Source organism: Ochotona princeps, chromosome 8, assembly GCF_030435755.1.
Source record: "Ochotona princeps isolate mOchPri1 chromosome 8, mOchPri1.hap1, whole genome shotgun sequence".
NCBI lineage: Eukaryota > Metazoa > Chordata > Mammalia > Lagomorpha > Ochotonidae > Ochotona > Ochotona princeps.
In genome coordinates this window covers 2,791,983-2,864,071 of record NC_080839.1, presented here as the reverse complement: position 1 = coordinate 2,864,071, position 72,089 = coordinate 2,791,983, and the positions used below count along the sequence as shown (strand labels likewise).

Below are 72,089 nucleotides of genomic sequence, written 5' to 3'. Positions count from 1 at the left end.
ACCCTGAAATTCTCCAAAAAATAAAAAAAATTTTTTTTAATCCAGTGCTGAACCCGGCATGGTAGCCTAGCAGCTAACACCCTTGCCTTGCATGTTCTACAATCCCACACGGGTGCCAATTCATGTCCCAGCAGCCCCTCTTCCCATCCAGCTCCCTGCTTGCTGTTGAGGATGACCCACAGCCTTGGGACCTTGCACCTGGGTGAGAGACCCAGAAGAAGCTCCTGGCTCCTGGCTTCAGATCAGTTCATCTCTGGCTGTTGTGGCCACTTGGGGAGTGAATCAGCGGACAGAAGGTCTTTCTCTCCTCCTGTCTCTTTGTATATCTGACTTTCCAATAAAAATAAATAAATCTTTGGAAACAAAATCCAGTGTTATCAACTAGCATCACAAACTACTCAGGGCCAAGTGTGCTTAGGAAGCTGCTAAGTCATCGGAAGTTCCTTTAGTTGCAGTTCATTTGACTGGCTCGACAGCCGGTTCCTCATGCGTCGTGAAAAACGCGTGTTCTCTGTAAACGAGCCCTTCTGCAATGGATGAAATGCATTTGTAAAACTGTTCTTTGAAAACTGCATTTTTGATAAAAAGGCAAGAAACTGTTCATCAAATAAAATTGTGCCAGGTCTTTACCAAAGAGGCAGGGAAACGCAAGCTCACAAGTTTGGTAAACTCACATGTTTCTTTTTGTGTCACTTTAACAGATTTTTTTTTCCCACTGGATTTTGCCTTTTAAAGAAAAAGAACTAAATTTTTGTTCCTAGGAATCTTTGTCTCAAATAGCATAGTTGTGTTCACTTCAATTCTAAATGAGAGACCCACACGCCAAATGCTAAGGTTCCCTGGTAGATTTTGAAACGTTATCCATTTACTTCAGGCTCAATAAATGCTGTTAGAGTCATCTTTCTTTCCATGGCTGATTGGAATCTCCATTGCAAAATCTTACTTGCCGTAAGGATGTCAGGTAGCAGAATTGACAAGGGATCAGCATACAACCCAGATAAGAGTCACTATGCGCTTATGCTCACAACCACATGGAAGACGGCCTGGGAAGAAGAGATGCCCATGTGCGCATGGGCAGCAGCGTTTACTGGAGGAAGCGGAGGCATGGTGATCCCTCTGCCCCTAGCATTAGATTAACGGAATTGAGTGGCCTTACTTCCTTTGGCACAGAGAATCCACTGGTTCACTTCCCAAATAGCCACAATCTCCGGAGCTATGCCAATCCGAAGCCACGAGCCAGGAGGTTCTTCTGGATCTCCCATGTGGGTGCAGGGTCCCAAGGCTTTGGGCCGTCCTCCACAGCTTTCTCAGGACACAGGCAAGGGAGTTGGAAGGGACGTGGAGAAGCCAACATGTGAATTTGTGCCCACATTGGATCCCGACAATTGCAAGGTGAGGATTTAGTCTTTGACTCATTCTTTCGAGTCCTTTGAGGCACAATTTTTAAAGTTAAGTATACAAATCTAATTGTGCATTTTTAGTGTTTAGCAAATCTATATACAGATATCTGACCGGTTACGCTAGAGTGAATTTTACCACCACACACAAAATTCCTGTAAGCTCCTGTGTGGTCAGTGCCCACTGTACTCAATAAGAATGGAAAGATTTCAACACAGGGAGTTACTATTTTGGTATTCTTCACTACAAAGAAGTTTAGGACATTCTAGAATTGCACGTAAGTGCCATCAGCTGGGCCATTCTTTTTAGGGTGAGCATTGATTTTAGAGCCATTTATTTCAACTTCAAGTAGTTTTTCTTATAGCTTTATTGAAGTATACCTGGCCAATCACGAAATGTGTCTGTTTAAATATTCTGATATATAAAATGATATGCTAATACTGTAATCCAGTTTCAGTTTACTTTGTTTATTGAAAAAATTCCCCTCATACCATGAGCCTTGGACCTCTAGTCTCAAACACCAATCTCTCCTTGTGGTTACTATTTTTTAGAATCATAACATGTAATCTACTGAAGGAGCTTTTAGTCCCTCAACATATTATTCAGATTATAAGATACATAATTAATTGATTCTTTTTATTTCAGTGTATTCATAAGCAGTTCATTCTTTTTATTTCAGTGTATACAATATTCCAATGTATAGTTCTATGATTCACTCATAGACAAGTTCGCACAAACTAGCTTATTTCCACTTTTGAATTATTATGAGATTATTTTAATTTTATTTAGATCACCATGGATAATGATGCTATGACCACTGACTGCTATATTTAGCTTCCTTGGCATATACAGAGGTGGGTGGCTGGATTGTATACTATTATGTCTTAAGTTTTTAGTACCTGCCAAATTATTGTCAACTGTTTCTATCACTGTATGTTTCTAGCAGTAATGCAGAAATGAGAGTTGATACACAATTCGGGGACATTTGTTTTTGCTTGCTTTCTTTTCACTGTCATTCTAGTTAGTGAAATCTCAGTAAGGTTTTACATTTATTTCTCTAATGACTTATTAAGAGCAACATCTTTTTTCATATGCTAAGAACTCATTTTTAAATCTTTGGTGGAATATCTCTGCAGAGATATTTAAGCGTTTTAAAACATCTTTGATTGAAATTTTTACTGCAACAACTAGAGATTTATAGACTTACAATAGAGATATTTATTTGTTGGGTTTTTTTTTTAGTTAGTTTCATGATAACCTTTTAGGAAACTAAGGTAAAGCTCTGTAATATCACAGACAGAATACCAACAGCGCTCCCTCAATCTTTTCCGAATTCCTCATCTTCATTTGTACTGATTTGTGCATGTTTTTGTGTGGGAGTGTGTGTGTGTGTGTGTGTGTGTGTGTGTGTGTGTGATGTTATCACACTTGTTGAATCATGCATCAATCAGCGTAGTTAAAATATGGAACAGTTCCACAGGTCTTTCAAAGTAAGGAGTCTTTGCAAGGCCTTTTTACAATATTCACAACATTAACCTCAATTTCCTGACAATGACATTTAAAATTAGGGGGGAGGGCACTGCAGTGGCATAGCACGCTAAGCCTCTATCTGCAGCAACAACGTCCTCCATGGACACTGGTTTGAGTCCCTGCTACTCCATTTTTGATCCAGCTCCCTGCTTATTATCTGGGAAAGCAGGAGAGACCTTGAACCCGTGTGGGAGACCTAGAAGAAGTTTCCAAATCCTGGCTCCAGGGTTCAGATTGGCCCATTTCTGTAAGTCTGCCGTACCAATAAAAATAATAAATCTTTAAAAAAGAAGTCCGAGCAAAGCTTCCAGCATTGGATTGTTCTGCATCCTGGCAGCTTCACTTCTCATCCAGCTCCTTGGTTACGGTAGGGAAGGCAGTAGAGCTTGAGCCAAGTCCTTGGGACCCACAGGCGAGACCCAGAAGAGGCTCCTGGCTCCCAGCCTCACATCAACTCAATTTTGGTCATTGCGTCCATTTAGAGAGTGAATCAGCTGGTGGAAGGTCTCCCTCTATGTCTTTCCTTCTCTGTAAAATTTGCTTTGCAAATACAAATAAATGTGTTTTTTTAAAAAGAAAATTATTATAGAATTTGGATGGTACTGTGTGTGAACTTAAAAACTGGCTTTTTCCCCCAAACATGCATTTCCTGAAGGATTTATCCACATTTAACCATTTGTTCCCATTTGTATTGCCATGGGCACTCCCATGAAACTGATAAATCAGTTTGTTGGTGTATTTGTTTTTTGAAGGAAGGCAGGACTATTTCCAGTTTTTAGTTCCTGTAAACAAAATCAATGTAAAATTATTATCTAGCTTTAAATGAAAAGTTTTCATTTCCCTGGGATAATTGACTGAAGCTGAAAGTGTTGGGGGGTTGTGGTAATTCCATGTCCATTTATAAGTAACGCTCAAACATTTTCCATCGTGGCTCTAACCTGTCACAAAGGAAGCAGGAAATTATACATTTCACTGCAGTGTGTGAGGAGTCAGGGCCTCCACAGCTTTGCAACTTTTGGTAGTATAAAAGTTCTGTGCATTCCATCATACTTGCAATAATAGTTCCTGTAATTTCAATTCGCACTTCACTCCCAGCAAGAGATCTGGGCACGTTTTCATGAGCTTGTTTGTCCTGTATGTCATTTTGAGTGAAATTTTTCTGCATAACGTGTTTTTCACTTTTTATTGTTTTTTTTTTTCATTTTTACTCTTGCATTTTGAATTATCAATGTATTCTGGATAAAATCATTTGATGGATTTATAGCTTGCAAATATTGCCATTTCATTTTTGAATGAGATTTTTAAAAATTTACTTATTATTAGCACTTTATGATATAGTTCCATAGGACCTGGGATTTCCCTTATCCCCTCACCAATTCCTTTCCCCCTCTCTGAGTTTCCTTATATCATTACTATAGTATAGTCCATCTTTGTCTGGAAGTAGAGATGCATACTGCATTGTATCCTCAGATCTAGATTTGATATTCTCCATTACACAGTTGCTATACATCCCCTTAAATGAAAAGCCAACATACAAAATCCACAACAGGAAGAAAAATAGAAATTTACAACACCACAAAGTTAAATAACATGCTACTAAATATGATAGTCTACATAACACAGCTACTATATGTTCCCTTAAATGAAAAGCCACAAAACAAAATGAGCAACAAGAAGAAAAAAAAAGAAATTAACAACTCCAGGAAATTAAATAACATGCTACTGAATGACTAATGTATCGCTGAAAAAAATGAAAAAGAAAATCAGGAACCTTTTTGAAGAAAATGATGCTACTATGATGTATGTATGTATGATCTATGATCATTGAAGAATTTATTCAGAAGAACATGTTTTGAAGAGATGAAACTCAGAAACAAAAATCAAAATCCATGAGATACACTTTCCTCCGATCTTTGTTAGTGAAATGTGTCTCCTTCAGGCAACAAGTAGATAGGCTTTGATTTTTAATCCAATCTACTAATCTATGATGTCTGATTGATAAGTCTAAGCCGTTTACATTCAGTATTAATACAAATAGATAGTAATTTGCTTGTCATTTCAGCAATGGGATTTCATCGATTTAGTCTTGTGTTGTTATGTTACTGGGATGTTCTTTGCATTTGCCTTTAGTTTTGGTGGGTGCTATTTCTTTACTCTGTCAAGAGACTATCTTTAAGTACCATTTGGAGTGCAGGTTGGAAGATACATGTTCTTTGAACTTCTTTTTCTTTTTTACTATGGAAGAATTATTTCATTTTCAAAGACAAAGCAAAGTTTTACTGGATACGTCATCCTGGGCTGACAATTTTTATCTTTTAGAATCTGGAATATGTCGCTCCATTCTTTTCTTGCCTGTAGAGTTTCCTGTGAGAGATCTCCTGTGAGCTTAATTGCCATTCCTTTATATGTCAATTGATTTTTTTTTCACGTGTACATTTAAGGATCTTTTCCTTATGTTCGATTGAAGAGAGCTTGATGATCACGTGTGGTGGTGAAGATCACTTTTTTTCAATCCTGTTTGGTGTTCTGTGCCCCTCCTGGATGTTGCTTCCCAATTCTTTCTCTAGATTAGGGAAATTTTCCCTTATTATTTCTTTAAATGCATTTTTAAGCACAGCTTCTCTTTCTGCACCTTCTGGGACTCCCATAAGTCTTACATTTGGCCTTTTCATAGTATCTTTCAATTCTTCAATACTTTTTTTGGCCTGATCCAGCTCTGCTTCCAGCTTTTTGTTTGTTTCCCCCTGGAGACAGGAAATATCTTTTAATCTTCTGCTTGCTTAATTCTATTTGGAGACTCTCTATTTTTGGAGACTGTATTTTTTTTTAAACATTTGTTTTTTATTAGAAAGTCAGATGTATAGAGAGGAGGAGAGACAGAGAGAAAGATTTTCCATTTGATGGTTCACTCCCTAAGCGGCCGCAATGGCTGAAGCTGAGCCAATCTGAAGCTAGGAGCCAGGAGCTTCCTCCTCCAGGTCTCCAACACAGATGCAGGATCCCAGGCTTTGGGCCATCCTCGACTGCTTTCCCAGGCCAAAAGCAGAGAGCTGGATGGGAAGCAGGGCTGCCAGGATTAGAATCACTACCCATTTGGGATCCCAGTGCGTGCAAAGCAAGGACTTTAACCACTATGCTAATGCGCTGGGCCCACTGTACTTTTAATTTGCTCCACTGTATTCTTCATTTCTGATATATCAGTTTCCATTTGATTCATTTTAAGTGTGACTTATTCCTTGAATTCCTTGAATGCCTGCTTTATGTGTTTCTCATTGTTGATAAGAAGTTCACTAAGAAATGTTTTGAATTCTGTATCCCCCACTTTCTCAATGTCTTCCTCAGTTAACTCCGAGGTTGGCAAAGGGTTTTGCTCCTTTGCAGGGGAGTCTTCAGTAATATTCATTGTGCCTTTGTCTCTTCTTTTGCTCTTGGTCATTGTCCTTCCAATTATCAGATTCTTCTCCTTAGGGCAGGTTTCTAAGCTGTGTCACCCACATGTCTACAGTTTGATTTTACTTATTGCAGTTGGTACATGGCTCTTTGTTTACAGTCACTTGTGCCACTCATTTCAGTGAATTCTAGGTCTGGGTTCTTATGTTAGATTTCTACCATGGTTTCCATAGCCCCAGCTCCTGGCTCACCGCTCTCCACCTCCTGTGATACCGTGCTGCGACTGCCCCATTGTCTGTGCAACCTTTCTCCCACTTCCGGTTGGAGCAGGTCCCAGGATTAGGGAGACACCAGGTGTCCTATATAGCTAGATTGTTGGCAGGACTGATCTTACTGGAACCTGTTGGCCGTTAGGTCTGATGGCCATGCAGTTTTGACCAGTGCAATACTATAGTCAGTATTATTTTCTTGTGGGACCAGTGCAATGTGCTGAGCTACTCAGTGAGTACTTGTCGAGTTCAGCGCATGTGCAGCTCACTGTTGTTCCTGCAGTCTTAAATTCTTTGCCACACTGTAAGAGTTGGCACCTGATGTGCCACTACTAGAGTTCTGGATCTGCTGGCTGTCAGGTTTGGGGGCTACCCGGATTTCTCTTTGTGGAACATGTAGAATGCTACATTGCTGCAGTTCACTGAGCCAGAAATGAGTTCACTCCCAGCTCTGTGCACGCTCAGTCCTGCCACATTGCCTTTGCCTCCTTAAACAAATGGCACCTAATTCGGCTCCAGGAGGCAGGTGGGGTTGTGAAATCCACCCTGTTCTCAGACTGCCCACTTGTGATCAGTTGCTCTGTCTCTGCTCCTGGTCAAATCAAACGGGCCAGCAGGAAAAGCAGTTCTTTGTCTGGGTTCACCTTTGAAGCTCCTGGGTAACATCCCCTCCCACCTGGTTCTGGTGGAGTTCTGACTGCTGGTGGAGTTCAGAACACTCTTCATTGAATGCCACTGGAGTATCAGTCACTGCAAAACCACACCGTTATTTTTGCTGCTTTCCTGTACCTGTCAGTCTCCAGGTGCCCCTCTGCTGTTGTTCTGTTGTCTCCTGTTTCCTGGAATGTGTCCTCTCTGCTTCACACTGATTAATATTTCTCCATTTGTTTAAATGTGTCCTTACCCTATTCTGCCATCTTGATTCGCCTTTGAATGAGATTTTTTTCTATGGATTTTCACCATTCTTTTTTTTTTTTAATTATTTTGAAGTTTGAATTTTATGATACAACCTATTCTTGGTTTCAATTCTAGAACTCTTGGTTCTATCCCATATTTTGAAAGTTTCTTTTTATATGCTTTCCAAAGACTTTATAGATTTTACAAATCTGTTAGCTCTCTATTGTGAATAAAATTTTTAAAAATGGAGCAGATAAAATGAGGGAGTGGATAGCTCACAAAGCTTATCACTTCCAGACCATTTCAGAGCAAGTGGCTTCGTCAGAAAACAAAAATCAGAATTCCAGAAATCTGAAATGTTCAAAATCCACATTAGCCTTGTCTACAAAACCTTCCAATTTCAGCAATGGAATATACTAAAATTTGTGATACTCATGAAAGCAGAACCTACACTTCTAAATTCCCAGCAGTATATTCCTGTATTGGAAAAGTCTAACTCTACACTGTAAGGAATAAACAGGAAAGAAGGCTAGCCAAGCTTAAATATATCAGAAGGAAAGACACAAAAATCGTAGTGGATATATTTAAGACAGAATTTGGGCAGCAAGAGAAAAGAAAATGAAATGAAAAGATCACTTCTTTTAAAGTGCCATAAAGTTTGAGTGACTTCAAAAAAATGTACAATGTGATTACTAAAACCAGAAATGAAAGTGGATAGTTCACTACTGTTGATTCAGAAATAAAATATACTATAATACGATGTATCAGATGAATAGCCAAAATTAAAAGGACAAATTTTTAGAACTATACCAGCTACTGAGTTATGAAGAAGCAAAAATCAAGGTAGACATGTAACAAGTGAGCACATAAATCTACCAATCCAAACACATCCTGAAAATTCTAAGATCACAGGGCTTCATTGACGAATTCTATCAAAATCTTAAGGAAATAAAGCCTTCCAGGAGTCTTCCTGGTATTTAAAGCAAGGAATTATGTTGTACTCACTCTATGAAGTTAGCATTTTCCTGATAATTAACACAGAAAAGGATATTTACAAAAAAAAAAAAACTGCATGCTCCAACAAGCTGAACCAGTGATGTGGACAGGGAGAGGGTCTAGGGATGAAGCATGGACAGGAGACCAGAGCTGGTAGGAGTCTCTATTGCTACTTCACCTCTTCTTATATACTCTCCCCCCCATTCCTATATTAGCCAGGAAATTGGATACAGATGAGTCCAATTAGTCTAGGTGTTTTTAGCCACAAGCCCAGTTCCTGTTCCTGCCCTGCCTAATGAGCACTAATCAACTCCTAAGCCCACACAAGTCCTCCTTTTGTGTTTTAAAGCAGACTTGAATGTGCCTGTCTTAGGTTGTGGATTCTCAGGTCATCAGCCTTACCCATCATCGGGAATCTCCATAGAATGACGGAGCCCCTGTCTTAGGTTGGTCAGTGCCCAGTCCATCTTACCCATCAGTGGCTGCATTCACCGCGTTGCCTGCTGCAGCTGCACAAACCATACTTGGGGAGACTGGTAACCCTGTTCCACGACTAGGAGTATCTTTAGTTCGCTAGCAGTAAGCAGAGAGCAGTTCCCGGGCTTGGGAAACATTTTGTACTCACACAGGTGATGGGGAACATAGACATATGATGGCAAACAAGAGACCCTGATGTATGATGGGGAACATATGATGGGGAATATCCCACAGCATCTGCTGCTCCACTGCCAACAAATCAACCTGCTGTTACAGCATAGGCATGCCCACCCGCATGTGGTCATCAATTTAATTCTGTTGTTCCATAGCTCAGGCAGTCTGTTCCGCAAGCTTATTCACGATCTCCACAGTAGCTGTTTTGTGACCTAGGGCCACCTCTGCTATGGCGGTGGCTGCCAACACCACAGCAATGCTGGCTATGATGGTCGATGTTATGTCAAAGTCTGTTTTATAGCCAATAGAGGCCTCTCTGTTAGCTCTGACAGGCACAGGCAGGATTCCAGGCAGCTGCATGACAACAGCAGTATCGTCATTGCCAATCCAACACACTGTTAGGGTGCAATTGACCTCAGTGTAATTCACTTCAGAGGCATTTTCTGTATGCAAGAGAGAAAAGTGGGGGGATAATACAGGCAGACACATGCTTAAAATTCAAGGAGATAAGGTTCACCACGTCAGCAAGTCCTCAAATCCAGAGGAGTGGTTGAACTAATCACTTCCATAGGAATAATTGCCTCCATCAATAAGGGAAAGGAGGGGGGCATGCAGTGCATGCCCATTCCCCACAAAGCTGCCCCTTAGAAAAGGCAAGAAATATGGGGACCTTGTTGCACATAAGAAGAAGACAAAAAGGAGGGGTAACTTAACAAAGGTCCAATATACTTGCTTGTCCCGTAGATCTTTCGACTCAAATGCCATCACCATGGCCAGTACCTGAGCTTTCACAAGACTCAGCAGCAGGAGCTTGCCAGACAATCTTCTCAGGAATCCATCGTGGGCCATTTTTGTTTTCTGGAAAAACACAAACCGATCCTCAGCCCCATGTGAGGACAGGATCTGGGCCTTGCCACTGACCACTGATTCTTCCACATGACATAAGCCTTCTGCTTCCGAGACGGATTCCTATGACGATTTGCAGCAGACCGTCCTTCAGCATCCAATGTTGGAAAATTTAAGATAAATAATGCAAGGTTCAAATGATCTCGGGGGTGCTATATTCCCCTTTTTTTGTTTTAATAAGATAATCCTTAATAGTACAGTTGCCATGTTCCATAATACCTTGTCTTTGAGGATTATAAGGAATGCCTATAATTAGTGGTTTATGCTGGGAGGCAGCAAAATCACAAAACTTACTGCTGATAGCAGGGGCCTTTATCAGTTTTAATAACTTTGGGAGTTCCCAATATGGAAAAACATGCATTGCAAAGGGCCAGGGTGTGCCTGACTTGTTCCCCTGTCTGAGGAGTAGCTAGAAAAAATCCAGAGCAAGTATCAACAGTAACATGCACATACCTTAGTGTCCAAGACTCTGGGATGTGTGTCATGTCCATTTGCCAGACATGATTGGGTAACAGTCCTCGGGGATTCACTCCATAATGGGGAACAGACGAAAACTGAGGGCATACTGAGCATTGCTTCACGATGGTTCTGGCTTGTTCCTTGGTCAGACTAAAGTGTAAACTAAGGGCATTGGAATTTAAGTGAAACTTAGCATGTGCCTTTTGTGCCTCCTCAAGGGTCAAGGCCACCAGTTTGGTGGCAGTATCTGTAGCCGCATTTCCTGATGTCAAGGGCCCAGGCAAACCTACACAGACTCGAATATGAGTCACAGTTTATCTCTGTGGACCCAAATACAGGCTTGAATTTTTGCAAATAGAGATGCTGTTGCAGAGTGGGAAGAAATTTGGCCCACAATCTCCAGCACGGGAAGGGAATGGGCAACATACCCACTGTCAATACACAAATTAAAGGGCTGTGTGGAAAATATTTGAAGGCTGCAAGAACTGCCACCAATTCCACAACGTGTGGGGAGACAAAAGATGTGGGGATGGTGGTAACCTGGGCATCTATTACAAAAGCTGCCTGACCCAATAGATGACCCATCAGTGAAAACAGTTAATGCTTCTGGCAATAGTTGAAGAGAGGTTACAAGTGGAAAATCAACAGGGTGCAAAATAAAAAACTGTACAATGGGTTCCTTGGGACAGCGGTTGTCAAAATTAACATTTAAAGTGCTCAAAAGTATTGCCCAGGTCTCTTTCATGTTTTGTAAGTGTACAGAATAATAATGGTATCTGGGATCTTCCCAACATGTCTTAGGCTGCTCTTAATGGCTTTCTGTATCAACTCTGCTATGACCAAATAGTAAGGCACAATTGTCTTAGTGGAGAGATATGCAATTGTTCCCATAATATAGGCCCCTGCTGATAAAATACCCCCGTAGGCATATATGAGGATGCTAAAACAATAAATCAATGGCCAAATGGGCTTGTTCAATGGTCATCACAACCTTGCATAGGGCCTTATGTCCCTCCACAATCAGCACCGTAGGGGACCCTGGAGAGCAATTGCCTTTTAAGATATCAAACAAAGGTTTCAAATCTGCGTTAGTAAGTTTCCAACTGTGTCTCATCCAATCAATGTCCCCCAACAATTTTTGAAAATCATTAAGACTTTGTAACTTTTCTGTGACTATGGGCATTTTGGGGGGTTAAATCTAATTCTGAAAAAGTTGAAATCCCAAATAATTCAACAGAGAAGCAAGTTGTATTTTGTCTGGGGCTATAGCTAATCTTGCCTCAACTGAAGGCAGAGATGCTGAAGTTGCTCCTGTAAATCTTTCACAGCTTCACCCAGAATTACTGGCGCCAACAGCACAGGTGGCACAGAGGGCTCCATGCCTGGTCAAAAGAGATTTTTGCTCGGCACAGGCTCTATGGGTACATGCTCTATGGGTGGAGGATCCTTGGCAAACTCACTTCCATCCTCTTCCTCTTCCTCCTCCTCAGAAGAGGACCGTGAATCTTCTTCATGCAGTTTCTCCAGACTTTGTCTGGTCTGGGGTTCCTTCTCCTTTTTTACCCTGGATTGGGGTTCCCTCTGTCTTCTTACTCTGGTTTGTGGCTACCTCCCCCTTCTTACAGATAATTTTTCAAGGAAGGGTTGCACCACCACTTGAGGGGATGATAAAGCATTTTTTTTTTTTTTGCCAAGCACCAGAGAAAAAAGGTGGCTACAAGGAGAGCAAACCATGGGAATATTTCAAAGACGGTTTCAACAAACTTCTGCACAGTCTTAGGCTTAGTGTTGGTGCCTTGTAACTGGAGCAGATCTCTGATTCTCTTGATCACCTGCACTTTCGCAAATTCTTACCCCATAACTTTTTACTTATACCCATGCAATATATTTAACTCTAAGCTTGCCTCCACAGTTCGGGGGTCCCTTAGATTATCCCTCATGCTCCAGGGTGGGGAGAAGGTCTGGGATGAAATCATTAATGCCCTTCTAGAGTTCCAGGGGTCCCTCAGATTATCCTTTGTGCTCCAGGACAGGGAGAGGGTCTGGGGATGAAATCACTTATGCCCCTGCAAAATTTTTAATTACAAACTCACCTTCATAGGTCCAGGGGTCCCTCAGATTGTCCCTCATGCCATGCCCCACGTTAGGTGTCAGCTAAGCCAGTAACATGACAGGGAGAGGGTCTGGGGATGAAGCATCGACAGGAGACCACTGCTGGTAGAAGTCTCTGTGAAGTCTCTCTTCATTGCTCCTTCACCTCTCCTTATAAACTCTTCCCACCCCCCTGCCCATCCCAGTCCTATTTAGCCAGGAAAGTGGATACAGATGAGTCCAATTAGTCTAGGTGTTTTAGCCACAAGCCCAGTTCCTGTTCCTGCCCAGCTTAACTAGTGCTAATTAATTCCTTAGCCCACAACACCTGCAGACTAGATCAATTGTAAATACTGCCACAAAAATTCTTTTTCAATCACTGGAGACTTAATCACATCAGAATATGAAAAGAATCATACACCATTAGAAGTATTTATTCCTAGCATGTGAAGATGGTTCAAACTCAAGATAGGAGCTAATTACCATTCCAGTTTAAGCAAAGGAAGCATTTGACTGGGGGTTGCTATTGGCATCCTGTTTGAGCACTGGTTGAGTCCATTTTTCCTTTTTCTATCCAGCTCACAGATAACATTCCTGGGAAGGCAAGCAAAGGTGGTCCCAGTGCTTGGGCCTTTACACGCATGTGGGAGACCCAGATGAAGTCCCAGTTTCTTGGCTTTAACCTGGCCTGGCCCTATCCCAGCCATTACAGTCCTGGGGAGTAAATCAGCAAGTGGGGGATCTCTCTCTCTCTCCCTCCCTCTCCCTCTTCCTCCCTCCCTCTCCCTCTTCCTCCCTCCCTCTCTTTCTCTCTCTCTTTTTCTCTTCTTCTCTGTAACTCTGCATTTCAAATAAAGAAACAAGCTTTTTTTATGAAGACAAAATTTTACACATTCTATGATAAAAATACTCAAGAAACTAATAATTCAAAGAAACAGCAATGAAATTATAAATATATATATTTCTTATGATCAGAATCAAGACACACATATTCTTCCTTCCCATTGCTATTCAATGTCTCAAATATTGAAACTTTTCTGCCAGAACAAGAAGGCAAGAAAAATAAATGAAAGTAATCTGAAAAGAATATAAGTAAAATTTTCCCATTTTCAGATGGAGTGATCCTAAATGTAAAAAAATTCCAAAGAATATTACACACATATACACTTAGCATACTTAACAAATCTGCAAAGTGGTTAAGCAGAAGATCAATACAAAAATCAGCTCTGTGCCCATATATCATTAATAAACAATGTGAAAAGAAATTATTCATAACAGTTACAAAAAGAGATACCTGGAGGCAGATTTTACCCACAAATAAAAATATTTGTATATGGAAAACTGCAACACATTGCTGAAATGAATTAAACAAAGCCAAAATCAAAGGGAAGTCATCGCATTTCAGATTGAAAGACATTATATTACTAATGTCAATATGACCCAAAGACATCTACAAATTCAATGTAATTCTTGCCAAAGATCCATTTTCCAAAGTTTTGTTCTTATTTCAGAGAAATCAAAATGCTGGTTTTCACCTTCTATAAAATTTAACACCCTGGGGCCTGGTGGTGTGGCCTAGTGGCTGAAGTCCTCGCCTTGAAGGCCCCAGGATCCCATATGGGCGCCGGTTCTAATCCTGGCAGCTCCACTTCCCCTCCAGCTCCCTGCTTGTGGCCTGGGAAAGCAGTCGAGGATGGTCCAAAGATTTGACACACTGCACCCGCGTGGGAGACCTGGAAGAGGTTCCTGGTTCCCGGCTTCGGATCGGCGCAGCACCAGCCGTTGCGGCTCCCTTGGGGAGTGAATCATCGGATGGAAGATCTTCCTCTCTGTCTCTCCTCCTCTCTGTATATCCGGCTTTCCAATAAAAATGAATAAATCTTTAAAAACAAAAAAATTTAACAGCCTGAAATACTCAAAACAAGCCGGATAAGTGACAAAGTTAGAGAAGTGACACTTCTCAATTTAAAAACTCATTACAAAGCTGTAGTTGTCCGAACTCTGTAGCTCTGACATAAGATGATAGGCCATATATTTTTCATATACATATACATGTATGTGTGCAACAGAGTTGGATAAGCCTGGGACTGCAGAAATAAGCTGAAATATCTATAGTCAACAGATTTTCATTGGGTTGATGCCAATGGGTATGATCTATTTAATAAATGGTTCAGGGCCAACTTGAAAAATCACCTGTAATAAAAACAAAAATGAATCCCAACTCCCACCATTTGTATTTTCATTCCAAAGCAACGGAAATTATCAAGGCTTTAGAAAACATGTTACTTTTCATGGTGATTTTATATTTTGCAACAAATTCTTAAATGCATATCAAAAGATTGAGAAAGAAACAAAAATATAAAAATTTTGTTTTCAGCAAAATGTAATATCTCTGCACATCAAAGGACTTTATTCAGAAAATAAAATAACAATGTGAGAAATTATTTGCAAGTTCTATGTGTTACTGATTCTATTGCTAAGCATATAATTTTAAAAAGGCACAAGCTGAGAACCATGCAACCAAAAAATTGACTAGAGATTTGTGAAGACATATTGCCAAAGGAGATATTTAGATGGCCAACAAGTCCATGAACACATATGCGAGATCATTTGTCTCTAGCAAATGCAAATAAAAACTACAGTGAGGTGCCACTTTTCATTCTCATTAAATGAATAGCAATACTAAGGTAGGAGTTCGATGCAATGATTAGGATGCTGACTAGCTTGCCGGCATCCCTATAGAGTACCTGAGTTTGAGTCTGTTCCTGTACCAATTCCAGTTTCCTATTAGTGTGCTACCAGAGAGGCAGCAGATGATGGTTCCAGTTTCTGGATCCCTACCACCCAGGCATGAGGCCTAGATTCCTTCGTACCTTCTGACTCTATTCTAGCCCAGGACTGGCTGCTATGGACATCTGAGGAGTAAACTAGCAGATGAGAAACCTCTCTTTCAAGTAAATAAAAATACATATTTTTATATAAATAAAAGTGTTGATGAAATGTGGAGAAAATGTATCTTTGTTCTTCTGGTATGAATGTAAAATGGTGGCTCCTCATAAGATATAAATGGCATAGCCGTATAATTCCATATATTGTGTATACACTGACAATTGAAAATAATGGCTAATACACATTTATACAATGCATTTTAAAGCAGCACTGTTCATAACAGCCAAGAAATGAAAAGAATCTAAATGTCCATCAACAGATGAGTCAACAAATCGTGATATATACACACAGCAAGTATGGTTCGGAAGTAAAATGGAACGCAATGTTGAGATACAGTGTGGATGAACCTCTGAAGTCTTGTGCTGTGTGAAAGAAGTCAGACGCGAAAGTTTACCTTTTGAATGATTTTGGTTCCGTTTATATGAAACATTCAAAAAAGCCGAAGTTATAGAGACAGAACACAGAGAGGTAGCTACCAGGTGCTAAGAATGAGGGTGTGGGTATGGCATGAGTGGATAAAAGCTTCATTGTGGAACATTTTGGAAGTAAACTCGAGTGGTGATACAACATTTAAAATGCTTTAAATGCTCAATTTTTATTACATGAGCATTTACAAATTAATTCCATGTAGAGAAACAAATCTAGCATTTGGGTATAAAAAGAAATGGTAAAAAAGACCAAATCACTTTTTATGTATAATATATACTATGATTCAATCTATTATTCACATCATCTAGTTTACAAACCAAATTTTTCAATATGTGAAGCAATATAAAATATGACAATTTTGCAATCGAAAAAAAGGTGCTAGGGAACAAACCTGAGGTGACATAAAGGAAGCCATAGGTATCAAGAGATATCAAAAAATTAGCTGTTGTTGATCACATAAGTAACATGCATCATAATGAATGAAGTAATAGGAAGTTTAGCACCATAGCAATTAAAACCAGAAGAAACAGAAATTCCAGGATCAGAAAATACAAATTGTGCGTTTTGTAAAACACTGGATGAAGTAAATCAGAATGGAGATAACAAGAAAAAAAGTCAGTGAATTTAAAGATATAAAGTACTGGATCAGAAAATAAGCCGAAATGAGTAATAAAAAAGATCATTTGTTATTCTGTGAGACAAATCCAACGAATTCCTGTACATAGAGACACAAAAAAGGAGGAAATTGAGACAGAATAGAGAAGAAAAATACCTTTCAAAAAGTAAGACGTAGGACTGGGTATTTGACACATTGGTTAAGACACCCTTGGGGAGCCCTGATATGATATGAAAGTCCTTAGGTTCAACTCTGGCTCCATTCCGCATTCCAGCTTCCAGCTAATGGGAATCCTTGGAAGAAGTGATGTTTGGTCAAGTAGGACTGCAATTCCCAGGCCTGGAATGGAGCTCTTGCTCCTGGCTTCAGCCCTGACTCACTTGGACTAGCCTGGCTGCTGCCTGGCTTCAGCCCTGGCTAGCCTGGCTATCCCAGCTGCTACATGCATTCCCAGGGGACTCATTTGGGACGGCTCTCTCTCTCTCAAATAAATTTTTAAAGTTTAAATTTTTTTTGAAGATTTGTTCATTTTTATTGGAAAGCCGGATATACAGAGAGGAGGAGAGACAAAGAGGAAGATCGTCCGTCTAATGATTCACACCCCAAGTGAGCCACAACGGGCCGGTGCTGCGCAGATCGGATGCCAGGAACCCGGAACCTCCTCCGGGTCTCCCACACGGGTGCAGTGTCCCAATGCATTGGGCCATCCTTGACTGCTTTCCCAGGCCACAAGCAGGGAGCTGGATGGGAAGTGGAGCTGCCGGGATTAGAACTGGCGCCCGTATGGGATCCTGGGGCGTTCAAGGCAAGGACTTTAGCTGCTAGGCCACGCCGCCGGGCCCTAAAACTTAAATTTAAATGCAAACAACATAACAAATAAATTAAAAATTTACAAACAGTGGTGTATTATTTCCTCATACTCTACACAGAAGTAAATTTAAGGTGATAATAGCATGAAATATTAAAGATAAAATTGTAACTCTCTGAAAGGGACACAGTATAAGCTATTTTTTCTCAATTGGAAGTTCTTAGAAATGGCACTGAAACTAATGAAAATAATTACATCGGACTTGATCAAAACTAAAAATGTCTAATCTTCATTAAGAAGATGGAATGGTAAGAAAGTTTGAAGAAAGATATATATATATATTTATATTTATATATAAGACTATATATATAGTAAGACTATAAGACTATATATAAGACTATATAAGACTATATATATAGTCTTATATATATAGTCTTATATATATATATATAGTACTATATATGTATATATAAGACTAAGACTAGCATCTAAAACATGTGAAGAATATCTACAACAGGCAAGTAAAAAAAATACCCAACATTATTCTCATCAATAAAAACACAATTTAAATCCACCATGATATATTTTTACATCAAGCAACAGGATGATTAAATTTAAAGAAAGAAAAAACAAAAATTATTTTAAAACCAAATTTTAAGCATCAAATGCTAGTAAAAAAATGGGAAAACAAACACATACATCTACAAAAATATTTGTCCTCCAAGTTGTGCAAATATCAGTGAGAAATGATACATTTCATCAGACTATTCATTAGGGCAGAGATAATCATACAATAGGAGACGTTGACGAAAAACAACATATTACCAACCCACTCAAAAACATAGAGAAATATCGAAAATATCCTGCTAAGTGCAAATGTGATATTTTATTTATAGGTAAAATTAATCTTCAGTTGAAAAAAATCAGAACCAGATCCTCTCCTGGGAGTCAGTGGAAACAAATGACTCAGAATTCAAAAAAAACGAATTTCTAGAGCAAATGTATCGTTTTGTGTTTCTACTAGGGCCTGAGTTACCGTGAGGTTGCATTTGTCAAAATTCAATTCAATTCAATTCAATTCCTTAAGATTCATGCGTTTTGTTGCACATAAATATAAGATCTCAGGTTCCTACAAAACTGAATTATTTCCCCTCTTCCTGGCCATACCCTATAATGGCAAATCTGGATTTAATTTAAAATTGGTCTAAAAGAGTTGCTTCCGCGTCCCTGTTGCAGACCTTGGGGTTGCTGAGCCAAGATACCCGAGGAGATTCAGACCCAGAACCGGCCAATGGAGGAGGAGGTGGGATGTTGGTGATTCCTTCATCATCAACACCTTCCACTTGAACGAAGAGATCTTCCTGCAGGGGATTATCTCAAATTCATCGGACGTTCTGGACAAGATCCATTCTGAGAGCTTGACTGGCCCCAGCAAGCTGGACTTGGGCAAGGAGCTGCACATCAATCTACATGCTGATGATTGTGGTTATTGGCACCAGGATGACCAAGGCCAACTTGCTCAAAAGCCTGGGCACCATCACCAAGTGCAGCACCAAGGCGGCACAGGCTGCATGGACATCTCCATGACTGGCTACTTTGGTGTGGGCTACCTGGTGCTGGAGAAGTGACTGTGATCACCAAACATGACACCAATGAGCAAAAACGCCTGGGAGTTGTCAGCAATGGCTCCTTCACCAAGAGGGCCAATACAGGGGAACAAATGGGACATGGAATCAAGGTGATCCTGTACCTGAAACAGGACCAGATGGAGTACTTGGAAAAGAGGAGGATAAAGGAGATTATGCAGAAGCACTTGCAGTTCATTGTCCACCCCATCACATACTTCTTTGTGAAGAAGTAGTGAGACAAAGAGGTGAATGATGAAGTAGAAGAGAAGAATGAAGAGGAGCAAGAGAAGGTGTCTTAGAGCAAACTTGAGATTGAAGCTGTTGGCTTTGATGAGGAAGAGGGGAGGAGCAAAAGAAGGATGATGACAAGAAGAAAAAAAAATCAGGGAAAAGTACATTGACCGAAGGAACTCAGCAAGACCAAGCCTATTTGTATCAGAAATCCTGATAGCACTACCAATGCGGAGTATGGAGCCTTCTGTGAGAACTGGATCAATGGCTGGGAAGACCACTGGGAAGGGAAGCCTTTTTCTCTTGAAAGACAATTGGAATTCAGAACTCTACTCTTGTCTTGAGATGTGCTGCTTTTGACCTTTTGGAAAATGGAAAGGAAAATAACAATATCAAGCTGTATGACTGCAGACGTCATCATGGATAGCTGTGAGGAGCTCATTCTGGAGTATCTGACTTCCATTAGAGAGGTGGTCGACCCCAAGAATCTTGCCTTAAATATTTTCCATGAGATGTTGCAACAAAGCAAAATTCTGAAAGTTATTAGGAAGAACCTGGTCAAGAAATGCCTAGAACGCCTCACTTAGCTGGCAAAAGGTAAAGAGAACTATGAGAAGCTTTATAAGTAGTTCTCCAAAAGCACAAAGTTTGGCATACACAAAGACTCTAAAAACTGCAAGAAGCTTTCAGAGCTGCTGTCCTACTATGCATCTGCCTCTGGTGATGAGATGATTTCTCTCAAGGACTATTGGACTCTCGGACTAACCCTAGCCCTAACCCTAAGACATAGGTAAGACCAAGGACCAGATAGTGAACTCAGCCTTGTGGAGTGCCTGTGGATGTATGCACTTGCAACCACTTGACATATACTATTGAGATCTTATTGGAAGATATACATTGCAATAAGTGTAACATATACCACCTCCTTTAATCCTTATATTCTAATGAGATAAAACATAATGCAAATTTTATATCCATTTTATAGATAAGAAAATTAAAATTCAAATAAGAAAACAAATTTAATATCTAACAATTAGTAGAAATGAGCTAAAATTCTCTATTTTGACTTCAAATCTCTTTCACTCTGAAATGCAGGATACTGCAAGCCAAGTTGATCAGTAGAAACACTGGGGAAGGGCTGGAGAAAAAGATTCCCAAGTCTTGCTGAAATGTGAAGATTCAGAATTCCTACATAGTCAACAATCTTAATTTTTAAAGTACTTCATGGTTCAGATAGTCCTAGAGTTATTGAAATGACCAATTAATTGCAATTGCAATTGAATTTAATCAATTAAAATTGACCAAAGATTCAGACTAAGATTGTGTGGTGAAGCCGGGACATTCCAAACGATAATTACTTACGAAATATCGGTTCTAAAAATCTCAAAATGCATTTTGATCCAAATTTGAGTCATAACCAAAATGTATTTATAGGCATTTGGCTCAGAACATACCAGCTTCCAGTATCTAACTCCCCTGATATGAGTGCCAACTCCACTTCCACTTCAGCTTCCTGCTAATGTGCATCTTGCAGAATGGAGTCTGGGATTGTGGTTTTAATTTGGGCTAGTCCTGGTTGTTACAGGCATAGAAGAAATGAACTGGCCCCGTGTCAGAGACCCCAAATTAAGTACCTGGATCCTGGTTCGTATCGTTGACATGACCCAGTTCTTGTCATTGCAAACTTTTGGGAAGTGAAGCAGAGGATGGAAGATCTCTCTCTCTCTCTCTCTCTCTCTCTCTCTCTCTCTCAGTAAGTCTAACTTTGAAATGAATAAATCTTTAAAAACATGAAGTCAGCAATTTCAATAGACATGTATCCAAATGTATCCAAAGAAACACAAATGACTAACAAACAAGATGCTCAGTATCTCTAGACTGCAAGGAAATGAAATTATTATCCTCTATCCTCTCACATAGGTTATCAAAAAGACTGAAAATAATGACCGCTGATGAGGAGATGGAGAAACAGGAACACTTGGGGGAAATGCAAATTAGCATTCCCATTTTGAAGACCAGTACAGAGTGGGATATCTGGGTCATCTCTTTAATAAATGTAGAGATTGGGATGCCTTGGTATCCCACCTCTGGCTCTATACCTGAAAAACATTAAATCAGCATGTGAAGGTAGTAGCAGCACCGCCACACTCACTGAAGCACTAATCTGAAAATGAAGATATAGAACCAATGTGTATGTGCACCACCAGATGAATAGATAAATGCTATGTAATCCATATGCTCAATGGACATTTAATAAGCCATAAAAAGGAATAAAATTCTGTTATGGTTGGAACAAGAGATATATATTTTTTGAATACTTAATCAAAATTTTTTATTATATATATATATTATTAATTATTTTGCATTATGTGACAGTTTCATAGGCTCTGGGAATCCCCCTACCCCTCCCCACCATGCCCCTCCTGGTGGATTCCTCCACCTTGATGCAGTATTACAGTTCAAATTCAAACAAGATTCTTTCCTTGCAAACATATACCAAGCATAGAGTCCAGCTACTTATTGTCCAGATGGGTTGAACAGTTTCTTGGGGAGACCATTTCTGGTCTGAAGTTAGAGCTGGTAGAATATCGTCACAGTCAATTAAGAGTCCCAATATAACATCAACAGCAATTTGCAATATTATAGAATTGACATGGTTTTGAGTAATCAGTATGTTAAAAAAAAAAAAAAGCAAGTCCTAACCACAACCTATGATTAGCTCATTGACATTTCAATTTTAGTTTATATACAGGACCGGCTGCTATATACCTTAACATGGCTAAAAGGTACCATTCAGCTGTCTCGTGTCTATTTCATTTTAGTATTTAGCCAGTTGATGTGTTGAAGTATAATTTTGCTGATTTTGGCAGATTTTAGGATAATCTAAACTGGCTTGTAACTCTAACAAGATATTTGTCGACATTTAAGATGCAGAACATTTTCTTTGGGGGGGGGGGGGGCGGTGTGCAGGAAAATCCTCAACACCATGGTGAGGAGTAACTAATCTTTGTGTCCCACCCAGCAAGGCATGAGCCAATCCACGCCAGCTCTTTCCTGTCAGATTTCAAGCTCTACTTTCTGTTGTTTGTCTATTTATTTTAGGTTTTTTTAGTTTGTATGATTGTTTGTTTGCTGTGAGGGGTTTTGAAGCGATCCCGATGGTCATTTCGAGGGAGGGCGGGGGTCCAAGGGTGGAGAAAGCTCTCCTCCCTGGTCCCGAAGGACATTTATTGTTCTTCTGTTTCTGCGGACCACTCAGGGCTTCTGGTTGTCTTTCCGATGACGTTGGTTTCTGCATGGTAGTGTTTGGACTTCTTCCATCCCCTGCGGAAGCTCCGGTTGGGGGTGGGTGACCTCAGAGTACTCGGCCTCTGAGGGCATCCAATTCCCTGTGGCCTCCTTGGCAGTTGGGATATAGTCCTTGTTGCTCGTATTAATAGTTTGTGGTGAAGGTCTGGGAGTCTTCATGGTTGGGATCCAAGCTTCCTCCTTACCACCTGCTCCACTCTGGAGTGCCCCCCTGCTCCACGCACATGACCTCCGGAACAAAAGATATATTAAGTCAAAAAGCTAAACACAGAAAAGCAAATACTACATGTTCTGTCTCATTTGTGGAAGTTAAAAAAATGGTTCGGTTGCTCTGAACAAAGAACACTTACTAGAGGTTTGGAAAAGGAGTGAAAGGAATGTGGGATAGATAATAGGGCCAAGACAAGAGTTACATCACGTAAAAGACATAAGTTCCAGCCTCACACAGCATAGCAGGGTGGCCACAGGTAAAAAAAAATATGATAGCATATAATACATGCAAAAATCTTGAAGACAGAAGCCAATACAACACAAACAAAAAGAGAGAGAAGCTAGTTGATTGGTTTGGTTGGTTTAAACTTTATGTATGTGTTGAACTATTGCTCTGTTCCTCATTAACATGTGGGAGTATTGCAAGTTAATCCTATGTATTTTAACAAAAATTTTTTGTTTTTAAGAAGTTGGCACTGCTGATTGGTACTCAGGAACATACGTTGGCAGCGAGGTGATGACCTACAGGTTATCTGAGGACAAAGATCAGTTTAGCAGACAACTAGCCCCTGTTGCATTCTAAAAATACCCCCATGTGTTTTTACTGGGAGCAAATTTCCCTTCCTTCCAAGATGAATATCTTAGTCTAATGAAGACATTTTGTTGGCGTTTTCCCTATAACCTTTGTTTTAGGCTGTCCCCTGCCCGGCATTGCCAGGCTGTAGAGCAAAGTCCCCGCTTGTTTTGCCTCGTTTTCCCGCCCATGAGTGATAAATTGCCTAAGCGTAGAGTCTGTCTCATTTATTGTGTATATCCTTAGTACTCCGGACATTTGTTGGGCCATAAAAGGCACTTAGGGGATGAGCATTCATTTTTAAATGATCTGGAAGAAAAAGAACATAAATGATCTGTAAATGAACAGCTTGCTTTACACCTCCCTGTACAGGAGTGTTCTCCACTGCTGTGCTTTTCCCTAACTTAAATGCTGGATGGCATATTCTCTGAAGGGCAGAAGAAGTGGTGCATGTTGCAGACAAAAGAGCTTGGGTGTTTAGGAGGGTGCACCCTGGAATAGAAATGCACACGCATGTCATCCTTCGATCAGACCCGAGAACTTGCTGGATTCGGCAAATGACAAAACGTCTCCCCAGGACTAGACTAATACATCAGCAGTTGTCATTTTCAACTGGTGCTTTCTGTCACGAAGGACAGCTGCTTTGCCAAGGCCAGAAACTGTTGGCCACTTTCAAGGACACTATCCCTTCTCAATTCTGGCACGGAGTCTGGAGCTTGGCAAGTCTGCCTTCTTAAAGTGGATTAGGTGTCTCCCACCCCTGACAGCAGGAGGGCTGGCTGCACTCCATATTCTCCCTCCTAAATGTCTACTGTTGCTCTCCGAGGAGTCACTGGTTCCGCCCAGATCTGGGCCTGACTCATGCTCCCTGGCCCGAACCCACGCACCCTTTCAGATATGGCCACTGCCTGTACCTGCTACACCTGTAAGCTTTCTGAGATCAGCTTATTCTGATGGAAAAGTCCCAAATTAGCTTATGTGTAAAACATAACTGGCTACTGAGCTATAATCCAAAAAAATCAAAGCAATAAAATGAGTGAACAAATGAATAAGTAAATGTTTCAAAACATTTGAATAATTATATGCAATTTCATATTTGTTTTCTGGCAGTTCCTTAAAACCATAAATGTGGGTGTCTGCATGGTGGTATAGTGAGCTAATCCTCCACTTGCGGCTCCAGCATCCCATATGATCCCTGGTTCATGCCCTGGCTGCTCCGCTTTCAGTTCAGGTCCCTGTTTATGATCTGGAAAGACAATGGAGGATAGCCCAGGTTCTTGGACCCCTGTATTCATGCGGAAGACCCGGAAAGAAACTTCTGACTCCTGGCTTCGAATGGGCTCGGCTCTGCCACAGCCATTTGGGGAGTGAACCAGCTAGGGAACCATCAGATGGAAAATCAACCTCTCTCTCTCTCTTTCTCTCTCTCTCTCTCCCTCCCTCCCTCCCTCGCTGAACAATCTGTCTCTCAAATGAAGAAGAATAAATATTTTAAACAATCATAAACTCACACATCTCTGCATGAGACAGAGGGGAGGGTGACTTTATTGAAAGACTAGCTAAACCTTCTTTAGAAAAGCAATGAGTGAGTCTCGTAACCCACAGTAGCTGCCCCTTCATGGCCAGTGATCCCAGTTGGGTTTTCTCACCTCAAAGAAACGGTGGGTATAGTTACTGTCTATAACCAGAAGAAGCAAAGGGGTGATGGTTCACGTGGGGATTGATGCAGGAACAGAAATGGGGTGTAGTTTGCTCAGCGGTATGCGAGTCTGCTGTGTGATAGTCCGTAATGTTGGAAGAAGGCAAGAAAGGAAAAACAGCACATGCTCCTGCGACTTTGTTGCTTCTTTAGCCTAATGTGCTACCCTCCTTGCTTTAGCTACACACACACACACACACACACACACACACACACACAAAGAGAGATCTTTATATTTACCAGGGAACTTCAAAAAAGCTATAAAAATGAGATTAAAAATTTTATTTTGGTGCATAAAAATTGAAATCCATATATAATTTCTTTCATGACATCCATTTTCCATTGACTTTTTCTTTTTTACCATTTTCTTTTTAAGGCCACTCATATGGTGTGGGTTTTAAAAAATGTTCACAACAAAATTAAATTATCTTTTACTTCTATTTTCCACAAACTGTTTCGACGGGCTGTGGCGTACCCATACACACACACACACACACACACACACACACACACACTCACACACATCCTCACATACATGAATGCAGCTGGAGCTTGGTGCTTTTATTCCTGGAGAGATAAGCATTCGGCATAGCGATATAGGTCGATAGGTATACAAATATCGTTGCACTTTAAATGAAGACATCACATTTGTTAGTTCTGAACCAGTGTGTTTTAGACGGCGGGCCCCCTGGGTGGCACCGCGAGGAAAGCTGCTTTGGCTGACTTCTGGGATCACCTCTCTTTACCTTGTGGAAGGGACTTTCAGAACCTTCCTGAGGTTCCCCTAGCAGCCCAGTGCCTCTCATCCTTGTGCAATCGCGCAATCGGAGACGCCAAAGAAACAACCCCTGCTGGGGTTGGGAGGGCAAGAACCAGGGACCCCACCCTCCTGGGCTTCCAGCCGCTCCGTAAGTGGGAACAGAGAAGTTGCACTTGACCAAAACCTCAGAGAATTTCTCCCTCCGTAGCAACTCTCCCCTGATTCAGGATGCCGCGAGTCAGGGCTCTGGCCCCGTGCCCGGGTTTGGCCCCAGCTCCCAGGCCCTGTTGCCTTCGCACCCTCACCCCACGCTCCTCACGAGGGCACCGTCCCCGCATCCGCCCCAGCACCGCTTCGTTCTGACGTCTGCGTCCAGGACTCTGACGATCGCCCCCGCCGGCCGCCCTTATAAAGGGGACCCGTCCCGATACTCGGATCAATCGCCGCCGCCTCGCCCTCCGCCGCGCCCGCACCTGTCCACTCCGCGCCCTTCTAGATCTTTGCTCCCGCGGGGCAAGGCGCCAAGCTGACCGTGCGGACCCCAGCCGCCTGTGCTCTCCCAACTGCACCCCTGGGCACTCCACCCGCCTTGCTCGCCCGGACTTTTGAACAGACACACCCCACAGTTCCAGGGGCGGTGGCCCGGGCGGAGCCCTACCGGGCGAAGCGCATCTCCACCGAGGGGACCACTCCAGGTAAGAGCGCTACGGTGCCGGCATCTCGCGCTCCTGGGCCCGCGCCCTCGGGTCCTCGGTGGCCCAGGAGCTGGGGGGTGTTGGAGGGGACGAGAGGTGATTCTTTCGTATCCCGGTTGGGACGCACTGCCGGGCGTCTCTCTGGCTCTTATGGTTTGCCTGGTGCAAAGGACTACAAAGAAACCCCCTACCCTCTTCTCTCCCCGGAGAAGCCGCAGGGTAGCAGGGAAGCTCCAGAAAGCACTTGATGGACTCACAAAGGCAGAGCCGCCAGGCCCGCCTAAGGATGCTTTTTCTTTTTCTTTTTTCTTTTCGCTCCGTGAATCTTTGGGAAGTTCCTTGGCTCCGTTTCCAGCAACCATCTACCACCTGCTTGCACAAGTGTGTGAGTTCGCCCAGAAACTTGTGTGTGAATTAAGGTGCGCGAATTAGCTGTGATGAGCGTGAGAAGAAAAAAGAGCAGCAATTTCATAGCTGAAGGACTTGGAGTTTGACATTTGTCTTCTGACAGTCTTGTTTTTTTTTGTTGTGTTTTGTTGTTGTTTTGTTTTGCTTTTAATACCCTCTACCCTCCATTATGTCCTTAGGCAATTGGTCTTTTTAAAGAGTGTGTATGTGTGTGTGTGTGTGTGTGTGTGTGTGTACACTATTACGGGAATGTGGGGGAGAAGTTCTGAAAGGAGAAAAAGGCAATGGACCATCAACACATTGGACCTTTTCAACAATAACACTTCCTTGCTATGGGAACCTTGAACCACAGGAACTTGTTGAAAATGTGGACTTGAATTGTAGAAATTGATTTTCCTGAATTTTTCCTTTCCAGATATTTTCCACATAAGATTGCTTTGGGAACCATTTCCTGAAATCGTTCAAAATGATAAATGAGAGGGCTGACTGAATGAGTGAATATTTAAAAATTATTAGAGTAGTTATTTCAAATATACTTGCATTACTGGAAAAAAAAAATCTAGCCTAGCAATTTAATTCCAAAACCCAAATAAATCTATATTTTTTGTAAAGGCTTTATTGATAGAGTTAGTAAGAATGTTGATTTTTAAGTAGTAAGAATTCATTGAAGACAAATAATTATGATCCTACTTGTAACATGTCTCTGTATTTTCTTGTTTCTGTTAAGAGCTGGAAAAATATTTAATTCTGTAACAGGTAGAACAAGAGAGCATTTGTTTGTAGTGATATCTCTTGATTACAATCTCTCTTTAAGTGGCAGATTTCTCGTAAACCTTTTTTTTTTTTTTTAATTCCTGGCTGCCTTGTAATGCATGATTGCATTTTTCTTCAGAAGTCTTCATGAAGTAGCCAGCTGCAGAAGAATCCAGACCCTTAGGTTAAAATGGCTTTCCATGTGGAGGGATTGGTAGCAATCATTGTGTTCTACCTTCTGATACTGCTGGTTGGAATATGGGCTGCGTGGAGGACCAAAAACAGCGGCAGCGCGGAAGAGCGCAGTGAAGCCATCATAGTTGGTGGCCGAGACATCGGTCTGTTGGTGGGAGGCTTTACCATGACAGGTAGGTTTGGACATGGTCAGCCCTTCCTTGGCTCCTCTAAGTACAGCATGCAGCTTTGAAGTAATTAAGCCCTTTGCTTCTGAGATAATTTCATGGCTAATTTGAAAGTAGGTGGTTCCAACTATGCTGTACTTGAACTAACTTGATTTTTATCCTAAGTTACTGGACAGAATGTCAAGGAAACAGATCTGGACTCAGAGGAGTTCGGTGGGTGGAAACAGTGAAAACAAAGCATGTTGTAGGCACCTGTCGGTTGGATGACACACATGAAGCTGTGACGTGGTAAATGTCCGTGACCCCTAACTAGTGGTGACATATGTCAACTTGGTGGCCGTACAATTCCCAACTGATGCGTATCCGATTCTGAAATCTAATTCCCCCACGTAATAACTAATTCCATTCCCCAAAGACAATCATGTATTACACTGACAGTAAGAAGATTTCCAGGAAATTTGGTTTGAGAGGAAGAAAGCTAGGGTGTGTCCACGCCAGGCTTCCTCAGCCACAGTGTGCTGCTGCCTCCTTCAGACCCGGCTGCTTGTAGGGGAAGCTACTTTGTTCTGCAGTGCCGGAAGCTGCTTCTGTGTAAGGAAGGATTTGTCTCCCTTTTCTATACTTCCCAGTCATTCAAAAATAATTCTTAAGAACAACTAAAATTATGTTTAGTGTGATTTGGTACATGTTCACTAACAGCGCGTTTCATTTCAGAGTGTCAGTAGGGTTTAAAGCTCGAACGACAGGATCTTTACTCGTGGGAACTCTGGGTGCTCATTGGGAAACTAGCCCTTTGGAACTCCTAGCCAAAGAATACCCAGCTTTGGTCTTGAATGTTATTTTTAAGAGATGCACCCTGTAGATGGAGTCGTTCAGGGAGCTACTCTGTGAGGACAGCACCCACGTCCTAAAGGTACCGACATTGGCCACCGGAAGCCTGCCATGTGCTCTGTGGGCTGGGGATTTTCTCACCCAGTCACATCTCACGTACGTTGAAGTTGCTGTTAGCTGTACACAGATCCCGTTAGTCTTTATCATGTCACTGTGTGAAGGCTCTGAGTGATCCAGTGCTTCAGGACTGCAAGGCCTGGAGCCAGGACCAAATCCAGATTTTCTGGTGACCAGACTGCGTCACAGGCAACTCTTTCATTGGTCTCACTTGATTTCTTTATAAAAGTGCATCATTTGTTAAATGTGTTGGCAAGAATAAATGAACTGCTGTGTATCAAGCTATGTTGTTCATTGTGAGTTATCGTAATATTCTATTACTATAGTTTAAAATTCTATTTAATATATTCATTATGATAACATTTCCGAATATGGTCTTTTAGAAATTACAGTGATTTTTTTTTCCAATCTAATGGGTTATTAAGATGTATAGAAAAGATTCAAATAATATCATTATAAAGTAGCATAGTTTAGGTCAGTTTCTGAAGAGCTATTTATTTAATCTTTTAGTACTCAAAGCAACTTAGTCAATATTACAGCATTACAATTCACTTAGAAACTGAACTATATTGTCGAAACTTCATCAGATGCATTGGAATCTATTTCATGATGAACAAGTTTAAAAATGCTCATTCCTTTGACATATATGTAGTTTTTAAAAGCTTGTGTTCTCGCTCACAAATTTCATCCCAAATATATCAGCATAGGGAACAAATACTGGCACAAAAAGAGCTATATTAAACATATCAGAGGGATTTTTTTGTTTAGTCATAATAAATAGCCCGGTCTCCACATCTATTTCATAACAGATCAGGTATTCAGGTACCAATCTACTTTTTTTGGACAGACAACAGGAGACTGACATGGTGTAAAATGCTTGTAACCAGATCAGTGCCTGTCTGATCAGCAGCACGCTCACTGGATGCAGAGGGGCTGTGCTGGTCTGCTAGCAGTTCCTGTACTAGCAAGTGGGTTAAGCCTTATAGTCCATGCTGTAACAATCCATTTTTCAGAAGCTTATTCTGCCTTGGGGAATGGGGTGGGAGAAATTTTGATTTTTTATTACATTGTGAAATGAGAAGAACAAATGGTGGGATTTGTTATTTGTTTACAACCAATACGATAAGTATGCATTGGTGCATCTTAGCATTCTGTGGACAATTTGATTTAAGTGCACTTGAAAGTGATATGTCACATAGCCTTTCCATGTTATTCTTTTAAAAAATATAGCTTTCACTCCCAAATACTTTACTTTGTGTTGGACTAAGAGACAGATAAACTCTGACGTAAACACAAAAGAAACTTAAATTGTTTTGCATACTACTGTGGAATTGAAGTAAAAGACCTCATATTTTAACTGAGAGATTTAAGGGAATTTTTTGGTTAAAATATATTTCCAATGATATTATCGTATCCGATAAATGCCGTACAGCCTGTAACTGTCATAATGTTATACAAAACACATAAGGTTTGCTTTGACAATTTGTCAATACCCATGTTTTGAAGTATTTATTTATTTGAAAGGCAGGATTACAGGGGAGGGGGAAAACAGAGAGATCTTCCATTGCTGGTTCATTGTCATACAAGTCGCCATGAGCTGGACTGGTTCAACGCCAGGAGTCAGGAGCTGCTTTCTTAGTCTCTTTCCTGTATTCCCCATGGGTGCAAGGACCCAAGTACTTGGGCCATCCTCATCAGCTGCCTCTTTTATTCTTTTAGGTAAAAGTCAATTTATCACTCCTAAAGTACTAGATTTTCTTCTCAGTGTAGCTAATAATTGATAGATCATTCTTGTCCCAGATTTGTCATAGATCATTCTTGTCCCAGATTTGTTTAACCAATACTCTTGGCCTCCCTCATTTAGTTATTAGGCCAAAGAAATTTAAGAAATCTGAAGCAGACACAGTTTCTATTGTCTAGGCAATATCAAATGCTTTAGCAAATGCAGGGATAAAAGCATTGAGTTCCTGTGCAAGCAGAATCTTATGTTCTCTTGAGTCTAGGCCCTAAATGTACGTTGGGCGGTTGAGATCCGAGAGGTAAAAGCTAATCAACATTCAACTCAGTGCACCTTAGGGTAGAAGTGTTCTCTGTCTCTTCACTCCTGGTAGTTAAAGGCAGAAAGTGCAGCTGCACTGAGATACCGACTGGTTTTACTCAATCCTGTGTCCCCAGAGTGTTTAAAGAGAAGACAAAAAATACCACTGGATATGCATATACATGCGTCAGCCCCCACAGCATGCGCATATGCATGCACACATATTTGCATACATGAAAACATGTATACACACCATTTTTCAAGGACCAATGCAATTAAAAGGGAAAAGGCTGGAAATAAAGATCCTCTGCCATATGTGGGGATCATTGAGAATGAAATAATAACATTTGTCTTGCATAATCTCAGGCCTTATGCTATGTCATAAAATCATTAAAATATGTTGACAGCTAGATGTGTTTAACCACCAGCAACACCACTCCCCCTCTCCCTGGGCAACATTCTCCAGCAGAAATATCAGTATAAGGCAAAAATATCACATTATTTTCCTATACAACTTTTGCAAAAACCTGAAAATGATGGAAGTGCTAACTAACTTGATCATCAAACATTGAATATGTGTTGGGTTATTGCACTTTACTCCATAAATATACATAACAAAAATAATACAGTAAAACCAGCGATTCAGTGTTAATGTTTATTTAATGCAATATGTTTCGATATTATCATTTTAATATGTCATTAATACATAACAGTTAAAAGGGGAAGCTAGACTTGGGATATACACAAGCTGTCATACTTCACAAGTATTATAGAAATTTGAAAGTATTCCAAAATGAAAAGGTAAAAAAAAAAATGCAGAAAATCTTTGACATCCTGTGTTTCACACCTGTGCAACATCTCACTCTGGATGAGCTCTGTTTGTAGATGCCAAATAGCTACAAAAGAAGAGGGGCCACCACATCAGACAATATGGGTTCACTCCTTCCCTTCTTTGCTCTGTTTCAGCCACCTGGGTAGGAGGAGGGTACATCAACGGAACAGCCGAAGCAGTTTATGTACCAGATTACGGTCTAGCTTGGGCTCAGGCACCGATCGGATATTCTCTTAGTCTGATCCTCGGTGAGTGAAACTACAATTCTCAATGACTCATTCAGGTAAGCGCTAACAACAGGAATAGAACAAGTCACACACGTTGAATAACGAGTGAAGGAGGACATGTCACCCAGGCCCTCTAAATTCCTATTACCAGACATTGGGAAGTGCAGAACACTAATGCATACATGATTTGATCTCTTGATTATGGCCATGTAGAAGTTTGAATTCCTTGGAGCACATGGATATCTGAGCAGTGAATTTCTTCACACAGTCAGGTTTCATTGCTTTAAAAGCACACAGCTATTCAAAATGAATCAAGCTGATTATACCAGAATTTCCTTTTGCAAATCAAACTAATAAAAGGTCACCTCTTCTCTCCCCACAATCTGTCTCTCTGCATTCAGCATGCCTTCCCTGGATCTGTGTTTGCTCAAAATGCCTCAGTACTGTGGTGGCCGACACAGAGCACTAAGATGTTTTAGTGAGCACGGTGCTACTGTGTGTTTTCTAACTCCATGCCTCAGTTGTACCGTCCGTCTGTCCTCTGGACACTTCTGCATAACAATGTTAAATGCATCAATGGATTGTTATTGCAGTACTGAAGAGTTCTTGTGACTGTCTTCCAGGATAATTCAGACTGGTTCCCCAATCCAGCTGTTTCTGAAAATGCCATTTCATTGAGATGTTATAGCATGGGCAAAGATTGGCAAGGTCTACTAAAGCTCTTCAACTTTCTCATGTAAATATTCGTTGAATTTATTTTAGGTGGTCTGTTCTTTGCAAAGCCTATGCGTTCCAAGGGCTATGTGACCATGTTGGACCCGTTTCAGCAGATCTATGGGAAACGCATGGGTGGACTCCTGTTTATCCCTGCACTGATGGGGGAAATGTTCTGGGCTGCAGCGATCTTCTCTGCCTTAGGTAAGGACCAAGGGAACATGTTTCAGCTCAGCCTCTCCAGTTAACTGCACACCAGGTGCACAGCCTCATTCAGCGACTGTTGCTGCTCACAAATTACTGAATCGCATATTGAGTGATGGTTGTGGTCCCCGAAGCTTCGCAGAAATTCTACACTTACCCACAACACAGCTACAGCGGCTAAAGAAAACCGTGACTGAATTTGTTTTTTACTTGAATTGTATCAATAGGGTGATGGCCCTGAGGTTTTTCTTTTTTTATGATGAATAAGAAATGTTTATTTAAAGGAAATTTTCATGGCAATATTCCATAAGCCAGGGTTTAAGGAAGATATTAGCAAACATTTTGGGTGTTTTGGAGTGTTAAGTGTGTCCAAATCAATGATTGATATCCTAATTGCTTCCAATTATCTCCTTTCTGTGAAAAGAGAATTTTTTTAACCTCCTATTGGTTTTTCTATCCTTTCTTTGAAAACGGAATATCTTACCGCCCAATTATTTTTCCAATAGTAAGTTGTTTTGGTTGACACAAAACTAAACTTCTCAAAGGACCCAAGCCCAAGTGCTGTAGAAGAAACTAAAACTTCTAAAGATGTTGATTTATAAAAAGTCATTTTGCTGTCTTTTAAAGCACTGTTAAGGTTTATTTACTTATTTATTTGAAATGCAGTGGGAGAAAAGAGAAAAAGAGAAAAAAAGGGAGAGGGAGAGAAAGAGGACGGGGATAAGAAAGAAAGAGAGGGAGAGAGGAAGAGGAAGAGGAGAGAAGCGAGGTTGTCTGTGATCTGGTTCACCTCTGGAATGCCTGCAGTGTTGGGCTGGGCCAGGCAAAACAGAACCCAGAAATTTAATCCAGGTCTCCCACACTGATGGCAGGAACCCAGACAGAGCCATCATTTCCTATCTCCCAGTCTGCTTTGGCAGGAAGCTGTAATGGTGAGTAAAGCTGGGACTCAAACTCCCAAGTATCAGCTTAAATAGCTAAATATCTATCACTATCTTTGTTTTAATTTATTTAAAAGCCCAGTATCTGTTAGGTTTTAACATGCACTTAAAAGCTCTGATGTTGTTACGTGTAGCTAATTCCCGCAGTCAAGTACTCTTTTCACGCAAGCCAAAATCCCAGACACTATGAGGATTAGGAGGTCCTTAATTTCAATAGGAAAGGAAGTGAGGGTGGAGGGGGAACAGGAAGGGAAACATCTCCTGCCATGGTGGGAGGTTGAGGGCTGCCAGGACAGGGGAGGGGGACAAGATGGAAGAGCCAGGTAAGAAGGGAAGGGAGAGGGAGAAGAAGGGAGAGGCTGTGTGTCAGCCCCAAGGACTGGCCACTGAAATGATCTGAGCCACAGGTAGGTGGGTGGGACCTAGCGGGAAGGACCTTGAGAGATTGGTGAGTGGGATTCTGAGGTCAGGTGCCAGGTTACATCTGATTGGTGGAAAACCAGACTGGTGTAAAATTTGCTGTGGGGAAGGAGGAAACAGGACTTGGCTCTTGGTCCAAGATGGGATGTTGGAGTCACTCCTCACAGTATCAGAGCAGGCAGTGATGGCAGCAGCTAAGATGTCACTGTGACACCTGCATCTTGCATCAGAGAATCTGAGTTCAAGTTCCGGATCTGTATTGCCTCCAACTTCCTGTTAATCTGTGCCTGGGCAGGGCAGGAGATGGCTCGTGCATTCAGATCCCTGCCACCAGTAAGGAGAATACCTTTGAGTTCTCTTTAGTTCTGACTGCTATGAGTATTTGGGGAGTTAATCAGCAGATCAGGGATACTGCTCACTCTCTGTATCTCTGTGTGTGTATAAAGTAAATAAGCTAAATATGTAAGTATTAGAAAAACAAATATAACATCAAGTGTCAATGTTAACTGTAAATAGAATTCCCAGGAAATGAGCTATCACAAGCTCTCTGCTGATGGAATACATAATTAGCATAAACTACTAGCAAAACCACCAAACTTGAAATATTTCAATAACTGAACACCTGTAAAAGCACAGAGCTGTGGTTTGTTAGTGGAAAATTTCAGTATGAAAGAATTCAGCCAGGACTTCCATCTAGTTTATATGTCTTCTTACTAACTCATACAAGAAACCATCCCAACCCTGGGGTTCCCGTCAACTCTAACGCAATCTTAGATACCCGGACATGCAGGTGCGCCACTTGTAGGTGGTGAGACCCTCTGAACAGAGCAGGACTGCTGAGGGAGCTGGAAGTGGAACGCCCTAGCCAGAAACTGTGTGTCTGCCTCATCTGCACTCTCATTCTATGGCTTACTCAGCTCTATTTCCCATCCCATGTCCATGTCCCCATCTGGTAGGTGACCCAATCTCTTTCTCTCCTTGCCCACTTTTTCTGTGCCCTTCTTCTAACATCAGATCTCATCACATGCCTCTGCTGATTGAAACTGAACTTTTGGATAGTTCCCATGTGTATGAGTTGAGTTTTAATTCTTCTGTTTCATCACTGGTCTTAGCCCATTGACTCTCTTCCTGCTGTAAACTGTGTTTCTGCTTTCTCGCCTCTGACATGATTCAAGCCCAGACACCTGGGCTTTTTGCATTCATCTGCCCTCTTCCCCATCTCATCATCTACCTGGCGCATCACCAGCACTTTCAGATTAGCTCATGCACATTACTTCCTGGACCAGTCACCTTTCCTCTGAGCTCCCTTATGCAATGGGAATGTTCTTTTCAATGAAGTTACATTATTTCATATGATACCTTGCTTATTTCTTTGTTTCATGTACAATTCTCAACTGTGAACATGGATTATAGTGTGCTATCCAATCACAAAGGAATCTATAAAACACTTCTAGATATACCTACTTCCAAAAAGCAATATTGTCTTTTGACTCACCAGTGTAATCCAATTATGTCGTGAAGTATTGAATTTTAGACACCTTTAGGGATCTAAAAATTGAACTTAGCTGACTGGCTGTTGGATTTTAGATCTAATTGCAAGATAAGAAAACATGAGGTGGGATCATCAAAGATCTTCAGGCTGAATGTTTTCTCTTTGGGCCAAGAGTGAATTCACACTATCCCACTGAACACTAGAGATTCCTTCTTGGGAATCAGCTAGCTAGTGGCTGAGCAGCTTTCCTCAGTGAGTTAATATTGCTGTTTGGTATCTGGGCACTTCATCTCTCCTTACAAAAAAACAGTAGTATAGTTGAAGTCCACAGTCAAACTTGAAGTGATAAGAATGGAAGAAAAATAAGGTGAATTTTGCCTTTTATTGTATATACGATGATGCAAAGTTATCTGCTTCCACTCTTATTATATGCAGCCCTTGCAATATCAATATTAATTTATATTGCCTTTCTCTCTCCCAAAATCTCAGATAATCTTGTGTTATTTCCTTGATCTCTGACTGTAAACCAAGAAATTGTTTGATGTGGAAAAGCAGCAAGTGTGATATAAATTAGAGCAATAATTTAGTGGAAGATATTGCGCGTCTCTGATACAAGGTTTCTGTACTTACATGATGGTGACATTATGTGTGAAACTATCTGTCTTTCTCTCGTTAGTTCAGACACAAGGAGAGTTGATTTTCCCCTGATGGCAACAGTAGAAATTTTGATTTTAATGGCAAGCTACCTGCTGGGGTATTAATAATAAAAAGAGTGGGCTAAATATCTAACAATACAAAATGTTCACTTTTGGTGAATAAAGATGGATTTCTATTACTGAGCCCTGCATGTGGAATTGACTTAATGAGCTAATACTCCTAAAATATTTTAAAAGTATGAAATTAATAGCTAAACCTTGAATTTTGTTACCACTATTTTTATTTAAGATTTACTTCTTTATTTGAAATTCAGAGCTACAGAGAGGGAGACACAGAGATGGAAAGATCCTCTACCCACTGGATCCCAAATGGCTGCCAGGACTGGGCCAGGCCTTAGACGGAATGAAAATGGAAAGTGGAGTTAAAAGAAAACTAAATGAATGGGAAAATGGACATTAAATGAAAAATGAATAAAAAGACAAGTATATTTTGGTGGAAGACTTTGAAATCTATGCACATTTTGTGAAGTTCCCTCTTATTTATATTTCTAAAAGTTCACATTTAGCTTTTTAAAGAATTTGCAAGTTTTTAAAGATTTATTTATGTTTTATTGAAAAGTCAGATATACAGAGACGAAGATCCTCCATCTGATGATTCACTTCTCAAGCAATCAAAACAGCCAGTGCTGCGCCAATCCAAAGCCAGGAACTTCTTGCGGGTCTCCCACATGGGTGCTGGATCCCAAGGCTTTGAGCCATCCTTAACTTCTTTCCCAGGCCACAGGCAGGGAGCTGGATGGGAAGTGGGCCAACAGGATTAGAACCAGTGTCCATATGGGTTCCTGGTTGATGCAAGGCGAGGACTTTAGCTGCTAGGCTACCATGCCAGGCCCCAAATTTAACTTTTTTAATATGGTTTTACATACAGAAAATGTAACCTTAAGCTACAGAAATAGACTGATTTCACAACCTTTCTGGAAGCATAAATTTGTTTCATTCACCACACTGATTTAATTATTAAGAAATTATGTGAGGGAAAATTTATTTGTGTTTTAATAGTGATGGGGAGGTAAATTCTCTAAAAAGTGAGTTATGACATTAAGTTCTGATGTCTTTTCTGTTAACTCTGAACTTTTTATAAGTCACAGAATGCAGTAAGGGAGTGTTATTTAACGGGAGACCTACGTAAACAGAAGAGGTTAAAGGTTGCAATTTGGAAGAAAGGACTTAAAGACCAGAAAGTTGCAGTCATATCTCAACCAGTTATTGAAAGTTAGTTATAAATAATTGACCACTTTCTTTATCTTCCTCCTCAAACTTCTTACTAGTTTTGTGGCTCAACTGCTTTTTTTTTTTTTTTTTTTTTAAGATGTTAGTTTTATTGCCATAGCAAAACCAATAAAATAATGTGTCCTGGAAAAATACCTTCTTTTGCTATCTTATGTCAAAATACCTCATATTGCTTTTGGAGGTAATGTATTTTCACCACTGCGAGGTTGTGAATCCTCTTAGCTGGTCACCTGAAGAGAAGGGGTTGGGATGTGAGAGCAGGTGGCAACGGAAGATATGAAAGATCAGATAGTTGCCTGTGTGCTGCCAGCTGTGTCATTGCTGCACGTGTAATATGAGGACAGTGAGCAAAGAGCTTGGGAAGCAACAAGAGACTTAGGAACTGTCACCGGAAGTATAGTGGTCCGAATGGCCCCCAGCGTCATGTTCTCATTGGAAATACAGCCTTTACCAAACACAGTCCACAAGGTTTAAAAGAAACACAGTGTTTCTCCCCGCAGTAGAGACCAGCTGAAGAAATCAAGGACAGCAGGGACATAAACTTCATTTCCAAGGAGGGCTTAGGAGTTTGATGATGAAAATTGCTTCAAAACATAAAATTTAAATCTGGGTTTCTATAGTAGTTTGCTATACTAGGAGCAAGAGTGGCGTGTGCCACCAACTAAATATAAGTAGTCTTTCATGAATCTAAGGGAGAAAATCTGATAATCAGTGTAACAATTTTATGATGTTTTTGCTACAAACTTATCTCAGTTCTTTGATGTCTTCTTTGACATTTATCAATTGATATTTATCAGTGATACAAGCTAAAGCAAAGAAGTAAATGAATGTTATTTGTAAAATGTTGATATGGATGACGTATTTGTCAGAAAATCTTTTTTCCTAAATAGGTAAGTATTTTGTACATACTAAAGTCGGGCTTCAGATAGTTGGTGAAATGATTGCGTTCTTACAATGCAACTAAATTTAGCTCTATTTCAGTGTGCTATGTAATCATATCATGAATTCCAAGTGACATCCATATAAATCAGTTAGCAACACACTGACCTCAGAAAGCAAGGCTACACCTGTATACAAACACACGCAAGCTCAGTAAGATAGAAAGACTTTAGCACACGGATCATACATTGTGTGTGGCATGGGCACTGGGAGGGGGGCATCAGTTACCAGTGAAGGATGGCAGATCATCGCCCAGGAAGCCCCCAAAGCTGTCTGTCTGCTTTCAGGAGCCACCATCAGCGTCATCATTGATGTGGATGTACACGCGTCGGTCATTGTCTCTGCACTCATCGCCACCCTCTACACGCTGGTGGGTGGCCTGTACTCTGTGGCCTACACCGACGTTGTTCAACTCTTCTGCATTTTTGTGGGACTGGTAAGTGGGACATACACATCTTCCTTCCTGCTCTCTCTCTTTTATTAAAAGATAATGTTGCATTTTATACTAACAGCAACATTTTATAGGAAATCAGTTTTTCATCCTAATGCACACTAAGTCTGTTCTATAAACAAACATCCTCCACGGAGCAGTAACAAGAAAAGATCCAATCGTTTCTTGAGATTTTGACAGAAAAGCCTGAACCAGATCTAACTTTTAGGAAGGCCAAGGTGTTCCTATCCTTCAAGTATAGATTTATGAAAACTGGTGGATTCTCTGAGGACTGAAGGCAACACATCTTCCTCAAGAATTAAAAAAAATGTACATACATCAGATTGGAAATTGCAAGTTTTACTCGTAGGCAACGTGGTAGCCGGTAATTGCAGTTCACAATACTTTGTAATAGTCTGTATCAAGAACTGGAGGAGAGGAGCTGATACGCCTGATACAAAAAAAAAAAAAAAAAAGAAAAAAAAGAAAAGAAAAAACGATAAGGAGATGAAAGCCTAGTTGTTTGGCTTAGTCTATAGTGATGGATTTACATGTTGGAATGTTGCACTGTGCCCCAGAAACGTAATGAGTATTACACATTAATACAAAGCATTAACTAACCAAGCGAGTAATAAGGTAAAATTAGGATATTTTAGGCACAAACAGAACTAGTGATACTTCTGCAGTTTCACATTGGCTTATTGTAATAGATCAAGGTGATGTTTGCTGTTAAGGTGTGCATAATGTATTACCAACTTAGTGTTTTAAACTGTTCAGGCATCAAACAAGATTCCTTCGTAGGTCAGCTGTTTCATTAAAGAAGTGATCTGAAACGCACCTTGTTTGTTTGTTTTAAAGAAAAAGATTATTTGTAAAAGTGACTTTCATTTTCCCCTCCTAGGACCTGCTGTATACATTTTCCTTAGAGTTGCCTGACTGCTCACTCTCTAGAAATGCATGAAAGGGAAGCAATGTGATTGGAGGGACTCTGCATGGTTTAGGGGAACATCTTAGCTAGGTATGTGGTAAAGAAGTCCAGCAAATAACCCAGCAGGTTTTGCGAATGGGAATGCTGTGTCCAAGTCGTTTTGCTTTAAGAGATTGTGATGAATATTAATGAGTTGAAAAAAAATTGAAAAAAATGTCCAACTATGTTTTAAAAAATAGTTGATAATAAAATGACTTTTAAAAACCATTTTCTTTAAAAAAATATTAAGCCCTCTGGACAACACACACACACATGCTTTCCTGTAGTTAGTCTGATTAACATTAAGGATGCTGAGAATACATAAAAGTTATTCCATCAAAAGAACTGTGGGTTTCAAATATTTGCCATCACTACTTGGGGTATAAAAGTGAAGAAAGGACTTAGGCATAGTTTTGAAAAATATCCTATACTGCTCCCTAAGACATAGGTTAAATTGGATAATGTTTGTGTTTCATGGATTAAAGAGTGCCTTGTCAGATGTGGTATTTAGCATTGCAACGGAAGAACCTTTCTGTGTCATGGATATACTCTAGTCAATGCTGTTTCTTGGTAAACTGGCAGGGTAGAACGTAAAGATTGTAACTGTGCGTGTATTACCTGATATTCAGGACAATACCTAAAGGGGTAGATGCTGCGTTCAGCCTGTGCCAGGGCTGTCTAGGTTTGCACGCACTACCTCAACTCTGGACCCCGTAGGACTACGGGTCAAAGAAAGGGCTGGGAACACTGCAAGGTGGGCTCAGACAAGGACAAAGTACTCTGCAAATCCCTCGTTTGTTGCAAACTTTTTTTTTAACCCTGTTTTAGTTTTTAATACTAGACACTTAGAAATGAAAAATGGAAAACGATCCTCACACCCTTTATTTAGCTTTTTAGCATCTCAAAAAATACCCAGGAGGAAAGTTTAAAAGAATGTTCAGTTATACATTCCACCTATGTAATTTAACTATAAATTTATGTATGCCAACAAAGATGATAGTATTTGTTCTTTTTCCTCCTATTTAATTTACATTTCAATTTCTTTTCAATGAATTTGAGAATATTTAACTTGCTGAAGGACTACTACCATTTTTTTTGAATTTGAATTGCTGTAACTAAGTGGGCAGTGCTAAAATTAGGATTTTTTTTTTCTTGGTATCATTATAAGCTTCCAGAAAGAAAGCCAAGAACATAAAAATAAATCTTTCTTCGGAGTGTCAGAGGCAAGATTAGTTTTTCAGTGGCAGCTCTTGTAACTGATGCTCTTGGTCTACCCAAGGGATTAATTTATCTGTTGTGGTTATATGTGATTTTTCCTTGCTTTGGATGAGAATGGAGCTTATTCAAGAATACAGTGTGGAAATGTTAGCACAGAAAAGTCACAAGAGCCTGACTGTTCCTCTGGCCCATAATATAACTGAATTGATGAGGAATGACCTGCTGTATTGTTAAGGCTCCGTTATTATTCATTAAGTAGGCTGAATAAAAGACGCTTCATGGTATGTTTTCCTAGCTCGCATTGCTCAACATGCACATACAGTGAACTGATATTTACATCTTAAACCATCTGTCTTCTCAAATTCTTTATTTCCATTGGTTTTGAGTCCTCATCCTTGGAGCCCTGGACTACGCCGGGGGGTCCTTTGCTGGTTTTTCTCTCTGACTGCTTAATCCTGCTTCTGGGCTAACTGTAACTGCCTCTTCAGATGTGGGCCTTGCCATTCCCAGAGCCTCTGCTGCCCTGGAGGTCTTAATCGCTCTCCCTGATGCCCCCCTACGGTTCTGTTCACTTAGAGCAGCAGCCTGGGGCCATTACTTTTTTGTTTTTTCAATGAAATCTTTTTAAAGCTTAGAAGCTAACAGGTTAGAGACTGCTTCTCACTTTCACTTTTGTTTTGTTTTATGTTAGGCAACATATTGATCGTTCTTGTTAAATTTGTTTCACCAGTCTGAGATGGAGAATTAGACCAGTAACATTCCAAATTATTATTGTTAAGTAATTATTCTCAAGTAATGACTTGATCCTGCCATTTTTCTAAAGCACTCCTTTTGTTTTATATTAATTTTTTCCCTAGATTTTTCACTGTCACATTATTTTATGATACTAACTATACCTTCTCTTTCTGTGTGTAGCACAACATGGTGACAAGCTCTTTCAATGTCTGTTTTGAAAGGTCTTTTTTCACCTTCCTAAATAAAGGAGAACTTCCTTAGGATATGAGGGGAGAATTTATGGTTATCTTAGAATTAGACCTATGAAATACATGAAATGTATTCTTTTTATATTAACAAATTTTTTTTTTGAAAACCTAAACACTTGAAGAAATTCCTCTACTTTTCAGTTGCCTATACAATGAAATATAAATCTTCCTCTTCCGACTCAAAATTCCCTCCATATGTCTCTTTTTTAACTATTTTCTTCATACACTCCCATGCTAGACAACCCTGTTATTATACACACACACACACTTATACACCCCACACATGTGGTTTCCTATTTGCATTGTGCCATATAAACTGTCCTCCTTTCAATTTCTTCTGTCTTTTGTTTAGCCTGTCATTGGATACTTGTGTTATATATTATAGTTTCCCATTCCTTTTTTACTATCGTGGATGAAGAGCCTTCCTTTCACAAAAAAGGAATTACGTGTGTGCATGTCCATGTGTGTTTCTCATATGTCATTTTTTGTTCCTAATAGATTCTGACTTTGCACTTTAGCCAATGTTGTATGATGAAGTATGATCAAGCGGCAAATGTGTTATTTTAGCTTTTCTAAATGCCAAGGGAACACAATTTTACTTCCTTGTAGTTAAACTATTGTTAAATCCACCTGTAAGAAGATAAAGCAGGTGTATAAATCCTGAGTGTGGAGAAATGAGATTCATGGTCCAAGGCCTTGTTGTCACTCTTCCCTGCAGTGGATCGGCGTCCCCTTTGCGTTGTCGCATCCTGCGGTCTCTGACATTGGATTCACAGCTGTGCACACCAAGTACCAGGCACCTTGGCTGGGAACCATTGAACCATTCGAAGTCTACAGTTGGCTTGATAGTTTTCTGTTGTTGGTAAGTACTGCTTACCTGAGAAATGCAATCTAATTATTTCCTAAGTCCAATGTATTCTCATGATATTTATGTTTATACTAAACATGCGTCTACTGGCATGTGGCCATTTCTGAAAGTTGGGGTGGCATCTTGACTGGTGGCTGATACTGTCAAAAGGGGGAGCAAGTAAGACTAGAAAGCCTGTGGTATCTTACGCACATGTCCACGTTTCTGCTTTGATGGATGTCAAGGAGTCCCATTCCATTCTCCAGGGACCACCCCCCAGCCCAAGAGCCAACTTATCTGAACTTTTAATGTGTGCTTTGGAATAAAGCATTAAAAGCCAATTTATTCTGGAATGAGTGGTTCATTCAGTTTTGAATTACACAGTAAGTGAATCAGCGGTGCCATAGGCCCTGAGTGCCTGAGAGCAGATAGCAAAGAGTGTGTCACTCAGGAGAAATAGCTAAGAATGTCAGCATCCGGGAGCAGCTTCAAAATGCACAGCACTGTGGGGCGGAGGAGGGAAGGACCCAGAACATATCACAGATTGAAGGGAGATGGGAAAAAAAAAAAAAAAAAACCAATGCAGTCACACAGGTGTTATAATTTGTTAATTAGAGAGCTGACATACGAGTACATTACTTTGCCCTGGATTCTAGCTTGGGGAAAAGGTTAATATTATATCCAAATTAAGGAGAAATTGGAAATTTCTGCTTCTTTTTAAAAGATTGCCACTATAACATGACCTTGCATTGCATTAGGCTGCATTGCGGCATCATCTCCACATGCAAATTGTATGTGTCTGAAAGGTTTCTGTACCTAAGGATTGTTGAGAAATCCCTTGGCTCTCGCTTTTCCGGGATGGCTTATACTGACGAGTGGAAGGCTAACAGATTAAATGTCTCTGTGTGTGTGCTGTTGCACCTGCTTTGCATGTTTTTTATGGTGACACGGAAGTGACAATGAGATACAGGAACACAAGACAGTTTCTTGACAGTCATACTGTCTGCACTGTTGGATTGAAGCAAAACACGAAGCCCTGTTGGTCTTTCCCTTATCCCATACTTTAGCCCTCAGAGGTCTTTAAAGTAAGACATTCTATTCAGTGATAACTGAAGGTACTTGACTCAGCTATATTCTTGATTCCAACTACAAACAAGAAGTGGACATTAAATGAATGCTAAATGAATCTAGTATGGAAATACACTTAAACGTTTTGGGCATGGCCTATGATTCCCATGAGTTTTTCGTTCCTATTTCTTCTGGGTCCCTGCTTGATATAACAGAGTGTCTCGCATGCTGTATTTAAGTCCAACATGAAAGCACTGGAGTAAGTTAGTGGGCTCTCGACCTAGCCCGTTAGCTCTGTGCATCACTGTTCTCTGCGCTGCAGCCTGCCCACCTCTCACTCCTCCAGGCCCGTGTTCTCTACGACTATTTCTATTCATCATTTGGGCTGCACCAACAATGTGCTGTAGGCTGGATGACACATAAACAACATAGCTATGCTGCAGAGGCTGGAAGCATTCAATTAGGGTGCCAGCTTTGTCATGTTCCCTTGTGAGTTCCCCTCCAGGTCCAGAGAGCTGGCTCCTCACTGAAGCCTCACATTTTGGACAGAGCCTGAGAGGACCTTCTAAGCTCATTAAAAAGAAAAAAAAAAAGTACATTAAGCCCATGCAACAAACTTACCAAATGCCATCGCAGTGAGGTTAGGGCTTCAATTCTATGGGAACAGAGACATGGAATCTGTTTTTAAATGTAAGTCAGACTTTACTTTCTGTAAACCTGTGATGAGCCAAATGCCCTAGTTGGAATGCAAATGTTGATGCATTGTTTCGTTTTACTCATTGGTTGCAAAATGAAAAGTTTTCAGAATTTTAGAATTTCTTCTTTTAACTTTTCCTTCTCTGTTCCCAAAGTTAGACCATGTGTGACTTTTATAAGAAGGAAATTGTTCCATAATCATTACGTGACAGAAGCTTGAAGTACCACAAGCAAGGCAATTCTAAATAAGATGTACAGCCTGGAACTTACAGCCCACTGGGACAGACAAGGAATTAAAAGAGGCTTGGAAAATTGTAGCTCAACGAACTCATTCAGCAGGTCCTTCATTCTAATAACCAATAGGCTTTGGAAATTGGCTCTGTGCCATCAGAGGGCTGGTGATCAAACAGGTGAAAGTCTGTCCTTTTCAGCCACACTTATAAACTATGACCTCTGCCTGTACCAAACACGCAGTGATCTCCCAGCTGCCTCACGTTTCTCTCCACACCCCGTTGTGATTTCCGTCTCTTTCCCAGATTCTGTCTTGGCTTGGTATTTCCACCAATTGATATTCACTCAAAGCTCAGACTGACTCAATAGTCGTTTCTATAGAAAACCTATAGGTTTTCCTCATCATCTTGTAGATGTTTTCTGTCCCTGCTTGCCACCTTTTTTACCCCCCAAATAATAAATTATTTCTAATTTAATTTCCATGTAAGCCTCTTTATAGCATGCAACAAATTGATTTATAGTTAAATTCTGTGGGTATAGAGTCTCAATCAGTAAGAACTTTTATCTCTGATGTTGGTATATGTATTATTTATACTTCGTGTACTAGCATGTGGTATAAACCACTTAATTTTATAAAGTAACATTCAGGCATAAGGTAAACATGAACATACTAGAGTTTCTAATACCCTTACACTCTCCTACCACCTTGTTTTGATACTCCGTACTCTGCTATGGGAAACACTGTAACCCATTACCTCTCCCATTTGAAGACAGGTGCCAGAGTGCAGGGCAGGGATCTCACAGGCCTTTCTGGCTATGTCCCTGTTACCACTCATTGCCTGGCAGGATAAACAAGGGCTAGGCTAAACTGATTCACATTTAACTTTGCTCCTTCGGCATGTCAACTATTATTTTGAGAATATTTAATTGATTAATTTGAAAACTATTAGTACATTTAAAGAGCTACAGTAGGGAAATGAAAGAATTTTTTTTCTGTAATGGTATGGAAAAGAATTCTATGAAATGCAAAATGTGGTAATAAAATTACCTGAGTCATTTTGGATTGCTGTAACAAAACCCATATGCTTGATGGCTTTCGAACAACAGAAACATATGTGTCCAAATCCTGCAAGATTCTGGCAGATTTCATGTGTGGTTAAAAGACCCATTCCTCATGGAAGGCAACTTGTCTCTGCGTCCTCTAGGTGTGTCTTCCCTCTGGGCCTCTTCCATAAAAACACTCGTTCTACTGATGAGGGTTCTGTCTGCATAACTTCATGATCTCCCAAAGACCTCATCTAATACCTAAGACCATCTTTTGGGGATTGGGAAATTTCAGTGTACAAGTCTGATGTGGACTAGCGTGAATGCAGTGATAACAATTGAGTTTTGAGCCATGGAAGAATTTTGTGCTTCAGAGTCCTGTGTGTAACTTTTCTAAGAATGATTGTGATGAAGGCAAGAGGGATAGTGGATGTTGTGTGTCTCCTGTTCACTCTAAATCCCTGTGGTCCTATGCAGAGTCTAGGAGGGATCCCATGGCAGGCCTACTTTCAGAGGGTCCTCTCGTCTTCCTCAGCCACCTATGCTCAAGTGCTGTCCTTCCTGGCAGCTTTCGGCTGCCTGGTGATGGCTGTCCCCTCGGTGCTCATTGGAGCTATTGGAGCATCTACAGGTAAATCCCCCATGGTGTTACCTTGACCAACCCTTCTGCCTCCTACCTGTGCCAGATGCTTCCCTATGTCCCTCTTTCCCCACATAGACAGCTGTTCCTCACTTGTGTTCCCATCAGATGGACCTTTGTTACAGTCCTTAGCAAGTTGTGTTCAGTGAGCTTTGGATGTTTTATTTGATCGCTCCCTTTACTGCCAGGATATTTGGGAACACATCTGCTTTCTCAGCTTGAAGTTTTTTTTATCAGTTGTTTGCCAGTATTCCTCTCAGCAATAGTTCTCAACCGTGATGCACATGGGCATCTTCCCAGAGAGCAGGCAGGCCCGTTAAAACTATCTATTTCTGACCTACACCATGAACTTTATTTTTTATGTGAGAGGCTGAAGCCAAAAAAAAAAAAAAAAAAAAAAAAAGCATAGAGTTGTATCTGTGTGTTCATTCTCCCGGAAACCACAATGTTGAAGACTAAGCCAGGCTGGCAACAGGCATTAGGAACTAAGCCCATGTCTCTGGCGTGGTGATAGGAAACCAACTCCACCTCCAAGGTCTGCATCAGAAAGAAACTAGAAGCTGGAGTTAGCAGCAAAGCTAGGACCCCGACCCAGGCACTGTGCTATGGGATGTAGGCAGGTCAACCAATGCCTTACATGCTAAACCAGGTGCTCGCCCCAGGATCCAGACCCAGGAACTGTGCTGAGACAGCACCAAAGTGAAGTTTATACATAGGACAAGGATAGGTGGAATAGCCCCACTATTATTTTTATCCATTCATTTGGTCAAGGATAAGGCAAAAAAAAAAAAAAAAACTTATATCCTCTTACATCTTCAAATGTAGAAGGAAAACTGTGATTCAATTTAAACACATCTATGCTCTATGATTTTCATCATATGATGCAACCAATCATTGCAGAAAAGGACATATATATACTTATTTATTCATATGTTCACATACATATGCATATACATATATGTGTGTGTCTGTGTCTGTGTGTGTATATTTGTATCACTGAGCCTGTGAATGAGACCAGCTGAAACCAACGTCAATGAGAATCCGTGCTCCGGTGCAGTGAGCCAGGCAGCTATCTGCAGTGTCAGCATCCCACATCAGATTGGCAGTCCACATGCTAGCTGATTCACTTCTGAAGCAGCTCCCTGCCAACATTCCTGGGAGGGCGGCTGAGGAGAGCTCAGATACTCGGGCCCTGGCATGCATTGTGGAGCTCCAGGTGGACCTCCAGGCTCCTGTCTCATTGTGGCCGATTGGAGAGTCAGTCAACAGCTGAAAGATCTTTCTCGTTTCCCATCCCACCCCAGCTCTCTTTATCCTTCTGCCTTTCAAATCAATGAAGTAAATATTTCTAAGTAAAGCACCAGAATATACAACATACAAGATTTTTCCACTTGACCTGTGTGTCCACCAACATTAAGAATAAAGTCTTAGTTTATTTCAAAACCGCCTATAAATAGGCTAGCTCACAAATAGATAAGGGACATACTTTGGTGATTTTGATGATCATTTCTCTTCAACAGACTGGAACCAGACTGCGTATGGGTTTCCAGACCCTCAAAGTAAAAATGAAGCAGACATGATTTTACCCATCGTCCTGCAGTACCTCTGCCCTGTGTATATTTCTTTCTTTGGTCTTGGTGCAGTTTCTGCTGCTGTTATGTCCTCGGCAGATTCTTCCATCTTGTCAGCAAGTTCAATGTTTGCTCGGAATATCTACCAGCTTTCTTTCAGACAAAATGTAAGAATAGCCTTTTTTTTTTTAAACTTATAATAATTATTATTGTTGGTGCTTTCATTCTATTGTGATTGATCCTATTAATGTGGAAACCTCATCATGATTCTATGAAGCATGTGAGACTAAATGATAACAGAGTCTGTTTATGCTGCAAATGGATGTATCAGTTCCTGTTATCACACGTTTCAATACTGAAGGGAACAACATTAGTATGATTCTTTCCTAAGTAGCAGAGTCATAGTACTATAATTCTTAACTTTTTAATGATAATGATGTTTAAAACATCTTAGAAAGACTTACTAAAAACGTTTTACTTTTTGAAGGCAGACAGACATAGAGGGACAAACAGGCATTGACAATTCTGTCCATTGGTTCACTCCCCCAAAACTGGGATAAAGGACTCATTTCAGTTATCCCACAAAATTGGCAGGAACCCCAAAACTTAGCTATCTCCTAGGGTCTGTATTAATAGACAGCTGAAATGAAAAACCAGGGTTCAGGAATCAAATCCAGATGCTCTAGTGCAGGTCTTCAGTTTTAGGTCAAACATGTACCACTTAGCAAAACTTTCAGTCTATTTAAAGTACACTTGGAGACCAGTGAATCCTAATGGGAACAGGACATGTGGATTGACGTATTTCATGCCTGTTTTATAATACCTGGAATTTCCCTCTTGGAACTCCCAAGACCAACTTTGTTAGAAAACGTGCTGTCGGTCTGGTTCTGCTAGCATGCTGCTATGGTCGCTAATAGACCAGCAGCCCCTATTAAGAACTGTTGTCCGTTACCAAGGCTTAGGAGGGTGTCTTGGCTGGCAGACAGCAGTCAGTGTCAGAGAGGATGACATCCTATGAAGACAGAAAGTAAGGATGATCCAAGGACAGGGAGCAACATCTTCCACTTAATCCTTGTCCTATCACATTAGCTTGTTTCTGTGCACTCCAGGGTAGATTCACACCCTCTGTTCTGAGTGTGTGAGTGTACAGAGACTCTGTCTAGAGTACTCTCCACCAGGAAGGTCACTCAGACTGTTTGTTGTGGGCGTTATAGCCTGGGTTGAGTTTGCCTCTAGATTGAGTCATTTAAACCAGGGAAGTTCCTCAAATAGGTTCCGGAACAACAACAACAACAAATAATGGCACTCAATCCTTGGCTAAAGGGTCAACAATGTCGTGTGACAATTTCTTACAGGCATCAGACAAAGAGATTGTTTGGGTCATGCGCATCACGGTGTTTGTGTTTGGAGCATCCGCAACAGCCATGGCCTTGGTGACGAAGACGGTGTATGGACTGTGGTACCTCAGCTCCGACCTGGTGTACATCATCATCTTCCCTCAGCTACTCTGTGTGCTCTTCATCAAGGGGACCAACACCTACGGCGCCGTGGCAGGTTACGTCTCTGGCCTTTTCCTGAGAGTAACTGGAGGGGAGCCCTACTTGTATCTGCAGCCCCTGATTCTCTACCCTGGCTACTACTCTGATAAAAATGGCATATATAATCAGAGGTTCCCCTTTAAAACACTCGCCATGGTCACCTCCTTCTTAGCCAATATTGGAATCTCTTATCTAGCCAAATACCTCTTCGAAAGCGGAACCTTGCCACCGAAGTTGGATGTCTTTGATGCTGTGGTTGCAAGGCACAGTGAAGAAAACATGGATAAGACGGTACTGGTAAAAAATGAAAATATTAAATTGAATGAACTTGCGCCTGTGAAACCTCGACAGAGCCTAACGCTGAGCTCCACCTTCACCAACAAGGAGGCTTTCCTGGACGTGGATTCCAGTCCAGAGGGGTCTGGAACTGAAGACAATTTGCAGTGACCTAATTTTAATACACAACTGCATTCTCAAAGAAGGCCATAGGAGTAGAGTAGTTCTGGAAGGATGGGATTCCAAATAGAAACCACATTCAGAAGGACAAACTCCTCCAGAAAGTGAAATAAATAAGTAAGTAAATAAATAAATAAATATCCTAAAGGAGGATTTCGGGAAGCATCAAGTGTGATGGTCAAGTACATGCCAGGCTAAAAGGAAATAACTATGAGAGCAACAAGCATCTATTTCAGTCATAATAGTTTTACTGCTGATGTTACATAAATTTGTTGCATATTCAAAGACGCACAAAGTCCTATCCAAAGATTAGAGGCAAACCAAATGATTATCTTATTTTTTAAAAAGGGAAGTAGTTAGGAAAAACCCTAAGAAAAAAAATAGTCTCAATCCAAACCATGTTCGCTAATGCACTGATGAGGCCAATTTCATAGTGTGCCAAGGCTGTAAGGGTAGTGTAGTCATGGCAATGAATGCTGCAATGAATCAACCAGCTTATTTTCCTCTCTCATATTGTATTTGCTGAGTATGCAACATGCTATTCTTTTTGAAGTGACAGGTGAAAGTCACAGCTAGTGGCACTTCCTCATGTGCGAGCTGATAGGAATGATGGCTGTGTCTCTCCAGGGACCTGCGGAAGTTCCTCTCAGTGTCCCCTAACTATTGTATGCATGAAGAAGAGGACCAAGCCTGGGAAGATTGCTAGGTGAACTGACATCCTGCAACCTCTCAGAAAGGTCATAGGGATGCACAGTAGGTTTTTAATCTTTCCTGACGTTCGCAAGTGTTTCCCCATTAAAAAAGATAGTATTCGTTTGCCTTACTGCCCAAACCAGAATTGGCAATTAATTTGAGTGAGCGGTAGGTGCACTGTTGTTGATGAGAGAGACAATAATAAGTTAACATGCATTTCATTGAATAAAATGGCTTGCGGTTTCCAAAGCACCTCACAAGAGAGTATTAAAACTAGGAAAACAAACCTCATTCATTTTTAACTGTTTGTTAATGTGGACAATTTAGTGTTGAGGGAGCTGTTCTGCTACTTTACAAATCAGCTAGTTGTAGAGACAGGACAAATCACCAGGCACAAAAACTATAAACTGGATTTTGAAATGTAGAAAATAAGCAAAAAGCAAAATAAGTTCCTAAAGGGAAGAAGCCATCAACTTTAACATTTAATGTATGTGTAACTGTCATGAGGTCAGTCATTAACTATTATTTTGCTCCTTTTCTGGAGTTTGAAAAAATATGTATATATAAATGTACACATATGTATGTAATGGTTTGTAGCCATTATAGAATTTTCAACTGCTTTCCTACCAGCCATGCACTGTGGAAGTATATGGAGCTGTGTTTTAAAACCTGAGTGAACCGCTATGTGGAAAAATTATCTTGGACTTTGATCCAATAGAGAAACCAATCTGACCTGCAGAAATCAAAACACATTTTCCAAAATTATTCTTTATTTTTTTATTTCTGAGGCATAAACAAATTACATTAGCTCAATGTCCAGCATTAGGTGCAAAATTGCACTCTTGGCCCCAGAAGTCCTTCATATGAGTTTTCATCATAATTGCCTCAAAGCATCAAATCAGTCTCCCTTTATTATTCTTAAATACAAATTAAAATCCCAGGGTAATGGTTTTAGTATAAAACAAAATAACTTTACACATTGCAGTGTTCCGTATTTTCAGTGCTTCCTTGAAACTTGACAATGAATGTGATATTGCGATTGAAATCTTCACTGAATATCATATACCATTAGGTAAGAAGAGAACTCCTTTATTCACCTGCTTGCTCAGAATCTATTCAGTATCTATAAATATCTGGAATATTTTTGGAATTGGGTATCTGAGTCCTAGATTCTCTGGCTGAGAGAAGAATCAATGGCAAAAAGTAGATTGAGGAAAGCACATGGCGATAAGACACTTGAGAGGGAAACGGATGAGCTGAGGAGGACCCCAGCTCCTGCCAAACAGGATATTGCAGATGTACCTGCTCTCCAGCAGAGTATCCAAGTGATGAGGTTTATCATGTCCATTTCAGAACGTTTAGACTCAAACTATTGCCTTCATTTGCACGTGGAGTACAAGTCCCTCACACTGCAATTTGACAGGGAAGCACAGGCTGTTGACAGATAGTATGGTGTATGATTTTGAAGGGCAACAATTGTCAAATTCACTATACTTAAATCCAATAAAAAGAGCAAGAATAAGCAGAATTCTTTTCCACTCATTCAACGATAGATTCAGGGGTAAAAAGTTTGCTCTGCCTCAAATATTGAAGCTAGGTCATTTAAATAGTTTAATCTTAGAAATAGTCCTATCTTTTTACATAATCCTTTGTTTCCCACCTCCTGTCAAATTAACATTAACTCTAAATTGCACTGTTAAATCTAAAAATAATTGTGCTTACTACGGCAAGATGCCTTTTTTAGCACGATGTAAAGATCAAAAGGAAGAAGCAATCCTAAGATCTTACTTATTTGTAAACATTAATGAAGAAGTTCTTCCCCAGCCCGTTTCTAAGGAAGGCACAAATCTGTGAAACATAGATGAGACTCCCTGCCTAATTCCAGATATTTTGATATCAAGGATAATGCAGATAGCTTTACATTTGCCCAGCCTCATTCATGAACCCAACTTTTCGAAACTCATTCTTAGCATGAGTGAAACAACATTTTAAACACTGACCATATTAGCCTCCGGAGGTTAAGCATTAGAATAAAATGAATACTTAACTTCATACTTTCACAATGATTGCAACATACATCTAGGGTGATTTCAGTTTTTTTTTTCACACATTTAATTCCAAGCATGACATTTATAGCTGGACTGAAATGTCAAAACTAGCTTTCAGACACTTGATGTCAAAATCCAGTTTCACCGCTACGCTTATAGTTAATAAAAAGTGTGGTTTTGGGATGAATGTCACCTTGAAATAAGTGGATCTAATATAATGGGCATTGGCTTTTTCTTTTGAAATAATGAGGGATGTGATATTTTCTGTTTAAATTATGATTTGTGTTCTTTGTTGAGCCTTCACAAATTTACTCAAATGTGTCGTGTGTAACTTATCATAAGTTTGCTACTGAACAGATGCAGATAATGCTTCTAAAACATATATTTTTGTCTGTCAGAAATTATATAAAATGCTTAAAATCAGTAGATTTGCAACTGTGTATGTAAATGTTTTAAATGTAATGGTCTTGTATTAAATTGTGCTGGTACAATTCAGGATATTGTGGTCCAATTGGCATTTTGCGAGTCCTCTCTTACAAGAAGTGGTAGCTTGAGACAATGATAGGATGGATTGAATATAATAAGCCGTCTCAGTGCTAGGATGTCAAAGCCAAGCAGAAGCTCTGCGGAAGTCTTGAGACACTGTGCAATGCAGTGTCTCAATGTGGGAAAGGTGTTCCAATGATCAACACAGGTCTTTCATTAAAGCAAAGAAATCAATAGAGATAATGTCCACCCATTAGCATAGGGGAGCTCTGATAATAGAAACCAAATGTTGTCTGATTTGTTCGTTTTATTTACACTCTCAGAAGGACTGTGACCTCTCACTGTATTATAACCATCAGTGCCTTGGCTGTATAAGGAGCTCAAGGATGAGCGAAGGAATGAAAATGCATTTAGGGCAGAGAACCATTGCACCAGGCTGCACACCTCTTTGAGGAGTATGCGTTTTGCTTTGTCAGAAATCTATACTACTTAGGAAATCATTAGGAGCCAGAAAATGTAATATGCTGGAATACACTATTGGAGACAGTATTTAACCCTTATTCTAACCATTTTGTGTCAAGGATTCAAATTCAATCACTAGCAGTTTCCTAATGTGAACACTCTCGAGACCCCGGAGGCTCCAGGACAATAATAATAATGAGGTTAAGAAGGATAATGGGTTATTTCTACATCTTTGCAGAATTGATCTACATACAGAAAAGCTGCCAATTTGGATTATTTATATATTTTTAAAAATCCAACGTATACAACAATTATGTTGTGATCTCTATTGGAAAAAATGCTACGTATTTAAGAGACTTGTGGTGTATTTAGATAGAAGCTGCAGTGTTGATGGATCAGCTTCTGATCTAGGAACAGTTAAAAACATAAACATCACAGGATGTGGGCTTTGCAAGAGGATTCAGAGTGGTGGGTGGGACTGGAGGGAATAATAACAGATAGCCTCTGTGACTGCTGCAGGTGCAGCTGGAGGGAGTCGCAAGCAGTAGTATGGTGCTGGGAACCATGGACCCACTGGCTGCATGCCATGAAGCTGGAGCTGGGAGAGTTACTGAAACTCTGGGCCTAGTGTTATGCAGTGATAGCTCTATACATCCAGAATATGACGACTCCTTCATTTGGAAACCTGTTGGCAGAATAATTTGGTTTATAGTAAAGAGTGGAGGCTATAAAGGAAGAAATACACAGCTTTAAATAGTAGGGCAGATTCCAACGGAGACCCTCACTTGGCCCTCAGAGTCCTGTGGTCCTAACCAAGTCCCTCTGGTTTTCTGCCTTGCCCACATGGATAGAATGCATAATACATTTTGTGATGCAGACAAGATTTTCTGATAAAAACAACTTATAGGGAAAGAGATAGCAAACAACTAGAAACATTGTGACAAAATCTATCTGCTTAGAAAACAATTTTTATTTTAAATCCTGTCTCATAATCTAATGGCTATAAACCTGGATTCTACCCAACAGAGGGAGAAAGAAAAAGCAGGTTTTTAATATATATACAGTGAGTTACAGATCAAATTTGGTTCACATGACTTGTCAAGGATTTTTGTTAACCGAGTTTCACATTCTTTCACACACACACTCAAATGGTACTCCCCATACAACCAGGAGTTTCACTAACAGTGGCTACACCTGCAGTGAAGGTTACCTGATTGTTTTTCCTGGGATATTCAGGCAATAGCTCTTGCCAACAATATTTTATACTGAGAATGAGAAAGAGAAAAAGCTCAACAGGGCACTGTGGATTTGAAACAGCAAGGAAAAAAATAAAACATTTGTACTTGCCATGTGTGATTCTGCTCATTTGATTAGAAAGTGTCACATGATTCAAACTTTTTTTGCAGAGGGACTAACAGTGATAGGTGATTGAAACAGTTTTGTTTTCAGTTTAAGAACCACTCAGTTTTGGGCTTCCAAATAAATAATGTGTTGTGGAGGAGCAGATGGAAGACAAGTGCTGATGGATACAGAGATTGAAATGAAATACAGCCATGAAGGTAAAGAAACTTTGGGAAACTGTATGACTGTAAGTAGGTTAAAATGTTCCAGGCAGAGATGGCCACAGGCGTACAATGCAAGCTACAGCTGAAGTGCAGGGGACAATCTGGGATGAACCCACGCAGAGCAATCGGAGTCTGAAATCGGAGTCTGATTGTTCCTGTGCATTGAGCTGGAGGACGCACAATGGTGCTGCCAGGTCTACTCTGGTAATCAACATCAAGTCCAAATTTAGCCTTTAGAAAAAATATCTAACCTATATAGGAATCTCTTTCATAACAACATCCCTTTAATTTATACAGTAAAATGTTTACTAAGTAATAATATATTGAGTCAATATTACCCACATCTCATTTTTTTAGAAAGAACTATGAAGTCCTACCAAACAAGGTTTTAAAACCCAAAATGAAAATATTTACATTGTCACATATGTGTATATTACTTATTTTACAAAAGCATCTGATTCTGATGACTATATATTTGGTTCAGCCTCCTGCTCTTTCTGTACCTACTACCAAGAAAAAATAACTCTAATGCACCATTTGCTCAGAAATATATCCTAAAGGATATTACTAAGATTATTTTACTTCACTCCAGGTTTGAAGTTAAGAAAAAGTTCAAAACTATAAAAATACAGAATTTAGAGGAAATTTTTAATCTCCATGCTAATGCTCCAGAGGTCCACTCACTTGCGTATCATTACTCCTTCCGTCTCTGTAGCCCGGGTGTCAGGAGGGGTTGGTTTTGGTCCTGGTTTGCCTCCTGACTGCTTGATCTCAGATACATTAACTGAGCTTCCATGCTCTCAACATCCCGAAGAACCACTACCAGTGCCCAAACGCAGCTCCTCTGAGTGCCTGCGGAGGCTGCAAACCAGCCTGGCCAGGCCAGGCAGCCCCCCAGCCCCAGCTCTTGGATTTTGTGTGTGGGCAGTGCCTTAGCCTGACCCAGGTAGGCCCTCTGGATGCCCTCTCCTGATCACCCTGAATTAGCTCCCTTGACTGCCTTTGGGTGCAATGATCCAGGTCATGGAAACCCCCAGAAATCATCTTGCACATGTCAGAAAAACAGGTGAACTTAGCCAGTGTGTGGCTGCAGCAGTTCAGCAGGCACTCCCTCCACTTCCCCAAAGATCTCCACTCTCTCTGGTAATTCTAGATTTTTCTTTCCCCAGGGTATTTAAAAGGAGAGGGATATATTTCTTTCATATAATAACTCACATGTCTATACACAACTCATCCTACTTTTCTATGACCAGAGATGAACTCGACATGATCCATGTCATGTTTATCCAATGCTGTGATGATAACAATGATGGCTCATTATAACTTGGCCTTCCACCTCATTGACTTAGATGGCAAAAATAATTATAAGTCATGGTTCAGGTTCTAGAAGTTACTCTCAATTGCTTTCTTATTCCTGACGTGAATCCTTAATCAAGGAACATTAGTTCTCAGTCTTGGGTGAACATTGGAAACAGCTGGGAAAGCCTTTGAACCATTGGGCCTTACCCTAGATTAATTAATTCAGAATCTCTGAAAGTGAGGCTCAGCACCAGAATTTTCAACATGTTCACAAATTGTTATGACATGTAGTCAGGTTCTGAATAAGGAATCAAAGATCTGGATCATTGAAATATGAAGAATTTTCTGTTATATGGCCACTAATTAAGATTGAGAAGTGTTGAAAAGCAGTTAGTTTTCTATGCTTGCCCCACAGATGATTGTTCGGAAAGCAGAAAGAAAAATAGATACTAAACAAAGACTTTTGAGGGTGAGAAGTGCTACAGAGCATTAGAGTATAGGGCATGCACGAAAACAAGTCCGATCTGTAGCATAAGGAAGCTCATGCTATCAGTTTGTTAGATTCAAGTAATGAAACACCATTGATACAATAAGAGCTCATTATCCTATGTAGTCTGTTCATATTGTTTATGAAGATCGATTGCTTATTCATTTGAAAGACAGAGGCAGATAGACTGAGGGAGATAGATCTCCCATTCAGTGGGTCACTCCTCAAACGGCTACAATAGCTGAGTGTGGACTAGACCAAAGGCACAAATCCAGAAAATAACCCAGGTCTCCATTCTTGAAACCATTACATTCTTGCTCCCACGATACAATTAGCAGGGTGCTGGAATTGACAGTGGAGTCAGAACTCCAACTCAAGGACTCAAAAAAAGTGGCTATCTCAAGCAGTGTCTTAACCTCCTACACCAAATGCCTTCCTCCCACCACCCAGCCATTTCCCCTGCAGTAAATCATCATTTTTTTCATGAAATAGCCAAATCCAATCTGTGGCGAAAATATCAAGAGAAGCCTGGAATACTCCCTCTTATTAGATAACAAAAAAGCTATCCAAAGCTGCTGAGATGGTGCAGAGCAAAACCAGAGTGGGCTCCCTGCTGGAGTATGACACTGATTCTCAACATAGAGTGTATGTACCCAATCCTCATGGACAGCACTAATGGGGCGTCAAAGGGAAACACCTTCTAACTCCTTCTGCCCAGCAGCTCCCATGCCCACTTAGTGGCAACAAGTGCAAGAAAACCCACCAGAGTGTCAAAGATGGCATGGATGTGACCACACAGGAGCCCTGGAGGCACTAGCTACATAAAGAGTGAAATAGTCCATAGTAGCTAAAACTTAATCATCATGGCAGCTATAGCCCATAGAGGTAAACCAGGAGCTAAATTCTAGAACCAAACAAAATGTCTACCTGGTAAAATAAAAGATCAGAACAGGAACCAAAGACTGTAGCATGTCCAGGATAAGACCAAAAATGACCTGTTCTACAAAGCAGTAGGAAAAGCATAACTGAATGGAGAAAGGCAACCAGTGAATACTTCTGTTCTGATGACCATGAACTTGGGACTCCCTGACGAGGCCATTCAAGCAGCCACACCCAGAGCAGATGCAAATATTTTGGAAACAAATAAAGAAGAAGTAGACACTCCACAAAGAAAGAAAAGATGTCAAGAATCAAATGGAAATTACAATATGCATGATATCTCACCGGATTGACTGTAGGCCCAATGATTACAATCAGTGAGCTTCAAGATGAAGTAATAGATCTAGAAACTACGTAACAGAAAATGCACAAAAAAGGCAATGAACGGTCATAAGAAACCAGTGAGAGAAGCATGCAATCTAGAGCCCAGAAAGAAGATAAAGAGTAAGATTGGAGTAAACATTCAAAGAAATAGTGGCAAGGGGTGTGTTATGTCGTGGGTCAAGCTGCCTCTGAGACACCTGCATCGCTGAACCAGGCAGCAGGATTGAGTCCAATCTAGCATCCCACTAATGCACCCTATGAAGCAACAGAAGACGGCCATGACACCCAAACCCAGCCACCTTGATGGAATACTGGACTCGCAGCTTTGGCCTATCCTAGCCCAGACACCTTGTTAGCTTTGGGGACAACAGTGGGCAAATAATTCTATCTCTGTCTACCTCTCCCTTGCGCCCTCTCTCCCTCCCTCCATTTCTCTCTCTCTTTCAAGTAGACAAAAAACCTAAATTTTAATAATGAATGACAAAATATTTTAATTATGACAACACATAAACCTAAAAGTTCAAGAACCTGAGCTGGGGCCTGGCATGATAGCCTAGTGGCTAAAGTCCTCGCCACGCATGCGCCAGATCCCATATGGCTGCCAGTTTGTAACCTGGCTGTTGCACTTCCCATCCAGCTCCCTCAGAGCTGACCTGGGAAAGCAGTAGAGGATGACCCAAAGCCTTGGGACCCTGCACCTGCGTGGGAGACTCCGAAGAAGCTCCTGGCTCCTGGTTTGGATCCGCTCAACTCTGACTGTTGCAACCGCTTGGAGATTGAATTAGCAGATGAAAGATCTTTCTCTCTGTAGATCAATCCTTCCAATAAAAATAAATAAATCTTTTTAAGAACCCAAACAGACACCAAGACTACGAATTCAAAGAAATTCATGCCATGATATATTGTAATTTGGTTTTTGAAAACACAAAAAATATATAAGTTCTTGAGCGAAGTCCTTTATTGGGATACAGACCCTGCAGGAGAGCGCAAGAAGCAAGGCAAGGAGCAGTCCAGACCGTGGTTACAGTACCCGCCAGCATACATGTGGGTCAGGTCTGGGGACAGACCAGTCTGGGCCAGCACATAACACCCCCTGGCAGATCTGAGAACCAGGCAGGGGGTAGGAGGAACCAGATCGGGCCGCAACATCAGCCAGCTCACATTAGGACCAGGATAGCAATCAGCACAGTAAGACAGCGGACTCTTAGTTTAGGCGAGTCATACCAGCCTGAGCCCAGTGTGGGCTGGTATGTGAATCCCAGGGATGGAGATCTGACAGGGCTCAGGTAGCTTGGCTCAGGTCCTGGGGCCCACCTGTGTGATAGGGGCTGGGTTCCTGATCCCCAGGGATGGGGGAACTGGTGGGGTTTGGGTAACTTGGCTCATATCCTGGACCCCACTTCTAGGTGGGTGTTGGTTTCGTGCACCCCAGGGGTTGGGGATATGGCAGGGCTTGGTGGTCCAGGCCTGGGCCCTGGGCCTACCTGAAAGGTGGGTGCCAGGTTTATGAGCCCCAAGGGAGGGGGGATCCAGCAATGCTTGGAATAACTGGCCCAGGTCCTTGGACTTGCCTGTAAGAACATGCCCTACTTAATGAGAAAGGTGGTTCAGTGGACACAGGCTCTGTTGTAAAAGGAGAATATGGCAGCACATTTGGTGCTGTAGCAGAAGAAAGAGAACAGAACAAACTGAACAACTACCCCAAACAAATGACAACAGCAAAAAATCTGAGTGAATGCAAACAATGGACATTGGGAGGGTGACATCAGCCTCAGATCGGTGAAGACAGCAGCATTTCAGAACTATCCAAACCACTTGGAGGACAGAACCCTTGGAATATGTACACATTGAGACTCTGGGTTGATATGAGGTGGTGGTTTCTCATCCCTGGGTACTGGGACGTGTGGAAAGTCATGAGTGGTTCCTCCTTTGTCTGTCTCCTTCCCCCAGGAACAACAAGAAGAAATAGCAGATTTGGAAGCAATGAGCTCACCCAATAATCTCTAAACCTCAATCCATCCCACCCTGATCAACCATGTAATAATAATAATAATAATAATAATAATAATAATAATAATAAGTTCTTGAGCAGAGTCAGAAAGAAATGGCAAAGCACCCCAAAGAGGCCACCCCAATCATGAAATCTGCACCTATGACATTCAGAAATGAAATTAAAATGCTTTCAGATGAAACAACAATAACAACAGCATGTTTTGTAAAGATGCTTAAGGTGACCACACTGTTAAAATGTAGAGGAGAAAGGGGTTTCACTGCAGATAAGCTCCCTCTGCCTCACCCTAACACAAAAAGATGCTTTGGCAACCCAGAGGGGTGCACAGGCACAGGAACAGTTGGAACATTCCTGACACAGCAATCACAGCCATGGTCCCTGCAGACGGGTCTGCCTGTCTCTGAACTGTGATGCCAGTCTCGTTGATACCCACTGTTACAATTGCATAGAACTGTGGGGATCCAAAGTTGCCTGTGAACATTCTCCTGAGAACCCTAGTTTTCTGAGATTTGGCATATAATTATCACTTAATTAATAATCGAGGCTCAGACGCCATGTTTTTCTACTACTTCATCTGACCCCAAAAGGAAATAAGACTTGTCACACATCCCTAAGAAGGGCACCTGACTGAAGCCCAGATTTGGGCGCTAGTTTATGGCTGAGGGACAGGGAGAAGGGTCCAGGGGATTCTCAGGGCAGTTTTCCCCAGTGTAGTTCAGCCTCCATTCTTTGCAACTGGAAAGAAGAATCTTCTGTTTGCCAGGGAGGGCAGGGCGTTGTTTACTTGTAAGGACACATGGAAAAGCAGAACAAAACACTAGCCCATGGTAAGGGTTCATCACCAAGTCCTCCACCAAAATCAACGGCAATGTGAACTGAGGATGAAGGAAACATGAAGCTGAGAAGCAAGGCAGCATGTCTGAAGGCCAGAGCACCCTGGTGGAGGCGCTAATGATGCAGGGGGCTGTGATGGTATTGAAGCAGTAGGTATATGCAGAATCTTCATACTGCTCTGTAAATTGGCTGAGGAGCCAAAACTCTGTTGAACATAGTCTTAAATGAAAAATTATTAGGAAAAAAAATAATGTGCATAAAATGTGACTCAAATTTGACATTCAGCGCCACTCAATTGGTTCCATGATATGGGTTGTAGCACAGAATGTGACCACTGCAATAAATTCTAGGCATCCTTGGTCTTCAGAAAAAGGAAAAAAATACAGATAAGCTAGTTAGTGAAGCGCCTGACTGATAAGACAGCAGAGCAGCAATTCAAAATGAAAAGTCTTTGTCATATTCTATTTAAGTTGAGTATTCCAGCAGCTGAGTAATTACTCTATCACAATAGATGGAAATTCAACTCTAATATCATTTAAACACAACATCTGCAATACCCTGCAGTGCTTGGCCCTATCCTATCTCTCTTTTCTGCCTCTCCTTCTTACAATCTCTGGCCAGGGATAAGATTTATGGCCCAGTGAGTTAAGTATCAGTGATGACACCTTACCATTGGCAAGCGCTGGTTTGACTCCAGGCTATGATTCTTCCGAGCCATTTTCTGCTAATGCTTCCTGGAGTCACCATGTGAGAGTTCAAATGTGTCAGCCCAGTTATCCATGTGGGAGGAGAGGATGGAATCCCAGCACACTAGTTGAGCCCTAGTCCAGCTCTGGGAGTTGTGGGCATTTGGGAAGTGAACCAGTAGATTTTTCTTTAAAGCTCTTATTCTCTCATTGCCAGCTTGCTTTTCAAGTAGATAAAAAACAGACTTTTTTTTCTTTCAAAGAAGGTAGTACTCCTTAAATTGAAAAAGTGAACATATTTTTCTTTTTGATTTGTGTTACTAGTTTTCCCTCTGATAGTAAAAAGATTTTGGCATATCTGTTCTCCTGAATCCTCAGATTTACAGAGAAAATAAGGCAAATTTACAAAATGCTATTTAGAAAGTTGGAGAAGAAGTAGCACACACTTCCATTTGTATTCAAATTAATTTCATCGGTACTTGAGGCTATCATATCTAGTAACATCCTCAAAGTACCAATCTCTCACATGTTTAGCTGTTGTGACTTCTGAAGAATTAGCAAAATAAACAATGCAAACTCCTGGGAATGCTTTTGATTTTCCAAAAGCCTTGCTGATGAAACGGTGAGCTCTGACTCAGCAACAGGCCATTGGATTCCATATCCCATGCATTCTTCCTGCCCCTGCAGGATAACTCATTCATGAAAAGATACTCAGCACCATGACTTACCACGGTAATGCGAATCTAAATTGTAATAGAATATCACCTCTTTCCAGTTGATCTTGCTATCATCAAAAGGACCAAAGATAAGTAAGTGTTGGCAAGGATATAGGGAAAAGCACGCTATTGGTGGGAATGTAAGTTGGCATAAGTCATTGTAGAAATCAGTCTGGGCATTCCAGGAAAAACTACAAATACAACTTATGAATGAAGACTCTCACTCCTGACCACTTTATCAAGGCTAATGAAATCCATCATTCAAAGATGCATCTGTACTCCCTGGTGCGTTGTAGCCCAGTTCACAATCACAATAGCTCGGAAGGGGAGCTGAGCTAAATGCCCATTGATTGATGAATCAAGACAGTGTGACACATACACAGAGTGGAATACCACTCAGTTATGAAAAGAGACAGTGTGGATGGATCCAGAGATCATTACACACAATGAAATCGCCAAGTACAGAAAGATGAGCAATGCAGGGTCTTACACATGGAATCCGAAAATAAAGGCAACCTCACTTAAGTTAAAGTGATACTAGTGATTGTCAGAGGCTGGGGAATGATGAGGAATGTAGAGTTTGATGAATGAACAGTAGATTATAGCTACATAGAAAAAAGCTGCTCTGGGCTCCATTTCACAATAGTGTGACCATAGATGTTAGTATAATCTCTATTTTTTATACAACAAATACAAGTATTTTAAAAACAAACCAAAATCCTAGAAGATGGGATTTTGGATATTTTAATCATAAAGAAAAGCCAAGTGTTTGAATAAATAAATATATCTGATTAGAATTATATAATGCATACTTATACATGTATCAAACATCACATAGTGCATTTCTTGCACATCTGTTAATTATTGGTAATTAAACAAATCAGAAATAAATGAAGAAGATTAAAGCAAAAGGAAACAAGATGCCTGATACACTCTCCACTAAATCAAAACCTTGGGTTGGGATGCAATTATCAGGGTCCATTGGTCCCAAGTATTTCCATTACCATAGTTATTCAAGTTTTATAAAATTCACACATTAAATCACAACTTTTGTTTTAGAAGCTCACGAGCCTTTATTCACCAGTGCCCACTGGTGGACTGCACCATTTTACCACACATGGAAGAGGGGAGCAGCCCTGATCAGCCATGTTCAAGGATTCTTAAGCGATGTCTGGCTAATCAGCTAAGAGAGCAGGACCATATGATGTGAGTCATCTAACCAACCAAGCTTACATCAGTGCACCATTCACATGATCAAGTCAATGATATATAGTGGTGTGGTACGTGGATACCCAATCAGTTTAAGAATCATGCACTTCAAACCATCCAATCAATAAGAGTCACATCCCACCTAGTAGCAAACAGAAGCGTGCAAACAAGTCATTCCAATTCCATTTACAGAAAGCAATTTGGGACAATCTGCTTACTCCCTGAGCTGTAAAAGGAAAGCAAGATCTTATCCTGGAATGAGATACTATCTGGTGACAAGCACTTGCTTTTCAGGACTTTCCAAGAACCCAAGGTTATGGACATGTCCCAGAAATGCTTTACAGGACCTAGCCTTACTTATCACCACTTCCTATTGTCTGGGTTGCCACATCCCCTACTGGTTTTTAGTTACACAGTCCAAATCTTAAATTTGTCTATGTCTAGAGAGTCATGCCTGGCAGACATGACCATCATGTTTACAGAATATAGTGAGGCCCAGCAAAAGCAAGACAATAGGACTGGCCAGGGCAGGCAGCAAGGGCATTAACTATGGAGGCCACTAGAATAGATTATTTTTTAAAATAGGTTCTGATCTGGCATCAGTTTCTGGATTGCCCCTGTCCACCTGGTTCCTGGGAGGTTATGGGTCCAATGTCACTTCCCAGCTACCCTGACATCTGTAGGTATCTTCATGATGATGGTGGAGGATGCCTCATCAGGTCTCTAGGCTGGACGGATGATGTCGTAGGATCCAAACCAGATCTCCTTGCTCAGACAGCAACTGTCCATTGTTTCCAGACTGTGGGTGTGAGGGGTGGACTCCTCACACCAGTGGGTGGGTATGATTAAGGACCTATTGGAGGTCCTGGAGAAAATGATAGTTGTACCAGTAACTTCTTTCTCTCCTGACTTTTGGTAACAAGGGAGGTAGTCAGCCCTACAAGATTTCAAAGGGAGTGAGTCCCTTTACATAAGGAATACACCGAGCTCTCAACAAGGTAAGGGGCAGTAGGTTCACCCAATGACCTCCAATTTCTATAAATATTTAATTTGTTCCTCTGGGCTATGAGAGCTGGTCCATTTCCTGACCCCATACCTAGTTGTAGGTCAAATTGGGAAATTATTGTATGAAGTTATTAATTTTTGATTTCGATCTAAGCTGTCTCATGCTCGGTGAGAAACGCTAGCACCCAGCCTGAGAAAGTGCCCACTAATCCTGGTAAGCATACAGTCCAGGCTTAACCTGTGTGAAATCAAACTCCCATGGGTCTTCAGGTTTTGGTCTTCTGGTATGGGTCCCAATGTAATCTGGAGTTGTTCCTTGTCAGTTTACCTGTTAACAGGCTTCATTATTGAACTCACTATCTGTGATTTAGTTCCGGAGTATATTACATAAGTTGCTAAGTTGCTCATCCATCTTGATGACACCCAAATGGGCACTCGCGTTAATTCACCTGATCAATTTCCAACCCAGGGTTTTGGAAAAGATCTTGTTCTGGAGGATTTTCCATCCTGACAGCAAGTCCTACAGTGAGAGTCTCCTCCCTCAGTTCATTAGTGCTGTGGGTGGGCCTGGTGAGCAGCATAGTGAGGGGCAAAGGGGCAAAGCTTTGATGTTCTCCACTGGCTCTAGGGCAGCCTCTCTGTCTGCCAGATCCACCATCTGTTTTCCAACCACATTGGGACTATTTCCTTTTCGGTGGCCCTTGCAGTGTAGGACAGCCATTTTCTTGGGCAGCCAGAGAGTTTCCAGCAAGGCCACTGTCTCAGTAATGTTTTTAATTTGTTTTGCTCCTGAGGTTGGTAGTCCTCTCTCCTGATAGAAAGACTCACGCACATGGGTAGGGGCAGAGACGTAATGGCCGTCATTGTAAATGTGGGCCACTTTCCAATCTATCTCTAAGCCTGGGTCAGCCCAATTAGCTCAGCTTTTGAAATGGAAGTGCCATGAACAACCACTGCTCCTGCACACCTGAGTCTGTTCTGCACAAAGCTGCTCCTATGGGTGAGCAATACCTTGTATGAATCAGCCCAAGGCATGTCAGTCACATCTGGGCACAGGTCAGGAAGGCCTTCAGTGACAGACACACTGTTGCCCCGTGAATAGTCAGGTCATCATCGCGGAGCAAAGTGGCAGCACCGAGGGATGAAGTTCTTAAAAATCTTATCCTGGGCTGGTCTGAAAGCAAAGTTTGGTATTGACTTAGGCAAGCATTTGCTAGCCATTTGTCTGTAGGGTTTTGCAGCAGGGCTTCCACCAAGTGAGGGGTTGGAGATCCTGACCCAGTGTCAACTTGTCAGCTTCCTTTACTAGCAGGGCTGTGCGCGATATCAGCTGAAGACAGGATGGCTATCTAGGAGCTACTGGATTGAGTCTCTTTGATAAGTAATGCACTAGCCTCCCTCGTATTTGAGTTAAGAACAGTTTTTGCTACCTCTTTCTTTTCTGACACAAACACATGGGAATGATTGTGTGGACTTGGGCGGTACCAATGCAGGGGCCAATGCCAGGGTCTCTTTTGGGACCTCAAGGGTAGCATTTTGATGGGGCATCTTCCTCTCCTGCAATCACACAACAAGGACTTCCCAATCTCAGCAAACTGCAGAACCCACAAGCGGCAATAACCCACAACTCCAGGAACTCCAGTGCCTGACTCTTAGTAGTGGTGAGGGGAAGCTTTAAAATGACCTAACGCCAGTAAGACTGGCCCACATGAATAAAAGCACAAACAACACTTGCTGGCGAGGTTGTGGGGAAAAGGGAACCCTACTCCACTGCTGGTGGGGCTGCAGGTTGGTACAGCCTCTATGAAATCAGTATGGAGAACATTCAAACAACTCAAAATCAACATACCGTATGATTCAGCAATAGCACTCCTAGGAATATATCCAGAACACTTGTTTTATGAGAAACCAACATGCACCCTTATGTTCATAGCAGCACAATCAGTAATTGCAAAAACATGGAAGCAGCCAAAATGCCCATCAGCAGACGATTGGATAAGAAAGCTATGGTTCATCTACTCCATGGAATACTACTCAGCTATTAAAAAAAAATGCAGTTCTTTGTGGCCAAATGGGCCAAACTGGAAACCAAAATGCTAAGGGAAATGAGCCAATCCCAAAAGGTTAGATACCACGTGTTTGCCTTAATTTAAGATGAAATGATGTTACGTATAACATGTTATGTTATGTATGTTATATGTTGTGTATAAACTAAAATTGAAATGTCAATGAGGTGGTCACAGAAGGTGGCTGGGAACTCGCATTTATCTTTAACATATTGGTTACTCATTACTATGTCAATTAGAACCAGCGGCCATATGGGATCAAGGCGAGGACCTTAGCCACTAGGCCATGCTGCCGAGCCCACTATGTCAATTAATTCCATAGTGATGTAAATTTTTGCTGATGGTATGTTGGAGCTTTTAATTGATCAGGATGATACTCTGCTGGCTCTTTCTTCAAACCAGAGAGGGTCTACCTAAGACTGGACAATAAGATGCTGGACTCTGTGTTTGGTATATGCTTGCAATGAGGGAATCTCAAGTAAACTTGAACTGTGGTTATGCAACAAGGTGGAGGAATCCACCATGGTGGGAGGGTTTGGGGAGGGGTGGGGAGAATCCCAGTACCTATGAAACTATGTCACATAATACGATGTAATTAAAAATAATAATTGTTTTTTAAAAAATGACCTCAGTGCACCCCGTTGGCAAATTTCTTCCTCCTGCTTCAAAGCTGTGCCTTAGTTGGGTGGCTTCATTGATGCATAGCTGCGCCTTTCTAGCCATAAGACGCCTAGGCTCTGCGGCATTTCCCTAGTGCCTCTTGATACGTCTCCTCTGTGTCTGTGGATCCTTGCATCTGATTTCTGTTTTCCTGCTTTGGTCTCTGTTCTACTCACTGTGACTCCTTTCATTCCATCCCCACTGCTCTAGACACTCTGTGACTCTATCTTCCTTGGAATCCCATACACCCCCTGGGCTACTTGAACCAGCTCAGATGGCAGCTTTCCTGCAAACCCTTCCAATTTCTGCTACTTGCTTTCTATGTCTGGAGCAGACTATATTACAGAGTAAGATTAAGAGCCAGTCTAGTTTCTGGAGCCTCCCTGTCAATTGGGATATAAGCTCAGTAAGCTTCCAGAAGCTGCTCAAGAAATGCAGCAGGGGCCCTTTACGGTCTGGGTAACATGGGATGTTAAGGGGTTGCCAGGCAACTGCCACCTGTACTCCCACAACAAGCGGTGATGATTGATGGGAGCCACCTGCTCCGCTTTTGAATTATAATCCCAGCTCAGGCAGGAGACTTGGATGGCCTGTTCCAATTGTCCTGGGTCATCGGATAGTGCCACATCCAGACCCTCCGTATGTGATCTTTCAAACTTCTCCCAGATCTGCTCCTTCCCCTCCACAAGAAAGAGGTTTTGAAGGAGTGACTGCTTGCAGTCATCCCAAGTAGACTGGTGGGTGAAAAACACAGTCAAGGACAGTTGTCTCTAAAAATCTGACTGCACATGCTTTAGTGAATACAAAATTGGATAACAAAAATACCTTGAAAAACGTATCATCATTACTTGGCAAGGAAAACCAGCAGTGCGCACGCCACACAGCATTTGAAAGGACATGAAGGATTTTTATAAGGTTTTTATCTTCTTTAGGTCTAAGGCTTCCTTGCTATCAAGATAACCAACATGACATATAGCAACACAACACAACCATCAAACTCTTCTAAACTTTAACTTTTTAAAAAAAGCTTTAAAAACCTTTTAAAAGCCTTGAGACAATTGTCTGGACATACGAATCAATAACATTTCATAACTTAAAACTTAGCATAAATTCACACCTTGACAATATTTTTGCGTAGAATCCAAATAGCAAGATTAGTTATTACCAGAAAAAAAGATAGAGTCTTTGACATACATTCTTCTGACTTTGAGATTCCCCAGGGGCCCATCTGGAAATTTCAAAGTCATAGTAGTTAAACTTATTCAATATATTGAGAGACCTTAAATGATCTGAACAAAGTAAAATCACAGTAAAATTAGGAAGTAAAATTACAGTAATACCAATCACCAGCTAGTCAAGGTGATTCAAACAATGACAGATCAGATTGCTTTTCACTTCTAAAATGACCATGCAGGAGACTGAAAAAGATGGCCGACTGCAGAGAGCTGGTGTAGGGTGGAGTAGGGAAGGAGGGGAGCCGATCCAGCAGAGAAACAGGCCAGGAGGCGCGAAACTGTAGGGAGAAGAGCGAGAAGGTCACTGGAGTTCACTAAAGCAAGAAGATCTACACAGCGTGAAGGAACAGCCGCAAAAAGTAGGAAAGAAAATACAGCACGCCGCGAGAAACCTGGTGAGTCACGATCCCAGGCAGGGGGAAGGCGGCAGAGGCTCAACCGCCCCAGGGAAAACAGAGGCGGCTGGAAGGATAGGCGCCCACACCGACAGGGGCACCAGTCCCCTGGAAGGCAGGAGCCCCCAGAGGAGGCTACTGGACTGATCATTGGGTGCATTATCCCTGCAGAAGTGGAGGAAAAGCTGGGGAGATTTCCCAGAGGCTTGCCTACCCGCTGCTCAGCGGCTCTGGGAGAGTGCAGAGGGAACAGGAGCAGCACTGTGGGACTGGGGCTCAGAGATCCCCATATCGGCTCCGAGCTGTGGACTGGCTGCGGGAGAGTCAGTGGATCCTCTTGCTGGACTCGCCCTGAGCCCCAGAGGCTGGGCAACGCTCGACAGGGCCTCACGTCCTGGGCAGAGGAGCAGACTAGTGGGGGCACATCTCACCTAAAGGGCTCTGTGCCTCTCAGAGATCCGCTTCCATCCTTGAGAGAGTGCAGCTGAGGAAGTGGCTTCTTCAGGGCGGAGTCCCCAGCTGGGCTCAGCTAGAGAGGCCAGACCAGAGCGGGCTCAGCTGAACTGGCCGGACAGGTTTTCCCAGCAGGAGCCCACTCGGAAAGACCTGCCTGTGGTGTTGCAGCCCTCAGTGGAGCAGCGCTTCCGAGTTTGGCACTGGGGCCGCGGAGATTTCCAACCCAGCACAGGCCGGGGTTGGGGATTTTAGGCTCCGAGCAGCAGGAGCCCTTGCTGTGCTAACCTCAAGCCCTGAAGGAGAGTCTCGGCTCAGCACTGAGGCAGAGAACCCCCGCTGTATTAGCCTTGTGACCCAAAGCCCAGGCGCAGCTCGGCAGAGTGAATCTGTAGGGCACTGCCTTTGAGAGGGAGCCACAGGGGAAGGGGCCTGGCACTAGGGCTGGCCCACAAAGCCTCCTGACCCAACTCGGGGCTGTGATCTACAGACCCTGAAAGCAGCTGGTGACTCAGGCAGTAAGCCCTGCTGGGCTCAGCCGGAGACCCCAAACCAGAGCCGGCTCAGCTGAATCACCGCTAAAATCTCAAAACAACAAGAAGTAAAAACACAATGAGGAGAAGTATCAGAAAAAGCAATGACCCAGAGGAAAGATCAAGCACTCCCTCCCAATACAACCAAAAACTAATCCCAATATCTGAGATGCAAGATGAAGACATAGAGGAACTATCAGATAAGGACTTTAAGAAGCTAATGATGAAATTCGTCAGAGAGAGTGAAAAGCGCTGGGAAGAGTCTAAGGCATTCGAAAACCATATCACTGCAGAAATAAATCAAGTCAAAAAGGGAATCCTTGATATAGAGAACAAAATTGAAAGCCTAACCAACAGAATGAACACAGCAGAAGACAGAATATCAGAATTGGAAGACAATCAGAATGAAAGGCAGCAGCTCATCAAACAGTTGGAGACAAATCTAGAGAAAGCCAATAGGTCCATACAGGAAATGAAAGACAACCTCAAAAAATCAAATATTAGAATAATAGGCCTTCCCGAAGGAGTGGAAAAGGAGACAGGCTTGCAACGAGTGCTCAATGAGATAATACAGGAGAACTTCCAGAATACTGGAAATATAAATCTAGCACAAATCCAGGAAGGACAAAGAACCCCCAGTAGATACGACCCAAACAAATCGTCTCCCAGACATGTGGTCCTCAAGCTACCTTCAAGTGAATACAAGGAAACCATTCTAAGACAAGTAAGAAAAAAGGATAAGATTACTTTCAGGGGAAGGGAAATCAGGATCACAGCCGACCTATCAGAAGAAACGCTCCAAGCAAGGAGAGAATGGGGTAAAACCTATCAAATCCTGAAACAAAACAACTGCCAACCAAGAATAATGTACCCAGCAAAGCTCTCATTTATATTTGAGAATGAAATCAAATACTTCAACAGTAAAGAGAAACTCGAAGAATACATCAACACGAAACCAGCTCTGGAAAATCTCCTCAGGAAGGTGCTAAACCCAGAAAGAAAAAATACAAACCAAAATCAAAGATGGCAAATGGGAAGACCTCCCCACTAAAATCCATACAAGAAAAGTCAACCAATCAAAAACTCTAATAGTCGCAAATACACACTTGCACACTTACACTCATGGCAGCCCAAAACCAATTCCTCTCAATATTATCTCTAAACACAAATGGCTTAAACTCACCAATCAAAAGGCATAGATTAACAGAATGGATCATCAAACAGCACCCAACTATATGTTGCCTACAAGAGACACATCTAACCAGAAAATCCTGTAAGAAATTTAAAGTGAAAGGATGGAAAAAGACTTTTCATGCCAATGGACGAGAAAAAAAGGCTGGCGTAGCTGTTCTAATCTCAGATGACCTAGACTTCAAGCTGACAGACATCAAAAAGGACAGAGAAGGACATTATATATTGGTGAAGGGACTGATCCATCAAGAAGTAATTACAATCGTGAACATATATGCACCTAATTCCAATGCGCCTAGCTTCGTGAAGCAACTACTTACAGACTTAAGGGGAGACATAGATACACACACAATAATAGTGGGCGATCTTAACACCCCGCTAACA

The 72,089-nt window shown here is 41.3% G+C and overlaps 1 protein-coding gene and 1 pseudogene across 1 annotated transcript; both read left to right on the top strand.

The window, feature by feature from the left end:
* Positions 1–16,627: 16,627 nt before the first annotated feature.
* Positions 16,628–26,330, top strand: LOC101536124 (heat shock protein HSP 90-alpha A2-like; annotated as a pseudogene).
* A 51-nt stretch (positions 26,331–26,381) lies between these two features.
* On the top strand, positions 26,382–50,412 carry SLC5A7 (solute carrier family 5 member 7). Its single transcript, XM_004594200.2, has 9 exons — positions 26,382–26,495; positions 27,796–28,024; positions 31,971–32,084; positions 32,826–32,981; positions 39,007–39,155; positions 43,036–43,179; positions 46,681–46,834; positions 48,364–48,581; positions 49,770–50,412. The coding sequence occupies exons 2-9, from the start codon at positions 27,847–27,849 to the stop codon at positions 50,397–50,399; spliced, it is 1,743 nt and encodes a 580-aa protein (XP_004594257.1). The 5' UTR covers positions 26,382–26,495; positions 27,796–27,846; the 3' UTR covers positions 50,400–50,412.
* Positions 50,413–72,089: the final 21,677 nt, after the last annotated feature.

What these genes read in the sequence shown, in the direction of transcription:
- SLC5A7 (XM_004594200.2), top strand. Translation starts at nt 27,847, where the DNA reads ATGGCTTTCCATGTGGAGGGATTGGTAGCAATCATTGTGTTCTACCTT. An exon ending in TTCTCTTAGTCTGATCCTCG is followed by an intron (nt 32,085 to 32,825) that starts GTGAGTGAAACT and finishes AATTTATTTTAG; the next exon opens with GTGGTCTGTTCTTTGCAAAG. An exon ending in AGCGATCTTCTCTGCCTTAG is followed by an intron (nt 32,982 to 39,006) that starts GTAAGGACCAAG and finishes GTCTGCTTTCAG; the next exon opens with GAGCCACCATCAGCGTCATC.